Raw genomic sequence first — 72089 nt, forward strand, 5'->3', positions numbered from 1 at the left:
CTCTGGCTCTTCGAATCAAGCTCTTATTACTCATACCTCTAGAAGTGAGCATAAAGCGTAGTCCTATCAAAATAAAAATTATGTTCAAGCCTGTGAGTATCCCTCCAAGCCTTAGAAAAACACTCAGTATCTACCTCCATCTTCCAAGACCAGTGGAAATTCCTTCAAGACAAAAAAAATAGTAGAAGAAGAAGAAAACAAATGAAAATGTTCTATACACAACCCTTCTTCACAGGTACCATGTATACTTTCTCAAGCTTTTATTTTTTCATTCATCTGTAATTGTACTTCCATTTCTTTGTCCATATCATCTATAGCATATGTACCAAACTACATTGGTTCCACCATCATATTAACATTTATCAAGCAAGTTACCATCAAGGACAACATATTGGTCATAATTCCAACAATCTCCCCCTTTGGACGTGATGGAAAGTACTTTGGTGTTTGGACACCACCTGTAAACACATGAAAACACACCTGCAAACACCTATCTCCAAACACCTAGCTTCTCTCACCCTTTGAAATCAAGGGAAAAGGAATGATCTAGGATGAATGAAGGAATTCCCTGGTAGTGTTGATCGTTGTAGGTTTGATCTGCTGAATATGAATCATGGAATCTGCATACTAGCCATGATCCCCTTGATCATATGTTGAACCATAAGACTTTATAACTCAACCAAATATGACCATTCATATCACCAATGATGCATGATTATGTCAGACACCCAACATATTGGGTTTACATATGGGACCCAAATTTTACATCGATGTCCCAAAATAATGGGATTACATACATAGCATGATTGAATTTTACAATGATTTACAAAATGGTTCTTTACATGACCTTTACATCAAAAGACATATATGCCACTTATAACCAAAAATAGTAACCTCAACTATGAGGTAGCAAGACCATGATAGTCATCAACAACCAACATGCACCATATAAGAATTCTACAACATAATCATATGATGGCAGAAACATAGATGTCATAATGAAAACAACATGAACATTCTCATCATCAAGAAGCTATGATAGATATGTCAATGTAACATCAATCTTTCCAACATCATCATTATATATGCAAATTCTCCAAGCATCACTAATCAACTCTAGCATCACACCGTCAACCGACATATACACATCCTCCCCATCATGTGTATCAAGTAATATTAACACATCATTAAAAACTTCACCAAGTCCAACTCAACAACATGTAGGCATCATGCATAACTTCATCACATGCAATCCATGCATGACATAATGACAACAACATAGTAGTAACAATAGTAACAACCATAAATCAGAAATGTAGTTATCATAAACATCATCCGTCACAAGAAACCATAACATCAACAATGAACTATTAGAATCATAGAAGATGCCCCCCCAAACCTGTGCAACAAATCAATATATGAACCAGAAATCCAATAATAACTTATGGAAGCATAACTTATTAAGCTCCCCCTGAATATGTGCCACTCCTTTTTCATTATTGAGAAGTATGTGTAACTGTCTAGCTCAAATACCACATATATACACAATTGCCTTTCACACAATCTGCGTACAAAAAGTAAACTACTCGTGTTTATAGACAAAACTCCCCCTGAACACGCATGAACATGACATGCATGTTAGAACAATTAGTGGAGTGAAGAGGCATAAATCATTCCTAATTTTTGTTGGAGATATTCAAAGGGATCACGTGGAAGAGGCTAGGTAAATAATTATGCAACGTGTTCCTTTGAAGGAACATATTCTAGCTTGAATTTTTGTTCAAGCACATTCTCTCTATGAAAATGGTATTTGATTGTGATGTGATTGGTTTTTGAGTGCATGATAGGATTTCTAGAGATACTTATGGCACTAGTGATGTCACAGAGAATAAGTACAGGTTGAGGACAAGTTACTTGAATGTCTTGCAATGTTTGGATCATTCATAGAAGTTGAGTACAACAAGACGCAACCACAAGATATTCTTCTTGAACAGTTGATAAAGTGATAGAACTTTGTTTCTTAATAAACCAAGAAACTAAGTGAGGTCCCAAATAGAATGCTCCTCCAATAGTACTTTTGCAATCATTAACATTTCCTAGCCAGTTTACATCTGTCTAAACATGAAGTGTAAATTCACCCATTTTGCGATACCATAGACCAATCTCTTGGGTGCCTCACAAACACTAGAATATCCTCTTAACTCCTTGGAGATGAGTTTCCTTAGGATTTTCTTGAAATCGTCCAACTATGCCAACTGCATGCAAAATGTTTGGACTTGTACCTGTAACATAGATCAAGTTGCTAATCATAGATATGTATTCTAGTTGATTAACTATATGATAGTCATAATTTTGGTTGAGATTGCATTGCATCTTGTTACCATTGGTGTGCATACAGGTTTCCAATCTTCCATTCCTTATTTCTTCATAATCTGTTTGTGATACTTGGTTTGAGAAAGAAATATACCATCTTTAGTTTGTTGAACTTGAACACCAAGAAATTATGTTAGCTCACTAAGTAGAGACATTTCAAATTCATGCTACATAACTTAACCAAATCCTTGACTCATAGATTCAACATTTCTTCCAAATATGATGTCATCTACATAAACTACTACCATAAAAAGTTTATCTTTATCAAATTTGATATATAAATTCTTATCTGCAGAGCCCTTTTTAAATTGTTGAAAATACTTGTCAAGATGATAGTAGCATGCACAAGGAGCTTTTTTAACCCATATAATGTCTTCTTAAGTTTGAAAACAATATTTTTATCATTTCATAGTATGAATCATCTAGTTTGTTCAACATAAAAATTTTCTTCTAGGCCCCCATGTAAAAATGCAGATTTAACACCCTTTTGATATACCTTTAAGTTATGAAAGTTGGAAAATGAAAGAAAAATTCTTATGACTTCAAGTGTAGCTACTAGTTATAGGTACAAATTTATCTTCAAATTCTATCCCTTCCTGTTGAGCATAGCGTTTGCATACAAGTCTGGCTTTGTTTCGAATTACTTCTCCATTTTCATTTTAGTTTGTTCTTGAACACCCATTTTGTCCTGATTACATTTTTATCATGAGGCCTTGATACGAGTTCCCATGTATGGTTCTTTTCTGTTGGATCAAGTTTTTCATGCATTTCCTTAACCCAACATTCATCCTTTTTAGCTTGATTCATAGATAGTAAAGTTAAGTGACTATATTTTCTAACAAAAGTTCTTCTCGTTTGTATTCCTACTTCCTTATCACCTAGAATTTGAGATTCGGGATGATTTTTCTTAACATACCTTGATGGCATTTTTCCTGACATTCCTGTATTTTCATTTCCTTTTTTTGATGCTTCTCCTACAAGTTCTTAGATTTGAGTAGGGAGAGGTTCATCATATGCTTGTGCTTCCCTTTTGGTACCTGTGGATGCTTCATCAATCACAACATCTATACATTCAACAATCTTTTGGAACCTTTTATTGTAAAATTTATATCCTTTACCTATGGAAAAGTATCCAAGGAGGATTCCGTCATAAGCTATGGATTCAAACTTTTCAAGCTTATCACCATTTTTCTTTATGAAACATTTTCTTCCAAAGATTCTAAAGTGTTTGACAGTTGCAGGCTTACCATACTAGAGTTCAGATGGAGTTTTATCACTGTTTACTCGAACATGAGCCTTGTTAAGTATGTCCATGGTTGTATGTGATGCTTTTCCCCAAAAGGTGTAAGGTGTTCTAGACTCATCAATCATGGTGCAGGCCATTTTTTGAACTGTTATGTTCATTCTTTCTGCCACTCCATTTTGTTGAGGATTTTTAGCTATCGAACATTGTCTTACGATGACATGATGTTCAAAAAATTTTAAAAATCATTTGATATAAACTCTCCTCCTCTATCATATCTAAGACATTTGATTTTTAGCTCCAATTCATTTTCTACCAAAGCCTTGAATATTTTAAACTTTGCAAATGCCTCATCTTTATACTTTAGTAAACCAATCCAAAAACATTCTTGTAAATTCATTAATAAATTATATGAAGTTTTGTTTGCCACGAGCATATTTCTTGCTCATATCTCGTCATAAATCAGTGTGAACAAGTTCAAGGGGTTTACTTGAAGTACCTTCTTTAGCTTTAAACTGAACTATGGATTGCTTACCAAATTGCAAATGTTATTTTTGGGTGGAGAAATGTTGTGAAAGTCACAAACTACTCCCATCCTCCTTGATTTGTATAATTGAGAAAAGTTGAGGTGCCCCAATCCTTTGCGCCAAAGCCAAATTTCTTCAGATTTGCTAAAATAAAGTGCTCTTGGCCACCCTCTAGGATATAAACATTTCTTGGAGTTATGGTTCCCTTGATTATGATATTACCTGTATCCAAATATCTTACCACACAATACTTTGATCTGAAAGTGACTTCATTTCCTTGATCACACATTTGAATAACACTTAACAAGTTATGTCTTAGCCCATCAATGAATAATACATTCTCAACCTTGACATTTTCCTTTAAAAACACAGATCCTTTTCCTCTAATAGCAACATGTGAGTTATTACCAAAAGACACATTCTTTTCTTTCTTAATTTCATTAAAAGAAACAAACTTATCTCTATCACCTATCATATGCTTTGAACACTCATTGTCAATGTACCATAGATTCAGTTGATCTCCTTCATATAATGCTAGACCACAATTTTTAGAGGATGTAACTTTCTTTTTCCATGCCTTGGGTGGTATTGTATTCTGTTCATGTTGATAAGATGACTTCATCCTACTTCTACATTCAGTTTCTCATGACCAAAGTTATTACAAATAGAACATTAAATTTCATTCTAAAGACGTGAGGAAACATTATAAGAAGATATCTTTGTCTCGATTGCATTATGTTGTTTTATTGCTTCCCTAGTCATAATCGTTTTATAAGAAACACCATTAACTTATTTGTGACAAAACTTGTGACAAGTGAAGCATTGACCATTGAAGTAAGAATACCTAGGAGAATAATACCTTCTTTCCCTTTTTTCATGGAAAGGTTGTTTTTCATGAGAAGGATTTGATTCTTCATTCTTTTTCTGAGTTCTATAATTCTAATGATTGCTTCCTTTTACCGCATTGATGTAAATTCTTGTAACTATTTTAGAATATTTCATAGGCTTTGATGTTTCACCATTTGGATTGTATCCTATACATGTCTTGATTAGAGGAGAGTTGCACTTTAATGAATTCTTCTAAAGTTTTAGATCCTTTATAAAATCTAATATATAGAGCCTTTGTTTTCTCAGGTTCCTTTGTTAGACCGACAATTTCAAGTTCTAAGTTTTCATAATGCCTTTCCTTCTCTTGGACTTGTTTCTTCAAAGCTTCTTCAACTAATTAGTTTCTTTTAGACAAATTTTTAGCTGAGTTATTTCTTCCACAAGGGTGTTTTCCTTATACATACTAATTTCCTTTTCTTGATTCCCTTTTATGACCCTGAGTCTATCAATTTATTCAAGAGCATCCATAAATAAATCATTGGATTCATCTCTACAATGTTCTTCAAATGCCATAGTAATTGATAATCCTGATATGATTCATCATCCTCATTATTGGAAGAATATTCACTATTTCCATGAGTATAAAAACTTTTATTGCTATCATAATTTCTTTTTTCTTTTGGATATTCTCCCCTTTATCATGATTTTATTTATAAGGAAATTTAGTGGCATAGTGACCTAGTCTTCCACAGACAATACATTTAAAAGGAAGCTTACCTTTGAACCTACTAGTTCCTACTTGGAGCTTCTTCACAAAATTTGCTTCTTCTTCATCTGAAATATACCATATTTCCTTCGGCTCTTATTTTTCTTTCCCTTGATTTGTGGCTTTGAATGTTGCTTCTCTAATACCTTATGTACCCCATTTTCTCATCTCACAAGATGTCAAGATCCGACAGAGTTCTTCAACAGTGAGATTCTTCAAATCCTACATTTCTTCAATGGTGGAGACTTTGGAATGGAACTTTGAGGTTAGATATCTTAAAATATTTTTAACAATGGTAGAATTCTTTATTTCTTCACTAATATTTTTCATTGAGTTAAAAATATTGTCTACTCTAAGGAGAAACCTTGCAATAATTTCATCATCATGAATTCTAAGTCTCATACTGAATTCTAAACATTTGAAGTTTAGCACTTTTTACCTTAGTGTCTCCATCATAGTTTTGGACAAGCTTATCCCATATTTCTTTTGCAGTATTCATCTACATGACTTTCACAAAATCATATTTAGCTAAACTTCCTAAGATAACATTGATGACCTTTGCATTGATCTCATATTGTTTCTTCCCTGCATCATCTATGGGAATGGAAGTTGGGTATTGATATCCACCTTCAACAATTTCCCAAACATCATCTCCTAGTGCCTATAAATATGCTCTCATTATGACTTTCCAAAATACAAAGTTAGTTCCATTAAACAAAGGTGTCTTAATAGAAGATACTCCCTCTTGACTGCTCATATTTATGGATCTCCCTTCAATCGATCAAGCTTCCTCAAAGAGACCTACTTTGATTTCAATTGTTAGGAAAAAATACTGAGAGGGGGGGTGAATCAATATTATTTTAACTCACTTTAACTTTTTGCTTCATATTTTGAATTTTTTACGCTATTGTTCTCAATGCAACCAACATATGTATGTAAGTCTAGTGAACACAAACAATGTATATCCATATAACTTAATTTGACATAAATTCCATGAAAGAGTTAACTTATTTATTGCATTATTAATTCATTAATCATATAATATGCAGTAAAGAACATATACATCACAACACATAAGAAACACACATGTAACACCAGGACTTTAGGTGGAAACCCAATGTGGGAGAAAACCATCGATGTCATTATCTCTGTCTTATTCTTTTATTATTAAGAAAACTTAATTACATCGATTACTAGTGCAGACTTTTACCACAACGCAGGAACCCACCTACATGAGGCTACAACCTCCATGCATTCTCCAGCACCCACTGGACGGGAGGTACAACACCATGAACTTGTTTACCAACACCTACTAGAAGGGAGCTCTTACCCTCTTTCTGAAGGTTGCAACCCTCATCTCCTTCTGGACCACTTTTAAGAATGTTTTAGACTGAATCCACCTATCAAGCAATCATTAAAATGGATCCACACCAAAAATAAGCCCAAACTAATATTCAAACTGAAATACTAAAACACAAATTTGAATCATTTAATATCTACAAATAAACTAAATGTTTGAAGCATCAAACTACTGAATACAATATCCAACCAGAACAAATAAACTTCAAAATATGTACGTGAATGTTCTTAATAGAACCAGCATATATACACGCTTATTTTGCATAAAACTTGCATATATATCTCAATTCATTGAACATTGAATCATTAAAACACTAAACCAACCATTGAATCAAGTACTGAACTAATAAAAGATCATTGAACCAATTACAGGTCATTATAGCTAATCAATATCAACCCAAATCTGAATCAACCCAATCAACACTTCCAAACAAAGATCATTATGATAAAGACATCATTGAAAGACAACAACAAATAGAGAAAAATTCATCATTAAGCAGCACAAAAAACCCTAGTACATATACGTGTACCTCAGAATTACCCTCTCGTTGACAACTTTTCTCACTTCTTTCCCTTGCTTTTCCATAAGATTACAAATCCCCATCAATGATAAATGATAGGTTTTGTCTTAAGGAGGGCATTAAATGATTGACATGTTATATTTTTATGTTTTTTATATTTGAATACATTTTTTGCAAATTAGCTACAGAATGCAGCCTATTCTGCAGCTAACTGTGTATTCTGTAGCTACTTCCATGGTCTAGCAGGTTCCAGATGTCAAATGAAGAATCCGGCCACATGGGCATCTCTAGAATCGTCTCCACATGGATTATATCCTAGTCACTCAGCCTAGGTCAATAAGAAAGGAAGCTCAAGATCGTAGTCAAAGGTGGAGTCAAACATATGATACCCGGAAGCAATAGGACTCTTCATCTGCTCTTTCGTGGTTAATCAATAAATCTAATAATTCTATTGCAGCATTAACTCAAATCAGACACCTGTGTTAACAGTTCTGTTGCAAACATCTCGCTCGAATTTAAGTCACGTGTAGTTGATCAGACATTTATGCAATCTTGTTGTAATATGTATAGGCCACATGTAACTAGTTTTCCTCAAAAATAGTTATGATTATTTCCTTTTAAATACTGGTTGTACAAAACTGAGGGGGGTTCGAAGAATTTTATGTATTAAAGTTCAGACTTTCAACTCTGTTTTTTTTAACTTTGTTCCTTTCTGTAATATAAAATCGTGTGTTGACCAATGATCATTGAAGAGAGCATTTTCAATTAGTTAGCAAATCAACCCAGTCAGTTGCAGAGGGCCCCTGCACTGAAGGAGGTTTTCTTTCCATTCGTTTTCTGTTTAGTTTTAATTTCATTATTTTCTTTTAGCAGTATTTCTAACTTAGGTTGATTTCTTTTAGTTTTGATCAATAGCATAATGTTAAAACTCAATGGTACAGTCTTGTTTTTCCAACACATTTCATGAAAGGAAATGATTTTGTTTCTAAATAGAGTAAGGTTGGAGTAATGAGAACACATTGTTGTCTAGCTTACTCACTGTTTTGTTATTTATTTTCTAGGACAAAATTTTCAATTCACTGCGTTAATTAATGTTTTTGATCACCATTTCAAGTTGATACTCATCCTAAACTAAATGGTTAAACATTCACTTCACACAACGGTTGAAATCAATCAGTTACCTTCTGCAAATTTCATTTAGTTCTCTAGATCATAAAGTATAGAAAGTTGCTTGTATTCCATCTCAAGAAGGTTATATTTCAAAATTGAAGGTTAGAGTAACTAGAAGTACTTTATTTGATTCCATTCTCTGTATTTATTTCAACATGCATTGCAACTTCACCTTTAATTTTAAGAACTAGATTCATGACTTAGGATTAATGATGAGATAGGGCAAATGCTCTATTTTTCCTTTCTTTAAATTAGATTTTGACTAGTTTCAGCTCTTGGTTCACCATTAGGAAGTTTAGATTTAGTTTCTCATAGTTGAAATTGTACATCATTAGGAATCAAAGAACAGAAACCCCCAAAAAAATATAAAAATACAAAACAACGAAGTAAGAAGGGTTAACTAAGCACATATAGTGCACTACACTTCATCAGCTTACAAACCTTGGTTAATAATTTATGCAAGCAATTTAGGACACTAAATTAACTAAACATTTTGGCGCCGTTTCCGGGGAAGTGTAATTAGGTAACCTTATCTCTTACATTAAAAAAAAATGATATGCATAGAGAAAGAGACTCTAGAGGTAGATTTATAGCTAGAGGCAGGAGTTCAATTCCTACCATACCACCTACACCACCAAGAATAAGAAGCGATACACCTCCATCTCAAGCTCATACTCCTAGTCATAGAACTCTTGAAGTTCTAAGGTCAGCAATTCAATCAAGAGGATCTCCTAATTCATCTACTAAGGCAGTCCTAGAGGAGGAAAATCTTGGATCTCCAACAAAAGGAGTAGCCTTTTTCACCTCCACAGGGGAGAATATTTTAGTTCAAGAATTAAGAATACCTAGCGAGGAAGAAGAAGTAGAACCTCTCTCCCACATACCATTAATATAGGAACCAGAGGAAGAGAAATTAACCTTACATGTTGAATCTTGTACTGACTTTGAAGAAACTATAATGGCAGAAGAAGGAGAGGATAGAGAATTCACACTGTTTGGAGGAGGGGGTAGAGGAAGATGCAGAGGAAATAATAGAGGAGACAGAGGAAATAGGGAAATATATAATTCTTTTGGATTCGCTATAGTTGATGAAGAAGCAAATGGCACAATGAAAAATATCTCACCTTCTGTCCTCCCAAATTTCCATGGGTTAAAAAGTGAGGACCCTGAAACATTTTTATTTGAGTTTGAAGTCTTGTGCAGAACCTATGATTACTTAGAAGACTCTCAAAAACTTAAGTTATTTCCTTCAACGTTGAAAGGAGCTACTTTGAAGTGGTTCACGGGGTTGGTCACTCAGTCCATTAGAACATGGAATGACATGAAGAAAGTGTTTTTGGACAGGTATTTGGATTATTGCATGCCTACCAATCACAAGGATGGAGTATTCAAAATGATGCAAAGAGAGGATGAAAATTTAGAAGATTTAATTGAGATATTCAAATATAACTTCAAAAGAGCAAAGATGGATAATTTAGATGAAGATACCTTAAAATCTCTTCTATCAAAAGCCATTAGAGATGAGTGGATAGATATCCTTAACATGATGGGGAAAGGAGATATCTCTCAACTCCCATTAAGTGACATAGGAGAATTATATGTTCATCTCTCAATAGGGAAATCCAAAACTAGGAAAGGACCAAGAGATCCTTCTCTTGTTAGAGTAAATAGGGAAGTAGATAATTCTTTTGGATTCCCTATAGTTGATGAAGAAACAAATTCCACAATGAAAAATATCTCACCTTCTATCCTCCCAAATTTCCATGGGTTAAAAAGTGAGGATCCTGAAACATTTTTATTTGAGTTTGAAGTCTTGTGCAGAACCTATGATTACTTAGAAGACTCTCAAAAACTTAAGTTGTTTCCTTCAACGTTGAAAGGAGTTGTTTTGAAGTGGTTCATGGAGTTGGTCACTCAGTCCATTAGAACATGGAATGACATGAAGAAAGTGTTTTTGGATAGGTATTTGGATTATTGCATGCCTACCAATCACAAGGATGAAGTGTTCAAAATGATGCAAAGAGAGGATGAAAATTTAGAGGATTTAATTGAGAGATTCAACTATAAATTGAAAATACAAAAGATGGATAATTTAGTTGAAGATATCTTAAAAGATCTTCTATTAACAGTGATTAGAGATGAGTGGATAGATATCCTTAACATGATGGGGAATGGAGATATCTCTCAACTCCCATTAACTGGCATAGGAGAATTATGTGCTCACCTCTCAAGAGGGAAATCCAAAATTGGGAAAGGTCCAAGAGATCCTTCTCTTGTTAGAGTAAATAAATTTGCAACTATATCAGTGAGTAGGGCAAAAATTGGGAATATGCTTGTTGAATTCAAAATAGATATTCTAGGGAGCCTTAGTGAGCAAATAAACACCCTTAAGTTACAAAACAAGCAGAAAACCGAGCCTGATGCTTTAGCTATTTTCTGTACCAAATGCAAAAAAAAACACACTTTAAGAGAATGCCCTTTGGATGCAAAAATCATAAAGACTTGTGTGATTTGTTCAGAAAACCATGAGACCAAAGGTTATCCTTCAAGTCCAGGTCTTAAGGCTATTTTTCAAGAAGAAACAATTCCAAATTCAGCAGAATCTCTTTGCTTTGTCTCTAGAAGACCTTGGCAAGGGCCACAAAATCAGGGATTTAACAATCAGATGTATCTTCAGCCCCCACAAGATTAGAATTCTTGGTAGCAACCTTGGCCTCAACCTCAACCTCGGCCTCAACCTCAACCTCAATCTCAATCTCAACCTTGGGCTCAAGGAATACAAAATCCTTTTGGAAGATTTTCTCAATATTATCAATATCCTCCATCATATCAAAATTATCCTCCCCCACAAATTCCACAACAAAATCAACAGCCACAACTTCAAAATCAAAACCCTCAACTTTCACTACCATTTCCACAACAAAACCAGCAACCTCAACTTCAAAACCAAAATCCTCAACTCTTACTACCATTTCAGCATAGACCAAATCAGCTACCTACCCAACCATTACTAAACCCCAATAATAAAAATCCTAAGAATACTTACACAGTGGAAGGACAACAATTTCCAACTTATATATCACTCCTCTAGATCTCAATGATGTTCAACTAAGATCTGGTAGGATATTAGAAAAGGAAAAACCTTTTGTAGTTATTCAAGAACAAGACAATTCTGAAGAAGATTCTCTACAACCCAATAAAAGTTTTGAAGGAACATCTCTCCAAAACCAAAACACTGAATATGAAAAACAGAAAGAACTAATGAACTCAACTCCTATCATTGAGCAACCAGTATCTACTTGTGCACCTCCTTTTCCTGAAAGATTACAAGTTGATAGAGGGGTAGAAAAATAGATTATGTTGCCTAATTATGATTTTCTAGATGAATTGAAAAATGTGTGTATCAAAATCCCTTTGTTACAATCCATTAAGGAGATTCCAATCCTAGCTAAAAAAATAAAGGAGTTGAGCATAAAGAAACCAGGAAGAAAAGAAAAAGAAAAAGAAAAAATAATTCACCTTGTAGGAAAAATAGCAGACATAATGATGGGAAAAATTTCCATAAAAAAATATGTAGATCCAGGAAATCCAATTTTGAAAACACATATCAATGGAGTTTAAATTCCAAATACATTGATTGATTTAGGAGCAGTTATAAACATCATGAGAAAACAAACCGTGGAACAGCTCAAGCTTCCTAATCTTCTTTATACACCTACATTACTACAATTAGCAGATAGATCTGTAATCAAACTAGATGGTGTGTTAGAAGATATTTCAGTGTCTTTAGATTCTTGGGAATATCCTGTTGACATTATGATCTTAACTCCCAAGAACAATCTAGGAGGACATCCAATTATATTAGAAAGAACTTGGTTGGCCACAGTGGATGCTTTCATTAGATGTAGATCTGGTGACATGTATATTTTTTATGGGAATTCAACAAAGAAATTCATTCTATATCCTCCAACAAGAACAATCACAGAAATAGATGACAAAGAATGAATTGATGATGAAAATGACATTCAATCTCTCTTTACTATTTCATACATTAGTGAAGATAGTCAAATCTTGAATACAATGGAAAATTTTGAATCGTCTCCAGAATATGAACATGATCAATTCCAAGAAAAATCCAATATCGAATATTTGTCATCTAGGCAGATGTCTCTTTATTCTATGGAAGAATTTGGTAGCTCTACAATTGAAATCTTTCCAGGGAGAACATTGAACATAAACAATAACTTGGAGAAATTACAACGGGAAAAGCTAATCAAAACATTACAACAACATTTTGCTGCATATGCATGGGAATATACTGACATGAAAGGAATTAGTCCTAAGACTTGTATACATCACATCTACATTGAGGAAAATTGTAAACCTATCAGACAACCTCAAAGAAGGATGAATCCAAATCTTAGGGAAATTGTGAAAGAAGAGCTGCAAAAACTGTAGAAATTCCCACTATAGATCACCAGATAATGCAATGTACTAAAGCAAAACACAAGATCTACTTCTACAACACTTTGCAGAAGCTTAATCAATTTGAGCACGATGAATGAGAACACATATAACTAAGAATGAGAAGCAATCACACATAACACATAATAAATAACCCGGGGAAAGCCTCAGCTTAAAACCCCAACTCTATATTATCATACAAGTGGAAATATAGTCTGGATTACAAAAAGAATCAGCCCACAAGCTATCATGTTCTCTCTGCAATCCCTCTGCTTCTCATAGATAGTCAAAGGCCTCTCTCAAAAATTCTCCTCTGCCCTCCAAGCCTCCTATTTTTTTGTGCAATTTTCCTTGGGGTCCAGTGCAACCACTTGTGTGAATTGGGCTCTTCACACACTCACTAACCTTTGATCCAACTGCGCAATCCTGAAGGAGATAAATCCTTCTCCATGGATGAGTTTCCTTTATAGGAAAAATCCATCCAACTGATAGTACACTATGCCTTCTCTAATCTCAACTAGGTCTCTATCTGAACTGACATGCATGAGTTTTTCATGATAGAATATTCAGTTATCTGAAGTGCAGCAGTTATATGCAAGCATGCACTAACTAACTGAACTCACATTAATTTAAACAAACTTTTTAAATCAATCTAACTGGACTTGACTCAGTTAACTGATCCAACTAATTACAACTCAATATTACAACTCATCATTATCTCTTTAACTGATGGATAAATTCCTCAATTAATGGAGAAATTGTTGCATGTCCTCACATAGACTTCATGTTTGATTTTTCACAACTAGTTAACTCATGGAGAATTAATTATTTTATTTTCAAACAGCTGTTAAGTTCAAATTCGAATTTTACTTCCTATTTTAGTCCAGGGACTGACTAAAAATAGGAATCCATCCTGAACTACTAAAAATAGAATACTATTTTTAGCACTTCCATTTTTCATTCCCTGTTGCTCACTTCAGCACTGGTACCAAAACTGCTATTTATAGCAGTGCTATTTTTAGCACTTCTATTTTTAACATTTTTTGTTTCCATTTTCAACACTCCCTCTCAACAAGAAAGGCATTCAACTCGAACCCGATCCTGTACCTGTGGAATGTTCTGCATGCAACACTTCTACCAAGTGTGGTTGCTCCAGCAACTCTAGAAACAAAAAAACTCCCAACTGACCTCTCTGTTGGGCTAGAAACATACTCTGATGCTGAAGCTCTACCTGCTACTGACAAGTGCTCCCTCTTTGACCTCTGAGCTGTTGCAACAATCCATGCATCTCACACCATTGCACACTTCTCTGTGCCATCCCACACTAGTGCAACACTCTTATGCTTCTCACATTGCTGCAGCCTGCTAGCTCTACACAGTCCTAGGACTCCTGCACTGTAGCTCTCTTTATCGCTCCATGCGCATTTGTCTCTACCCAATCAGCCAGTCCTGCTATTCCTCATTGGGGCTCCTTTAGCAAAGTTGAATCAAAGAGGTTGGGTACCTCAAGGATCCTGCCCCTATATCAGCCTCTGTGGGACGATCACTCCACATCGCCCCACCTCCTACCTAGAAGTATGACTGCATGTGATCCCTCTACCCACCTGGATTGAAACCTCCCCTACTGGAGGTATCTGCATGAGTGGATGCCTCCACTCTGTCTCCACTCGACTTCTCTAGTTGTGGCTGCTCCACAACCTCCTGAAACTGCTTCACTAATTGTGGCTCCTCCACAATTGTATGAGATTTCTTCTGGGGTTGCATGTTGAGAGGTAATTTACTCTCCCTCTCAACCACCAAGTACCTACCCTTTGCCTTGCTCCTCAAGGCTTTGCATGCATCTTGCACCTCAAGTGCATACAGGTTCTTGGCTAGCACATCAATCTGTTTCATCTTTCCCGCCGTCATGAAATTTTCTGGAAAAACAGTTGAAATTAAATTAGCGCTATCTCCCTCATCCGAACTCCGATTTAGACAATGTTTTTTTTTGAATTTGGGTCTTTTTCTGCAAGGAATCTAGATCTTCTATTTGTTTCTAAAAATTTTGCACAAAAATTTTCAAATCTGTTGAGCAAACTCTCGGCCCAAAACTCAAAACTTCAAAATCTCCTCTAGTATATTGTTCTCCGCTTTGATCACCTTTGCTCTGATACCATGTAGAATTTCTTCTATAAAACCTCACTCCGATACCATGTAGAAATTCCCACTATAGATCACCAGATAATGCAATATACTAAAGCAAAACACAATATCTACTTCTACAACACTTTGCGGAAGCTTAATCAATTTGAGCATGATCAATGAGAACACATCTAACTAAGAATGAGAAGCCATCACACATAGCACATAAGAAATAACCCGGGGAAAGCCTCAGCCTAAAACCCCAACTCTATATTATCATACAAGTGGAAATATAGTCTGGATTACAAAACGAATCAGCTCACAAGCTACCCTGTTTTCTTTGCAATCCCTCTGCTTCTCATAGACAGTCAAAGGCCTCTCTCAAACCTTTTCCTCTACCCTCCAAGCCTCCTATTTATTTGTGCAATTTTCCTTGGGGTCCAGTGCAACCACTTGTGTGAATTTTCCTCTTCACACACTCACTAACCTTTGATCCAACTGCACAATCCTAAAGAAGATAAATCCTTATCCATGGATGAGTTTCCTTTATCGGAAAAATTCATCCAACTGATAGTACATTATCCCTCCTCTAATCTCATCTGGTTCTTTGTCTGAACTGACATGTATGATTTATTCATGAGAGAATATTCAGTTATCTAAAGTGCACCAGTTATATGCAGGCATGCATTAACTAACTGAACTCACATTAATTTAAACAAACTGTTTAATTCAATCTAACTAGACTTGACTCAGTTAATTGAGCCAACTAATTACAACTCAATATTACAACTCATCAATATCTCTTTAACTGATGGATAAATTCCTCAATTAATGGAGAAACTATTGCATGTCCTCACATAGACTTCATGTTTGATTTTTCACAACTAATTAACTCATGGACAATTAATTGTTTTATTTTCAAATAGTTGTTAAGTTCAAATTCGAATTTTACTTCCTATTTTAGTCCAGGGACTGACTAAAAATAGGAATCCATCCCGAACTACTAAAAATAGAATGCTATTTTTAGCAATTCCATTTTTCATTCCCTATTGCTCAATCCAGCACTAGTACCCAAACTGCTATTTATAGCAGTGCTATTTTTAGCACTTCTATTTTTAGCATTTCTTGTTGCCATTTTCAACAAAAACTGCTAAATGTAAACTTCATTTACCCAATTTCAGACAGCCAGTGGGTTTCCCCTTTAGTGATTGTTCCTAAAAATAATGGTAAATGGAGGGTATGCATTGATTATAGACAATTGAATAAAGCTTTTCTTAAAGATCATTTTCCTTTGCCCTTTATAGATCAAGTGTTAGATACATTAGCAGGTAAGAAATATTTCTCATTCTTGGATGGTTTTAGTGGTTATAATAAAATTCAGGTGGCACCTGAAGATCAAGATAAAACCAAATTTACTTGTCCATGGGGAACCTATGCCTACCGAGTACTTCCTTTTGAATTAAGTAATGCACCTGCAACATTCCAAAGAGCAGTACTAGGAATTTTTTCTGATCTAATACATGTTTGTGCAGAGGTATATATAGATGACTTTATAGTCTATGGGAATACATTTGAAGAAGCTTTAGAAAATTTGGAAAAAGTTCTTAAAAGATGTAAGGGAGCAAACCTTTCACTAAGCCATGAAAAATGTTTTATGATGTCTACAGAGGGGATTGTTTTAGGACATCACATTTCATGAGATGGAATTAAAGTTGATAAATCTAAATTTGAAATCATCTCTAAATTATCAATTCCAAATTGTCAAAAGGATTTTATAAGTTTTCTAGGATTTATAGGATACTATAGACAATTTATAGAAAATTTCACAAAAATAGCATCCCCGATCTTCAAATTACTCACTGAGGATTGTGAATTCAATTGGAATCTTGATTGCCAGTTAGCATTTGAGACTTTAAAAGAAATAATTTCTGAAGCACCATCTCGAGAGGTCCAAATTGGAAACTACCTTTTCACATTTCAACAAATGCTTTAGATACAGCTCTGGGCACTGTATTAGGACAAATATTTGATTCCCTATGCCATCTACTATACAAGTAAGAATTTGACTCCTACCGAGTTAAATTATACTATAACTGAAAAGGAATTTTTAGTTGTTGTTCATGCCATCAATAAGTTCATACATTATATAACAGGCTATGAAACCTTTGTTCATACAAATCACTCTGCAATTAGATACTTAATGAATAAACCTATTACTAATGGCAGAGTTACAAGACGGCTAGATTACTCTTGTAAGAATTCAATATTATTATGCTAGATAGACCTGGAAAACAAAACACGGTTGCTGATTTCTTGTCCAGAATTCAAAATATCAAAGACGACACTCCGGTTGAAGATAAGTTTCCTGATGAATATCTTTTTGTAGTGACTACTCAGACCCCTTGGTTTGCAGATATTGCCAATTACTTAGTCACAGGGAAATTGCCTTCAGATTTGTTTGCTAGAGAGAAAAGAAAAATCATTCAATAAGTGCAAGATACTCATGGATCACTAATGAATTGTATAAAACAGGTCCAAATCTCATCATCATAAGATGTGTTAGGGAAGATGAAATGCCTAAGATTCTTAAGGCATGTTATGATGAACCATGTTGTGGACACTTTGCTAACAAGAGGACATCCCATAAAATCTTTTCGTTAGGATATTACTGGCCATCCATCTTCAAAGATGACAAAGAATATGTCAAGAGGTATGACAACTGCCAAAGGGTAGGAAAACCTGCTCATTCAAATGAATTGCCACTACAAATTCAGGTACTCATTGAACCTTTTGAAAAATGGGCCTTGGATTTTGTTGGATCAATTAATCCCGCATATAAGCAAAAGAAGTATATATTGGTATGCACTAATTATGTCACTAAATGGGTGGAGGCTAAAGCATTACCTTTTGCTAATGAAAAATCTATAGTTAATTTCCTTTTGAGGACATCTTCACTCGTTTTGGTGTTCCAAGAGAAATTGTGACAGATCATGGATATCAATTTACATTTAAAACAATGAAGAGTCTTGTGGACACAAGATCAAACATAGGAAATCTACCCCCTATCATCCACAAGCAAATGGTCAAGTTGAATCTACAAATAAGGTGATTGAAGGAATTCTCGCTAAGACTATGCATTTACATAGAAGAGATTGGGCATAAAGGTTTCCTGAATCCTTATGGGCTTATAGAACTACATGGAGGAACACAACGGGACACACACCCTATCAACTTCTTTATGGAAAGCAAGTCCTGTTCCCTATAGAGTTTCAAATCAAAACCTTCAAGATGGTAGTCCAATTGGGACTGGATTTATCAAAGGCACAGAAACGTAGATTGGAGCAACTCAATGAGCTTGATGAAATCAGGAAAGTTACAGTTCAAAAACCCAGTATAGTCCAACAGTTAAGGGCTAAATGGCATGATAAATATATCAAGGAGAATAAGTTTCAAGTAGGAGATTGGGTACTTTTGTTCGATTCAAAATTCAAATATTTTCAAGGGAAGTTTCAAACTCATTGGCTTGGGCCATATGAGATTGAAGAAGTCTTTAGTAATGGAGTAGTAAGGATAAGGACAATAGATGGAAGCAAAATACCTCTACTTGTGAATTGTCATTGGTTGAAGATATATCAGAAGCCAATTTCAAGAGAGGAGTTCATTAAGATTTTCAAGAATAACTCTAAAATGAAGCTAGTGAAGAAGAATTCTTCTTCTCCACTAACTTAGCCTTTATTTTTCCTCAAAAAGAAATAAAAATAAATAAATAAATAAATTGTATGAGTTTGAAAACCAATCATTGATTGGCATACTTATACAAAAAATGCAGGGTGAGAATCAGAGATTTCTAACATCCTATATTTTATTTTCCATTTCCTTTCTGTAATAAGTAATGATAAAAAGCTACATTCATTTGCAATTTAGAATCTCCAAATTCATAGTCTCATTCCATCTCATTCTGTTTTCATTTTATTTTACAGTTCCATTTCATCTCACTATCATATTTCGTTTACATTTTATTTTTATAGTTTTACTCCATCTCACCCTATTTCCCATTTTATTTTACATCTCATTCCATCTCATTGTCATAACCCATTTCAGTTTCATTTTTACGCTCATATTCCATAGCCATACTTCATTTTTCCTCCTTTTCACATTCTGCAACTAATTCCATTCTGCATCTAATATGATTCTGCAGCTACAACTTACTTATCAGCGCTGGCACAATTGTACAACTCACAAATAAATCATGAATGCAGGAAATTGAAGAATCAAGTCTTGGAGACCAAATATGCTAAAACGTACCTACGGATCAACGACGAAAGAGTTATCAAGCAAAAGGTTAAGTTCTAAAGGTAAAATGAAAAATTTATTTCAAACAACAAGTTAAAAACATAAGGCATGTATAATATGAATAATCGTATGTCTCCTTAACGAGTCATCATTTGATTTGACTGCCACTTCATCATACCACATCTTCGCCACATATTCCATACTCGATACCAAATGGTCCATAATAACTTCATCATACCACATCTCCGCTACACTCTCCATACTCTGTACCTAAACGGTCCCTAATAACTCCATTTGCTAACGGTCATGGCTACGATGTGGCCAACTTATCCATGTCTCTCCAAACCCTAACCATCTACTTATTTCATGAAAACCCATAGTTCTTTTTCAGCATACTCACAGTCAGTCCATTTCATAGACTAGGAGAGTAATTCTGAAGGTTAAGAAATTTTGTGAAACAGAAGCCATGGGACTCATTGTCAGGAAAGAGCCAGTAGGAGCAAAATATATGGAAGGATAACCACAACTCAAGGGAATGCTGCAGAAGGTTGGATGGCTAAACTTCATTGAAAAATTTGATGGCTTCCATAAAGAGATCACAAAATATTTTGTTAGATCATTTGATGGTACAAAAGTAGAAATTGGATACATTAAGATTGCAGTAACAGAATCCTACATAACAGAGGCTACAGAACTACCAAGACATGGTGAAAGATGGTTCAAAAACAAGGAATTCCACAGTGAATCATGGAAAGTAATCCTCAGGAACCCAAGTATGGATGTCTCTATTTTTAGAAAAGGAATTCCTATTTCAGCACTTAAAACTAAATGGACAAGCATGCTTTTAATATTACAGAAATTTATTACCTGTGAGGGGAGATTCGGGTGCAAGTATGTCTACCATATATGTTTATTGATGAAATTTCTAGAAAATGGAGAAAGCAATCTCCCTTTCTTCCTTCTAAACAGTTTAAGAAGGATGGCTTCATATGTACAGAAGAAAATAGAATTCATAGACACAACCCTGTACCATCATGGGTTGGTAAAGATACTGGTTTAGTATCATTTGAAAAGAATAGGAGATACTTGGGAAAATTTCCTGATAAGAAACACTACAACAAAACCAGTGATTAGCGTCCCTTTTTACTTCTTTTTTTGCATCTAGAGCCCATTTTTGGTGCTATTTGCATCCATTTATCAAATATGGTGCAAAACTTGACACAAAATTTGCATCAAGTTTTGCACCAAATCTTACACCAAGTTTAGCACTAGGTATTGCAATAGGTTTTGCACCACATTTTGCACCAAATTTTATGCCAAGTTTTGTGTCATCCTTTACACTAGGTTTTGTTCCAGGTTTTGCATCAAGTTTGGCACCTAATTTTGTTTGACATACTTTTGCATCCTCATTTGCATCCACTTTTTGCACCTACACTTGCATCAACTTTTGCATCGACTTTCGCATCCTTTTTTGCATCCTTTTTTAAATCATTTTTTGCATCCATTTTTTCATCCATTTGTGCATCCCTTTTGCGCCAAGTTTTACATCGTGTTTTGTGTCTAGTTTTGCATGAAATTTTGCATCTACTTTTGTTGCATCCACTTTGCCCTCTTGTTTGGCATCCATATTTACATCCTCTTTTGCATCTATTATTGTACCCACTATTGCATCTAATATTTTTGTGCCACAATTAGCGCCTAGTTTGGCACCTCCTTTTGCACCCACTTTTGATTATAATTTTGCATCCACGTTTGCATCCTCATTTGCGTCTAGGTTTTCATCAACTCCTACATCTATTTTTGCATCCCTTTTTGTATCCAATTTTGGACCGGGGTTTGCATCGGGTTTTGTGTCTCGTTTTGCATCTACTTTTGCATCGACTTCTATTACATCCACTTTTGCACACAATTTTGCATCCACTGTTGCACCCATTTTAAATTTTACTTTTTGCATCCCTTTTTACATCTTCATTTGCATCATACTTTGATTCTTTTTTTGCATCTATCATTACATCCACTTTTGTTATGCCACAATTTGCACCATGTTTTGCACTCACTGTTGTATCCACGTTTGCTTCCAATTTTGCATCCATGTTCACATCCTCTTTTGCATCAAATATTGCATCTATTTTTGCATCCACTTTTATGTCAGGTTTATGCATTGGGTTTTGCATCTCGTTTTGTATCTACTTTTGCATCTACTTACATTATATCCATTTTTTGCATCCAATTTTGTTTTGCCTGTTGCATCAATGTTTGCTTCCACTTTTACATCCATTTTTGCATCTTATTTTGCATATTTTTTGTCTATTGTTACATCCACTTTTGTTGCACCATATCTTGTGCCTACCATTGCAACCACATTTGCATCCCCTATTGCATCCACTTTTGTTTCATCCATTTTTGCATATACTTTTGTTTCTATTGTTGCATCCACATTTGTTTCACCACAATTTGTGCCAAGTTTTACACCTACCATTGGACCCATGTTTGCTTCCACTTTTGCCTTCATGTTTGCATCCAAGTTTGCATTGACAACTGCATCTACTTTTGCATCCACTTTTGTGTCAGGTTTTTCATGTTGTTGTGCATCTACTTATGTTGTATCCACTTTTCATCCAATTTTACTTCTATTGTTGCCCCCATTTCTATGTTCGCTTTTGCATCCCTTTTCCAACACTCATCATATTTTCTGCATTGATGATATTCCTTATGGCATTGACAATTATGAACAATTGATGACAATGTCAATAATATTGACAATGATGAAAATGAAGATGATGGCGATGACATGAATTGTGATTATGATGATAAAGACGATAGTGGTTACAATGACAATGATGATGATGGCAATGATTATGATGATGACGATGCTAATGACGTTGGCGAATCTTCCCAATTTTAGATGTTGTCATTGTCATAATCATAAGCATTATCTTTGGTGTCATGATCATCATTTTCATCTAGGTCATCATCAAAAACAATAATGGCATGAATGATGATGATGCATGATTACAACAATGTCGATAGAAATTACATTAATGATGATGATGGGGATGATAAAAATGACAATGACGATGATAATGGTGGTGATGATGATCATCATCGATCATCTGTCAAAAATAGAGTTGTTATTTCTCTTACTTATATCAATGTTTCCTAAACAACCCTTTTCTAGCACTGATCACATTTTTTGGGTTGATGATATTTCTTACAACATCTACAATTATGAACAATTGCAAACAATGTCCATAATGATGATGATGATGGCATGAATGGTGATTATGATGATAATGTAATGATGGAAATAACAATGACAAGGATGATGGTGATGATGATGACAATGATTATGATAATGAGAATGACCTTACAATCTTATGGATTCGTGAACAATTACTAGTTTCAATACCATCTTCTGGATACGTATTACTATCATACTTTTTAAATTTTCTGTCTCTCTTGAGGTATCTTACTATAATGGTGTTGTCAACACTAGAAAGATATCTTGTTGTAATGGTGGTTCTAATGTTAGCACTAGCAAAGTTTAGTAGGGAGGATGCTACTACAAGAGGAATTCCTTCTAAGTGACTATGGCATTCAAAATGAGGCTTTATGGGCTGCTTGTTAACACATGTTCTCATGCTCATATAAAATTAATGTGAAAAGTTGCTTTAATTGGTTCCCATGCATAATTGATATTGATAATGGGGTTGTATAAAATTGTAATGGGCATATCCGTTAGTTAGTTATGATGGGTCAACAACATTGAAACCATCCAAGTGACATTTCACCTTGGAACAATCGTCGCTCGTGCGAAAACACGAAGTTTATGTAAATGAAAGTTGTGATTGTAGTGGAATTAAAACCATTGAGAAATATCAAAGAAGACGCTGCCTACCAGTTTTGAAAGACAACCAAGGCATTGAACAACTATTTGCGTTAGGATGTAGTGAGGGAATCGAAGGAAATTTGGCAGCCCTAAGTTGCCATTACTATTGCCAATCACACATTCAATAGTAACCATAAAAGGTAGCCACATATAAAAAGAACCTCGAGGTGTTGACAGTCAGAATCTATTGTAATAGCTTTGACGTATATATAGTTTTGTGTTTAGATGAGAATGAAGTGGGCTTCATCCAGGGTTCGGCTCAATCCTCGTCCATTCCATGCAGTGGTGTTTAATTCGCCAAGCAAGAGAATATTACGTGAGTGTTCAGAGTTAAATCAACAGAAATCAAGGACGTGTGATTGTCAAATTATTGCTCCTCCCTTATGATTGAGCGCTTGATGCGATGGTCATTATCCTTGGGTGATACTTTTATTCCCCATTTTCTATTGAAAAAGTAGCGTTTTTCTGTTCGATTATGATAGGATTGGATGAACGCCGGTTTGGGTGGATGTAGACCCATGTTTTTTTGTGGTGATCTTCAAATGTCTTAAGGATAAGAAAAAAATCCTTGACCAAGGTCCATGGTTTTGGGGATGAGTTGGTCTTCTAATGAAGCCATGGTTTCCCAACTTCAATCCTCTCACTATGTTGCTGATGACTACTCTAGTATGGGTAAGATTCCCAGTTTTCCCATTCACTTTACCCATCTAGATCTCTTAGAAAAAGTGGGCAATTTTATTGGAAGATTCGTCAAAGTAGACAGGGAAAGACTTTTGAAAGGCATTTTCACCTATGTTTGCATATGTGTTTAGGTAGATCCCAATGAAGTTTTGCAAGATAAAATTGAGCTCAAGTGGATGGGAATTGTGTATTCCCAACCCCTGGACTATGAAAATACAACTTTTCGATATAGGAATTACCAACAAGATAGACACCTTCAAACTGTCTATCCCTTTCCAATAGGGGCTTCCTCCTTACAGTCATCTAAGAACTCTAGCTGCAGTTGGAGGGATCTTAAGGAAAGAGAGGGATCCAAAATGTAACACCCCTCCCTTGTGTGTCAAACTTTGCAAACCTAAGCTGAGAAAAGCTAGGTATGATGTGTAATATAAAAAGTAAATACATTATTAATAAATTAATCACTTGGAAAAGCGAGACACCAAGAGATGAGATTCTTGCCAAATCACATTGGTGAATGGGAAAGGATAATTCTTTCATGGTAAAGCTTCTCAATTTAATTCTAGATAAGTTGGATGGATTGGAGATAAATATCCATTGAGAAAAACATAAAAGTTGTGCGGGAGAGAAAGGCAATCTTCTATGAGGAAAATCCTCATGGGAGAGAAAGGTGAGCTTTTATGAGATAAGCCTACGCAAATGGATAAAAAGATCCATAAAAGCGAGACACCGCTAATGGAAACCATATCATGAAATAAGGTATTAAATACCCATTGCATAGATCAATTGGAGGCGGTTGATCCATGGCAAGAACCTCGACTCGGTGGTGAACTGAAGAGTCATTTCTAGGTTGGGTAGCGGTGCTCTGTTTTCCAAGTGTCGTTCTCTCTTTTGATCTAGTTTGACTCACTTGCGTGGATTGTTTTGTATGTTGGTTTCTTACCCTCTATGTTATAAATTCCTTATCATATGAGAGAATTTGCTTGAGTTTTAAATGCACTGCATGTGGCGTTAATGAGATGATTTTATGGATGCTCGCATATGAACAATCATGGTTTGCAATCGCATAAACATTGCTCCAGAATCGATCCACGAGCCACCAGATCTCTCTCTGCACGACTTCCAACAGTTCATCTGCGTTTCTTCGTGGTCAAAACGATTTCAGAAAAGGTATTTTTCTGCAAGAGAGTGCTAAAATTGCAAAGCGCCATTATTTTCTTGTCGCCGTCATGAATCCTCTACGCCTTGTCCTAATGAAATTATTTAGAGTTCTTGATTGGAAAAATTTGCCATATTTCAACTTTCTGGAAATATTTCATTAAATAAGCTACCGTATTATCTAAAATAAATATGAAGAAAGAGGCCGTGCTCAAAACAATGTTTTAAGCAGCAAATTTCACAAGGGTTATTTCTGGTTCAGCTATTCTGAGCTTTCAATGGAAAATTTTGACTCTATTTTGGCTTACAGGCAAGATTTCATAAACTAACGCTCTCTATAAATGGACTAGACAAGGTTGTGCTCAAAATTTTGTTTAAAAAATGGCAGAGTTTGGGAAGAAGTTCTTTAAGTTAATGGATCAACATTCAAATGCATTTCGAGTGGTTTGATTGAATGATTTCTGTCTCAGTTCCGCACATTTAAAAGTTTTGGAGAATGGGAATTGATAATTCTGGTATTTGATGGTGTTCTATTCAAATTACAGAGAAGAAGATAGAAAGCTAGGGCTCACAACCCCTACCTAAGAAATTTTGGTATTTGATGGTGTTCCCCCGACCAACCAATTGTTAGGCTCACAACCCGGCTAGGCAAGGTCAAGTTTAGGAACAACCTAGCTAGGCGAAGTGAGAGAGTACCGTAGTTAAGCGCTGCAGGGTCAAAGAGAGAAGGTGAAGGGTTGGATGCCTCACCGATCAATGGGCTAAAGTAGGGGTTGGGTGCTTTGTCAAGCCCCCCCCCCCCGCTTCTTATTCACCAGTGTCGTGTCGAGAACAAGGAACATTATGGCAAATTCAATATTAAGCATCAATCTGCGATGAAACAGGGGATTCCTCTATAATCGGCTATGGGCTTATCTAGAAGGGCACCTCCTGGCCTTATGACTGGCATCTACACCTCCTTCCTTCCATATGCTAAGGTCAATGGTGAAGTGGGTCTAATCTCTTGCTATGGAACTTCATGCATGGACAAGGAATCAATATCTACCTACTATGCCAAGGGGACTATTAGAAGGGTACTAAATAGGACTAAAGACTATTGGCTATTGGAATGGCTAAGTTATACTAGATCTAGATCTTTATCTCGGTAGAGAAGAGAGTAAAGAAGTGAAACGTAGAGATGCGAGTATCATATGTCTAGACGAGTATAATATGTATAGAGCTCGAGAACGAGTATCATATGTCTTTCTTATGCTCAAACAATATTCTCATTATTTGCTTTGTAGCTTCTCAATCCATCTCTCAAACTCTTGAGGGTCTCCATCTAGTTAGGGGAATTTTTCTTCAACCTCTTTCCCACCGATTCCTCTTCCTAATGATGATAGGATTTGGGCATGTTGTATTCTACCATTCTGCTGCTCATTTCTTTATCCTTGCTAGAATTTTCATATTATTCTGTGTGTGTGTGTTTGCACACACATGAATGTTAGCCAATAAAAAATAAATCAACTCAATTTACTGATCACCTCAGCATATCTGTAATAGGCATGTTGATATGAAACTAGCTAAAATTTTAAATCCCATAACAATATGCATATTAGGAATCAAAATAACATTTAATCAACCTGTCAAACCAACAATCACATCAAATGCAAAGTCATCATTAACACACATGTACCATGTAACAATTAAATTATCAAGTCAATTTTTTTTATTGTGTGGGTGTGTGTGAGCCTCTTCGGGTTTAGTGATTGCTCTTTTATGATCCACTCTATAACTCTTAACAAAGCTTCTAACTTTATCTTTCAAGGCCCATCTAGTCCAAGTGTTGGACTTGGACCCTGATACCACTATGTAACTACCTCCCTTCCACCCCCTTAAAGGTTCCCAACCAGCTGAGGGGGGTGTTACTTATCGTCAACCCGATCCCCAGGGTCCATTACGAAGATGGGGTTAGAGAAAACTCTAATTATTGTAAGTCTATGGAATTAACTTTCGATATCACCATTGCATTTAGCTTGTTGAGAGCTTTCCGACAATACCAATTTTACCTTAATCATATTCCTAGATCAATAGTTACACTTGATTAAAGCTCATCCTATCACAAGAGGCCATGAAAACATATAAACTATGGCCTTTGCATAACTTTGACAAGACATCTTGGTGAGTCCCACCATCAGGCCCACGTCATATCGTTACAAGTTATTTCTACCCACGGTGCTCGGTGTCAACCAAGAAGAAGGGTGGCAGGAGGCGAGCGGTAAAGGTGGACTCAAGGTTCCACTTTGGAACTTTGATCGGGTCAGCCATGCCTCCATTGATGCTCTCACTATGTTGTAGGTTACAAAGAACTCAACAACAAGTGATGAGCAGTGGATGGCAAACAACTCTCCCAACGCTCTTAGTTCCACCTAGGCCCCACACTCAACTCTTTTGTCTACACTAAATTGCGTTGGTTATTGTGTTGATTTGATTGGTTTATTGAGGACATAAACGACAACTGATGGGTGATGGTCGGCGCCAGTTCATGCGGCATGGTTTTGTTGGGATGTGGTTCCACCAGTGCCCACTTAGTCTCAGGCTCACTAGCATAGGGATGAAGTTCAGTTCTCACACTACCTACCCGTCCTAATGACGTGGATGTATTGGGCTTATAAAGTAGGATGATTGCTACCTCACCTAGCCTAACTACTCAAGGCCTTAATGTGTAATATAACCCAAGGCCTAAAGCCCAACTCTCGATTCACACTAAATAACCAGTGCATGAGTGGTCTGAACTATATGTTCATCAACATGTTCTTAGGGTATATTTACGTATACATAAACACATAACTACACTTTCATCATGAACATAATAATAAATAACATAGCCCAAGTAAGTATCGAAACCATAATTTTGCAAATGTTATTCCACTCATGAACATATCAACGAACTTCACAGCCAGGGAATTATCACATTTACAAACACACAAGATATTGCTTCAAAACAAAAGTCATCATAATCCATAAGACAATATACACAAACATGTTACACTTATCTATGTGTTTCAATATGGTTGGAAACTGAAGGAGGGACTTCAACTCTCCATCCAACCATAGGCTAGTCACACTGTAGCCTTTATTGTAGCTAACCACCCGCCCCTTCGAACCAGATCTAAAGTTCGAGGGGATGTGTATTCAAGGAAATTCACACCCAAGGCTTAATCACATAACCATGATGAGGAGTCCACTGTCTAGGTGGTTTATCAATCACTTTCTAGCAGTAACCACCATAGTGATTCACTTGCTCTTTGGGTTAAAACACATGACTTCACCTAAGGCTAAATGGGTTATATCTCAGTTCCAAGAGGCGAAATCCACTGCTTTTGGTGGTTTATCAGTTGCATATTCATGGCAAGAATCGTAGGGGTCCATAATCCAATGTCCAGGTGGTTTATCAACCTCATGGCAAGCACCATAGTGACCCAATTCCTCCAATGAGTTCCCACTGGCCCTCCAAGCTTAAACACATGGTTCAATGGCCTTCATGCGGTCACAAGAAATGTATTCCTAATTCACAAAGCATTGGGTTCAATCACACCCATCTTTACACATGTTATCTTCTCACCAACAACTTGACACAAATTTCTTCTCTAGTGTCTTCTCCCAAGACTCCCTTGTTTCACAGTCTCTAGCATTCTGCATGTTCTTTGTGCAGCAAGCTTCTGTACCCATTATTATTTGCCTCTTCCACACACTTCGACTACTCTTCCACACTCTTCAACTTGTTGTCTAGTCATCTTTTTGTTTTCCCTTAAGGCTATCATCCTGTCTCAGCCACATTCCTTGAGGAAGGGGGACAATATGGGTGATGTCTTGTCTCAGCCAAATTCCATGAGGAAGGGGGACAATATGGGTGATGTCCTTCCCCAATCTGCCCATTCCAAACTTCACTGCATGTTAGCGCAGTCAAGGTAGTCATGAGTTTATTTTCACATAATTTACATATATTCAAAATTTACATAGTTGTATTCACATACACCAAGTACAATGAACTAAAATTATTACACATACCAGAATTTATCAACCATTTAATTTATATAACCACATTAATTATTAATTATCACAATTATATTATTTCTTCTAACATAGATCACCCACCACCTAACACAATCCCATTTCCCACCACCTAACACAATCCCATTAACAAATGCAAATGAAAGAAAATAACTATAATCAACCATTTTTATATTTATTAATATATTGATATTTTAATTCATAAAACCATTTTTCAGTTTTCCTTCCCACACAAAAGTCAACCATCCACTCTTACGACTACATAATTAACTAATATATCAACATAATATATACTAACTAAACATATAAAAATCATAAATGTCGAAGGACACACCGTTGGGCAATGTGAAAACCAAAGATGAAAAAATTAGTCTGGGCTATTCAGATTCATTGTTATGAGGCTGGTGTTGCCATTCCACACCGATAATACATTTTGATTCAAAAGGCCTCTGCTCCTGCGCTGCTGCGATCTTTTCCACGTAGTTCCCTGCTTACAGACTCTAATACAGACCAGAACCAGAAAATGGCAGCTGCTTATAGCCCTCTTCCAACATCGTCATCTGCAGACACGGTGCCTACAATAACGACGTTGTCAACGACGCCGACCGCCGTTCGTGTTTTCTTCTCTGGGCTCTTAGAAGGTACCAACAACGCCCTTTCCCAAAGGAGGCCATTGCCGGAGCTCGTAGACCGCAACTCCCTGGCAAAGCCCGCATCCATGGCAGAAGCGGTCACCAGGGTCCGCAAGAACTGGACATACTTCCGCGTGAATTAACTCCTCCTGCTCTCTGGCGTTCTCGCTTTCAGCCTTTTGTCCAACCCTATCTCGTTTTTCCTCCTCGTTGCGCTCCTAGGGGGCTGGATCTTCCTTTATCTGTTGAGGAGGGAGCCCCTGGTTCTGCTCGATAGAACCTATAGCGACCGGGAGGTGCTGGGAATCCTGACAGTCCTTACGATTGTTATCGTCTTTATGACGAGCGTCGGGGCTGTGCTCATTTCGGCGTTGATGATCGGGGTAGCGATGGTGTGCGCACATGGCGCGTTTAGGGTTCCTGAAGATCTCTTTTTGGACGAAGAGGAGCCCGTTCCTGGATTTCTCTCCTTCCTCGGCGGCCCTACCCCTGCTGTTGCCAATGTCTGAGGGGTTTTCCATGTACGCAAATTTGCTTAATTTCTAATTTTTCAGTTTGATCTGTATGAATTTTAAGAAGAATAGCAGGTTTAAAAAAAGACCATCTTAGGGTTTCTCTTTTTTCTTTATCAATTGGGGTTATTTGAATCTGGGAAAAGACATCAGGGTTGAATTGGGTTTCTATGGACAAAAAAATCATCGTAAGGTTTCTCTATTTTTGTTTCTGGTGGGTTTATGTGAATATGGGGGTAAACATTATGGTAGAATAGAATTTCTATGGATTCGAATAAAACGCGAGGGGAGAAAAAATGACTTTATATCTTTTTTTTCGATCAATTTATGCAGTTTTCTGGTTCAAAGAAGTGACGGAAAATAAGAGACAGACGATTAATTGAAATTGCCATTGTTTAGAAAACTTGTGAAATAATTCATCCCACAGTGGGATTCATTTTTCCCTTGCGTTTTATTTTTCTTTAATTGTTTTATCTCTGTCAATTTTAAGAAGAAAAGGAGAAAAAACAACCATCTAAGGGTTTCCTTCTTTTCCTTTCTAAATTATGTTCGTGTGAATTTTGGGAAAAAAAATTAGGGTTGAATCGTGCTTATTCGGTTTATAAGGAAACTCGAGGGCTGTAAAACAATGTGTATATGCACCCTTTTTCTATCAGTTTATGGTGTTAGCTGATATGACAAGAATTGAAGACAATTTAATGGCATTGCTTTTCTTGAGCAAAAATTGGTAAAATAATTCATCTCCCCGCGGGGTGTTTTGCCCTTGCGTTCTGTTTACCTCGGTGAGAGTTTACCTGGTAAATCGGTGAGAGTTTACCTCCCCACTGGCCTAGGTTCGAGTCCAAGTGTGTTGTTTCTTACATCCTCTCACATATACGCGGTAATCCCCTGGGCGACACGTCCTAGGAGATTGATCCGTTCCTTCCAAAAATAATGAGTTGTTTCTGTTAAAAAAAAAGACGAGCTCAAATAAATGGACCCGCATCCTTTTTTAATTATATCAGGTGATGTCTTGGAAAATCTGAGTAGGTACCGCCTGTAATTTCTTATTGGCCAGCAAATGGGTTTATGCATGCTCAGTGTTTCTGTTATGGTAGAACTGGTAATTGGGAAAAAGTTCCAGATCATCCTTTCTTGTTTAATTAGTGAAATGGTTTTTTCATGTTCCTTAATTTAGCTATCTTGAAAGGGAAAAGCTTGATTGTGGTGGGTTTACCGTTATTCATGGAAGAGTGAACCTGGTGTGCTTGCCAGTACAAGTCAAGGTGTTAAAGTCCCTGATTCAGATCTGTTCTTAGTGGAGTTTTGTTATGTGCAGATTTCTTTAGGTTTGAACTAGCAGATATTGTTCATAGAAAGCATTGCTGCTATGTCCTTAACAAGATCCCATTGTATTTTTCATTTCTTATGAATTTCGGAAAAATAGATTCAGTTATACTGCAAATTTGATGTCGTTTATGCATTCCATACTCTCCATGCAATTGTTTGCCGTAGTAGCAGTATATATGGTTTTGTGAGTGGGATTTTCCTTTAAAAGAATTTTTGCTCCATATTTTTAGAATTGTAGAGATGGTTTCATTTAAGGGCCGTCGAAAGCTGTTTTCAGTTATTAAAGTTTTTCATATCTGTAGTTAGTTCCTGTTATAAAAGTGAGTGGGTATTCTTTGCTGCAAGGAAGGTTCTTGTTTTGGGGGTTGATACCGATGCAAAAACTCATTTTAAATTTGACAACATCCAATTTCGGAAAAATTGCATGTGAAATTTAATTTTGATAGTTTTATCATTTATGATTTGAATTTTATAGTCATTATCAAAAGTTTCTTTATATGTTGGACTGTTGTAGTTGACGGTATCCGTAATGGACTCTGCATACACTCTATATGGATGGAAGATAACTTTGGAGTAACGCACGGCCTACAAGCAGGAGAGTGAATATCTGACACAGATTTGTCTGACTGCTAGGTTCGGATTGCAACCAAAACTTAGGCTTATGAGAGATTTTATTTGAACTCATCCATGAAAACTTGAAAATTGACTGACATGACCCAGCTTATAGATAAATGTATCACAAATAGAATAATGGTTACAAAGTATGGCAGATTGTCATAAAATGCAAATTCGTTTTTGCAACCTTCTGAGAGGTTGAGCAGATTTGGAATAATCAAAGTTGACTGTCTAAGATGACTGAATCCTATACGCTCTGTTCATATGTCTCCCCGTTGTCCAATTCTGCTCAAATTTTGTCCCTCTGTACACCTATGGGCAATATCTCTAAAAATATGTCCCTCCACACATCTAACATTCCTCTGTAGTAGGTTGTTCATATTTCTTCATTTCGGTAAATGTGGACGCATTGCTTTGTTGTGCATGTTGTGGGCATGTAGCCCCCTGCTGCATGTTGTAGGCTTTAAGAGATGCTCCCTGCCTTCCTATGTATTATCTATAAACTCCTAGAACATGTGTTCTTGGTGCCTCCCTATTCCCTATACATGATCCAAAATCTACAGCTGCTAAATGACTTTTCTTAGGCCCTCAAATAATTGGCCATCAAGGTGATCTGTGATGACCTCCACCCAAAGCCTCCTCGGCAACACATGCTCCTTGAACCTAATGCAAGGTGTGAGGCATTAGTATATGAAAACTTTCTCAAAAACTTTCAATCCATATACAAATTTATATATTTTTAAACGTTTCTATGTTTGAGTGAGAGATCTCAATAGCCCCGTGAATCTAGATTCACAATCTCCTATGGCTCTGTCTACTGGGTGCATTAACTTCATTCAATTAAATTTCTGTAAGCCCTTTTGAGAGGTAACGTTTTTGAACTTGTTACTCAATAATTACCTAGTCTACCAAAGGAATATCTAACCCAAGCTGCAGTAATAAAGTCTTCCACCATAATAAGGTGTTACTCTTAACATAAAAATTCAGCATCTGTTCTTTGTGATTAGTATAATCATGTACCTAGCCATGTTCTCTCTCCACCAATATCACACCAAAACCTTTTCTCGTTATTTATATGGGTTGCACCAATTATATACATTCTGTCTGCAACAAGCCTTCGTTAATGCAGAGTTCTGGAATCTGGACTGAGAGGAAAGGGTGGCAAGCAGACTCTGGTTATCAGTCTCATATTATTATAGTTCACTTGTCAGTCTACCTTGCTTTATGCAATACACACACACACACACCTGTGAGTTAATTTTTAGTGTAACTGCTTCTAGAGTCCTAGGCAGTTTGCCTACCACCTTATTGCAAACTTGTTTTTCTGTTATTAAAATTCTATCTTCGGAGGAATTTTCATAGCCCAAAAGTTGCACTTGGCAATTAGCATTCATTGCTGCACACTTATAACAAAAGTTTCACTTGGAAATTAGCGTTGGATTCATTGCTGCACACTTATAACAAAAGTTGCACTTGGCAATTAGCGTTGGGGTTCATTGCTGCACACTTATAACACGAGCTCATTCTAGCAATTTTATACGGGATACATTCCTACAAGCAGCAGAAACATATTCCCTATACACTCTAGTTTTATGCTGTATTATTTCTCAGTACTTCTTGGTCATATTAAATCTAAGCGGGTTCAAAATTCTATGTTAGTAGAGTGATCTCAAGCTGCAACGGATGACAAGGAGCATTAACAGATGCTTGGAAACTAACACAAAAACCAAATGAAACGCAGTGTTTATGGATACTGTTAACATTCTATAATTAACCTCTTCCACTTACCATATTAAAGAAGAAGCTTCGCTGAATGTAATGGTTTGTGAATATTGTCGTTGATATCTAGAAAAGAGAAAAAATTGTGTTTAACTGATATTATAATTAGTATTCCAGAATGGGTTAGTTTTATATTTCTAAAAAGAAACCCAAAACTCTCATTATCGTATTTTGTAGAAGATGAATTGGTAAGGGGAGATCTGGATTATTCCAAAGGATAAATGATGATACAAAAGGCTCAAAAAAACCTTATGGTTACTGGTATGTCCTTTTGAACACCATTAGTGGACTGTTGATGATGTGATAACAGATGTTAATTTTTTTTAGATAAGTCATATGTTGGGTATTCACGAGGTGTAGAGTAGTTAATTTGTGTGGAGTTTAGTCCTGTCTGTCACTAGTTCAAATTTCATGGGGAGGGGTTGAGGGTGTGAGCCAACTGTGGGGATAAAAACTGTCTCATGTGGTGTCCGGGTCTGACTGAATATTGCACAATCCCGGTAGAATTTAGAAGGACTTGAAGCCGAGCCAGACCAGAACCAGAGACTTCACGGCTCAGCTAGGCTAGAACTGGACACCTCATGACTCAGCCAGACTAGTTGGAGGCCTCATGACAAATCAAACCAATTGAGCTAACCCACTGGGTTCTTGGCAGTAAAACCCAACAGCAAAAGTGAAAGCATGTCATTTGGTAGAACTTGAACCCGGGTGGGGGCTATATTAGCTACCTGGCTTACCCAACCTGGCCAGATACGGTGGAGAAATCAACAACCTAAACTCTATTTTAGCAATTACAATACACAGTTATAATTTGGGGCAGCAAAATAGAAGGAGCTAGGTTTTCAGGAGCTTGCTGTATAAATGTACAACTCCAGCAATTGACATAGCAGAGTTGATCAAATCCAACCGTGCAAAGAAAATCTGTGCCCGAATCATATCTGTAACGATGTGCTAATGTAATGAGCTTCTAGTTCTTCTTTCAGACCCTAATGCAAGTTTTCAGCTCAATTATTGTGGTTCTAGTCTCGGATATGATCCAGCTATAGGAATTGTTACTGTCAACTTTTAATAACGATTTGCTTGTCCGCTTTTAGTAGGAAATCTGTTTTTGATAAAGCTTATACATGGTTTTGATGTCTTTATTATAATATGTATATTACTTGATAAGCTCGCTGATGGTCACCCTAATGTCCACTGAGATTATGGTGTCTCTCTGCCCCTTTTTTATTTGAACATCCACGGGGATTTTGAGGATGAAGGATCCAATCTCACTCTCTATCATGAGGTTTTTTTTCTAGGATGTTCTTAAGGATATTTTATTTTGATCCTATTCTGGCAATCTTTGAGTCAAATGGCTTGTAGCCTGCAGTCATGTTGAAAAATTATATTTTATTCATATCAAATGAACAGTCTCTGCCCTAATATTTGTACTTCTTAGGATTGTTCCACTATAAAATTTACTGTTTTATCTGCCTTAAGAATCTTTCATACATAGTTCTAATCTAGGAGACATTTTGTTTGCATGGCATGCTAATATATGGAAATTAACAATCTTTCCCTGTTCTTTGGTCAATTCAATCATCTGTCATTTTAAAATTTCCTTTAGGTATAGAATGGTAATTCTGGATTTTGACTTTGAATGCAAAAGGTTTCGAATTACTGTTTTAAAATTTTCATGCACCAGGGTTTAAATGTTAACGCATTAGGTTACAGTTTTTTCTTTCTTTTTTTGCTGTTTTTGCTCATTGCAAACACTCCTCTGGTTTCCGAGAGGGATCTGTGGTGTTCTCTTGTGATATATTTTCCTTTCCGGAATCAACATTTGAAATATTTTGGAGATCATGACAACAGGGTTGCAACTATTTTACCATTCAAAGGTCTTGGTGACAGTGGTATAAATGAAGTGTTGTTGTTGAACGCAACCTTGCCTTTATAAAGCTACTTCTTTTCAGTTCTGATTTTTCAATTTGTTTATATTAAATATTTTTTTGTAATTGTGTGCTTCTTTGCTCTTTGGACGTTTTGGTTATCATGCTATGTAAGGGTAAACACCATTACCCTTGAGACGTTCTATTTCAGCTTTGGAAAATAGTTTACAACAATAATGTTTTTAGATTATCTGAAACCTGCAATATGGACTCTGGAGGGATGGGAGAAACAAAAATAACTTACGGGGCACATTGCCTGATGGTATTCAGTTAAGTATTTAAGTTGGCTAATAGAAAGTGGCTTATGGTCTTGGCTAGGCTCAGTAAAGTTTTTGCACACTGTGCTTTGGATTTATGCAGTTGTAGGGTTTTATAGTTAGATAGTAGCTAGTCCTTTAAAAGATCTCTTAAACTCATCTGCTCATGACTTCTATATACTAAATCTATCCTACCTACCAGACCTTCAAAAGATCCATTGAAAGCTTCTAGAAAGTCTTTTCCCTTTCTCTAGAGATCTCTCGGAGTCTAAACATAGAAACCTCAGAACTTAGGCATCTGAAAATTGGTGAATTCTTTTGAATTAAGCTCTTAGGTCTTATATCTTTAAGAAATACTTGAACCCTTGAATCTTAAAATTAACACTGTTCTGCGGTCCATTGTTTAAACTGTGATGATATATAATGGAATGACCGAAACCTTTCCTTAGTTGAATAAAGTACACTAATCAGAATTTGAATTTTTTCATTCAGAATTCGTTATGATTCATGTCAGAATGGATAGTTAGAGTTTCTATTTTCTGTTCGAATCTTTTGTGTTAATTGACATTTTTGAATTTTTTGATGCTGACAGAATCATCGATTACAAAAAGTGGCTCACCATGTTAACACTATACGTGATATATCAACTGTCCTGGCTGTTGATTTCATCAAGCTCATTACTGAAGTTCAACCAAGCTTAACTGATTCAAGGGATAGTCAGTCAATGAGCATCAGTAATGACACCCTTGCCAGGCTAGCTCGAACAGTGCATTCTTTAAAAGAAGAGAAGCGCTACAGGTCAGATATATCAACTTGAAGAGACTGGGTACTGTAAACTCAGTTATAAATCATTTCAGTATACATATATACCCTCCATTATTCATGAGGACGTTAATGATTTATTTGGTAAGAAAACATACTTGTTCTACATAAACGAATTTACGGTTCGGATCTTCTTGCAATGAGTAGACCAAAGAATCCAATATGTTCCTCACACAGGTAGGTTGCGCCGGCTGCAGATATGATTCACAGTCTATGGTAAATACATTTCATTCAGATGCATTACAACAAACCGATTAATGTAGAATAAGGCTTGATATTTGAATAGAGGAATTAATAAGACCTGAAGACTGTCATTGGAGCCTACGTAGTGGGGGACCAAATACACATTAAGCTTGCCTTCCACAGGCCCAGCTGTTGTATTGTAGTGAATATACACACCATTAATCCTATGCTGGGATAACAATACTGAGCTTACCAGTAACAAAACCAGTGCCCTTAATGCAATAATCATTCTGCAGTGCACTAGTATATTGCAGAAGCTTGTAGTTGCTTGCAACAATGGATATGATCACAAATTTATATTGGGATTGACTGTAGCAAACTTGCAGTTGCCCTACAAGCAAAAGGAAGAGGGCATTTAACTCAAATTTAGAAGATAGGTTAATCTTTAGACGCAGAGACATCCGGCGTGAGTAAAAATTTAAGCAACCTATGTTTCCATAGATTTATTTAAAAGAAAGAAAAAATAATTTCAAAAGACAATAGCAGAAGAAGAATTTAAGGTTTGACGACAGTGAATCAAACCGGAGGGATTCCATTCATTTCCAGCAACCGCCAGAGTTTAGACGGACTCAGTAGCAAAAAAATACGGAGTTCGTGGAAGGGTCAACGCCCTTAATCATCAAAATATACAGAAGTAACCCCAGAGGGAAAATCCACACATCAACTTAGGAACTTCGTCAAACCCTACCAAACAACGACGGATTTCTGGAAAGAACAGCGCCGAGGATATATCCGTCATTCTGTCGCTGTTGGGAGAAGATAATAATACTGATAATGATAACAATTCGAGGCAGCATATATGTGCAAGGAAAGCCGAGCACCTGCTCCCCCAATTCTTATCCACGGTCGCTCCCGTCACCGCAAGCTTCTTCCTTGTCCTTCAAGGATACCGATGAAGAAAACAACAGCACCAAATCTCATTTTCTCTTTCAAAAGCGCGATATTTATGAAGATCCCTGGCCTCCATTAAAAGGATCACGCGGATGAATCAAACCCTGACTTCGACTATTGACTGCATAACCAGAAATTAAAAATATTAAGTAATAAATATAAAACCGCGTCAAAGACCGCTGGAAGTCGGAGGATAAAGCCCTAGCTGCGCAGAATACGAACAAATTAGCGGATGTTAGTTCCTCAACGCTGCCCCCCTCTGGCCTTTCCATGATACCAAGTGCCTGTTCCTCGTCCAAGTATTAAACAAAAATCACTCCAGTCCAGGCATTTCACCTACTCTGTCATATTGTGAGAATTAAAAGAAGGAACCCCATCGCTGCTAACTCTACACTGCCTTCTCAGTAATTTGTAACGTTTTATTCACGGATTACAGGGAGCTGTAACAAATTTGCGGATATTTCTGCCTGCGAAATAAAAGAAGGAACCCCATCGCTGTTAACTCTACACTGCCTTCTCAGTGATTTGTAACGTTTTATTCACGGATTACAGGGAGCTGTAACAAATTTGCGTTTTATTCACGGATTACAGGGAGCTGTAACAAATTTGCGGATATTTCTGCCTGCTTCATGTAGTGGGTGAAGATTCGAGACCGCCATAGCGTTGGCGTAATAGTTTTCCATTGAAGTTTTGCCGGAAGTTCTCAATCACTGAGAATAAACAGAAATTGCCTCAACATTAACAATTTGCCTACTGTATGCCCGCCAGATGTCAACGCCAGGTGTCAACCTTAGAATGAAAGGGATGACGAAAGTCTCTTTCAAAGGGAAGGCCTATCGGCCTAATCATATGAGAAGTTGGATGCACAAAGAAAAGCCGGCAATGAGAGCATTCAGGTATTGAATTTTTCATTAAACATTATTTAGAATGTATTAATACTTATAAGTATCTTAGACATGTATTTGTGTGAAAATAAATTGAATTGGTTTATGTTTAAGGACAAGGCATCCAAGGCGAGGTTAACCAAGACAAAAGTCACTCATCGTAGTGGCCAGAAAGGTTTAAAAGCACTGATAACAACCTTTGTAAGTATATTAAACATGTGATATTTTTTTAATAAATTTTGTACTAGAAGAAAGTCATTGTTATCTAATTTCTCCCTATTTACTGATTGATAGGAACTAAAATATGGAATACCTCCAAATCATTTGGAAAAGGAGGTGCTGCAGCAAAAGAGATGGGTTGAATTTGTTGTTTGGATGGACTCTATGGTATGTAATCTTAGTTGGATTTCCAATATACTTTTAAACCATATTTTCATTTTATTTTTTAGTACTATTAGATATTATATCTTACCTCATTTTATGGTTAACATTGTATAACAAAAACATGCGTTGTGTTATGTAATTAATACTAACATGTAATATTGATTTTTTTTGTCAGAATGCTATAGGTAATGATTGCCAAGACGATGATCCAAATTATGTTCAACATATATCAGGAGATGATGAGGATGAGGATGATGGTGGTGAAGGAGGAGATGGTGATGATAGTTGCGGTGTTGGTGAGGATGTGGATCAGAGTAATGAGGATGGTCAAGATGATCATGAAGATGATCTTGGTGGTGGTAGCTAGGCATGCACATGCATTGTTTTTTATGAAGAAATTATTGTGTAGAATGACATTGCTATGTTTAGATGGGTGTTGTGAATTTACCCTATATTAATGAGACATTTTGATTTTGTAATCATACGATGAGTTTGATTTATGTATGTTGTTAATTTATCTTAGAATAACGATATTCATGAAATATTTTGATTTGTTTATCATATTTGAATTTTACTTGTTTTGATTAAAAATAATACCGATTTTATTAGTATTATGTTGCTATTTTATACATGTTTTGAAAATTGTTAATGACACATTGTTATTTTTTTGGATGGATGTTGTCAATTTCTCTTAAATTTCTTTACAAATGATTTTGAATTGTGATATCTGCTTTAATGATATTTAGAAACTATCATAAATTTCACTATGAATCTATAAAGGGGGTCATATATGTAAAGAAAAATATACTCTATATAAGAAGTCAAATGCGGATGTAACCATGGATGCAAAATTGAAAGTAAAATTTGATGTTAAACTAGGAATTAATACAAAATGCAAACAATTGACATACAAAATGTTTTAAATTAGAAGTGAAAAATTGTGCAATAGTTGACACAAAAAAGGGAACAAAACATGGCATACAAAAGGATATCAAATTGGGCAAAAACAAGGACACATAAATGGGCACCAAATTAGATGCAAAAAAAAACAACAACTAGATGTAAAATAAGATGCAAAGTTGAGCGTTAAAAAGAAGCAAAAAACGTTACAAATTAATATGCCAAATGATGATGCAAATTAATCACATGCAAATTTAGGCTCGAACTCAGACACAAAATTATATGCAAATGTGGACACAAAATGAGGCAAAAAAAGATGCAAATTTGGATGGTGAAAACGATGTAAAACTAGACACCAAAAAAATGCAAAATTGGATGAAAAAGTCGGTGAAAATAATGGTGCAACATTGGACACAAGTAGACACAAAAAAATGGTGCAAAAAGGGGCATAAAATAGCTTAAAATTGGATGCAAAACTTGGTGCAAAAACAAATACAAAAGTAGACGTAAAAAATGGCTCTAAATTGAATGTACCATTAGACAAAATAAGATGCAAAGGTGGACACAACACATGACTCAACATAAGATGCAAATATAAATGCAAATTTGGATGCTCAAAATGATGTAACATTAGATGCAAGAGATGGTGTTAAAAATGATGCAAAATTGGATGAAACAAATGACGCAAAATATGGTGCAAAATGAGATGGGAAAAATGGAGACAAATCAAACGTAAATGTGGATGTAAAAAATGGTCCAAAAAAAGATGCAAAAATGGGCACAAAAATGGATGCAAAATTTGGTGCTAAATCAAATTCAACACATGGTGCAAAGATAGGCACCAAAGCTGGTGCAAAAATAGAAGCAAAAACTAGTGTAAGACTAGATACAAAACCTGGCGTAAGACTAGATGCAAAAACTGACACAAAATGGATGCATAAAAAGACGTTAAATTGGATTCAAAATACAGTGTAAACTTGATGCAAATGATAGTGCAAAAATGGAAGCAAAGAATGACACAAAATAGGAAGCAAAAGAGAATGAAAAATAGATGCAAAAAATGACACAAAACTAGAAGCAAAACCTATCATAAAATAAGATGCAAATCTTGGTTCAAAATTTGACGCAAAAAATGATGCATAGTTTGGTGTAAAAAATGATGCAAAATCTAGCGTGAAAAAGGATGCAAAATCAGGTGCAAAAAAGGACGCTTTAAAAATTGTACAATAGAGCCAGATTTAGCGCCAGGTTGCTCATCACAATTACAAAAAAAATGCACTAAAATCTGGTGCTAAATTTGGCGCAAATCGCTGGTTTTGTTGTAGTGAAACTATTTCAAAGAGGCACCAGAGTCACCTGAAGAGGGTAATGTGAGAAGGAGTAGGAGAAAGACGACTGGTATAACCATTCAAAGAAAACCTGAGTCCTCAACATAGAAAATGATGAAGAGGTAGTCTCTAAAAAATTGACAGAGATCAGAGAGCAAATCAAACAAAAAGAGAAGATGAAAAAGAAAGCTGGTGAAACTACTGGAAACAAACCTGAATCTTCATTACAACAAGATGATGAAAAATTAATCTCTGAAGAATTGATAGAGATTAGGAAACAAATCAAGAGAAAAGAATTGATAAGAAAGGAGAAAAATGGTACAAAGGAGGAGAACATAAGCCCTCTACAACTTAGAAGGAGCTCTAGACTCCGAGGTATGGTAAAGAAGATATAAACAAAGGTGACGGAGTTCATAAATTTAGAAGAAGAAACACTAGTAACATCTCCTGATAATGTTCCATCTACATGCAGTCCTCAAAATTCTCCTGAACAGTATTTTGAAGGCAACCCCAGCAGAAGATCTCCAGGCATAGACCTAGTGCAACAAAAAATATATGACTATATAGAATCACTAGAGAATAAAAGTGCCTCAATGGATCCAAAATCTTCTATCAACCCAGAACCCTCTATCAATCCACAAGAACCTCTAATTGACTCTCCCAAACAGGAAATCTATGAGTTAGAGATATTGAATAGACATATCAAGAAAGAAAATGAAACCTTGAGGGAACAAAGTAAATTGGATAAGGTTATTTATGATAATAAAAAACTGCATCTAGGGTTGTGGTATAAGAATAATATGAAGTTGAAGAGGAAGAATAGAAGCTTGAACAGAACAGTCATCAACCTTAAATACAAGCTTCTTATGAAGAAACCCAGAGTGGCAGTCACTTCAAAGAAGAGCAAAAGAAGAAAATTAGATTTGCTAGTAGAAGTGTTTGAGCAAATGGAATAGGAAAGAAGAATTCATATTGTTGGAAAATTGCATGAGGACATGCAATGATTTTGTATTGAGGCTATGTTGAACCTCAGAATTACCCTCTCCTTGACAGCTTTTCTCAGTTATTTCCCTTTATTTTCCATAAGATTACAGATCCCCATCAATGATAAATGATAGGTTTTGTCTTAAGGAGGGCATTAAATGATTGACATTTTATATTTTTATGTTTTTTTTCTATTTGAATCATTTTTAGCAAATTAGCTATAGAACGCAACCTATTCTACAAATAACTGTGTATTATGTAGCTACTTCCATGGTATGGTAGGTTCCAGGTGTCAAATGAAGAATCCAGCCACATGGGCATCTCTATAATTATCTCAACATGGATTCTATCCTAGTCACTTAGCCCAGATTGATAAGAAAGCAAGCTCAACATCGTAGTCAAAGGTGGAGTCAAACATATAATACCTGGAAGCAATAGGACTCTTCGTCTGCGCTTTCGTGGTTAATCACTAAATCTAACAGTTCTATTCCAACATTAACTCGAATCAGCCACCTGCGTTAACGGTTCTGTTGCAAACATCTCACTCGAATTCAAGTCACATGTAGCTGATCAGACGTTTACACAGTCCTATTGTAATACGTATAGGCCACCCATAGCTAGTTTTCCTCAAAAACAGTTATGATTATTTCCTTTTAATTACTAGTTGTACAAAACCGAGGGGGGTTTGAAGAATTTTATGTATTAAAGTTCAAACTTTCAGCTCTGTATTTTTAGACTTCATTCCTTTCTATAATATAAGATCGTGTGTTGACCAATGATCGTTTAAGAGAGCATTTTCGATTAGTTAGCATCTCAACTGAATCAGTTGCAGAGGGCCCTTGCACTAAAATAGGTTTTCTTTTCATTCGTTTTTTGTTTAGTTTTAATTTCATTATTTGCTTTTAGCAGTATTTCTAACTTAGGTTGATTTCTTTTAGTTTTGATCAATAACATAATGTTAAAACTCAATGGTACAGTCTTGTTTTCCCAACACATTTCATGAGAGTAAACGATTTTCTTTCTAAATAGAGTAAGGTTGGAGTAATGAGAACGCATTGTTGTCTAGCTTACTCACTGTTTTGTTATTTATTTTCTAGGACATATTTGTCAATTCACTGCGTTAATGAATGTTTTTTTTATCACCATTTAAAGTTGATACTCATCCTAAACTAAATGGTTAAACATTCACTTCACACAATGGTTGAAATCAATCGGTTACCTTCTGCATATTTCATTTAGTTTTCTAGATCATAAAGTACAGAAAGTTGCTTGTATTCCATCTCAAGAAGGTTATCTTTCAAAATTGAAGGTTAGAGTAACTAGAAGTACTTTAGTTGATTTCATTCTCTGTATTTATTTCAACATGCATTACAACTTCACCTTTAATTTTAAGAATTAGATTCATGACTTAGGATTAATGACGAGATAGGACAAATGCTTTGTTTTTCCTTTCTTTAAATTAGATTTTGACGAGTTTCAACTCTTGGTTCACCATTAGTAAGTTTAGGTTCAGTTTCTCATAGTTCAAATTGTACATCATTAGGAATCAAAGAACAGGAACCCCCCAAATAATATAAAAATACAAGACAACGAAGTAAGAAGGGTTAACTAAGCACATATAGTGCACTACACTTCATCAGCTTACAAACCTCAGTTGATAATTTATGCAAGCAATTTAGGACACTAAATTGACTAAACATTTTGCTGCCATTGCCGGGGAAGTGTAACTAGGTAACCTTATCTCTTACATTCAAAAAAAAAAATATGATATGTATAGAGAAAGAGACTCTAGGGGTAGATTTATAGCTAGAGGCAGGAGTTTAATTCCTACAACACCACCTACTCCACCAAGAATAAGAAGATACACACCTCCATCTCAAGCTCATACTCCTAGACATAGAACTCCTGAAGTTCTAAGGTCAGCAATTCAATCAAGAGGATTTCCTACTTCATCTACTGAGGCAGTCCTAGAGGAGGAAAATCTTGGATCTCCAACAAAAGGAGTAGACTTTTTCACCTCCACGGGAGAGAATATTTTAGTTGAAGAATTAAGAATACCTAGTGAGGAAGAAGAAGTAGAACCTCTCTCCCACATACCATTAATAGAGGAACGAGAGGACGAGAAATTAACCTTGCAGGACGAATCTTATACTGACTCTGACGAAACTATAATGGAAGAAGAAGGAGAGGATGGAGAATTCACAATGTTTGGAGGAGGGGGTAGAGGAAGAGGTAGAGGAAATAATGGAAGAGGCAGAGGAAATAGGGAAATAGATAATTCTTTTGGATTCCCTATAGTTGATGAAGAAACAAATGCCACAATGAAAAATGTCTCGCTTTTTGTCCTCCCAAATTTCCATGGGTTAGAAATTGAGGATTCTGAAACATTTTTATTTGAGTTTGAAGTCTTGTGCATAACCTATGATTACTTAGAATACTCTCAAAAACTTAAGTTGTTTCCTTCAACGTTGAAAGGAGCTACTTTGAAGTGGTTCATGGGGTTGGTCACTCAGTCCATTAGAACATGGAATGACATGAAGAAAGTGTTTTTGGACAGGTATTTGGATTATTGCATGCCTACCAATCACAAGGATGAAGTGTTCAAAATGATGCAAAGAGAGGATGAAAATTTAGAGGATTTAATTAAGAGGTTCAACTATAACTTGAAAAGTGAAAAGATGGATAATTTAGATGAAGATACCTTAAAATATCTTCTATTAAAAGCCATTAGAGATGAGTGGATAGATATCCTTAACATGATGGGGAAGGGAGATATCTCTCAACTCCCATTAAGTGACATAGGAGAATTATGTGTTCATCTCTCAGGAGGGAAATCCAAAAGTGGGAAAGGTCCAAGAGATCCTTCTCTTGTTAGAGTAAATATGGAAATAGATAATTCTTTTGGATTCCCTATAGTTGATGAAGAAACAAATGCCACAATGAAAAATATCTCACCTTCTGTCCTCCCAAATTTCCATGGGTTAAAAAGTGAGGATCCTGAAACATTTTTATTTGAGTTTGAAGTCTTGTGCAGAACCTATGATTACTTAGAAGACTCTCAAAAACTTAAGTTGTTTCCTTCAACATTGAAAGGATCTGCTTTGATGTGGTTGATGGGGTTGGTCACTTAGTCCATTAGAACATGGAATGACATGAAGGAAGTGTTTTTGGATAGGTATTTGGATTATTGCATGCCTACCAATCACAAAGATGAAGTTTTCAAAATGATGCAAAGAGAGGATGAAAATTTAGAGGATTTAATTGAGAGATTCAACTATAACATGAAAAGAGCAAAGATGGATAATTTAGATGAAGATACCTTAAAAGCTCTTCTATTAAAATCCATTAGAGATGAGTGGATAGATATCCTTAACATGATGGGGAAGGGAGATATCTCTCAACTCCCATTAAGTGACATAAGAGAATTATGTGTTCATCTCTCAAAAGGGAAATCCAAAATTGAGAAAGGTCCAAGAGATCCTTCTCTTGTTAGAGTAAATAAATCTGCAACTGGATCAGTGAGTAGGGCAGAAATTGGGAATATTCTTGATGAATTTGAAACAGATATTCTAGGGAGCCTTAGTGAGAAAATAGACACCCTTAAGTTACAAAACAAGTAGAAAACCGAGGTTGATGCTTTAGCTATTTTTTGTCCCAAATGCAAAAAAAAACATGCTTTAAGAGAATGCCCTTTGCATGAAAAAATAATAGAGACTTGTGTGATTTCTTCATAAAACCATGAGACCAAGGGTTGTCCTTAAATTCCAGGTCTTAAGGTTGTTTTTCAAGAAGAAACAATTCCAAATTCAGCAAAATCTCTTTGCTTTGTCTCTAGAAGACCTTGGCAGGGGCCACAAAATCAGGGATTTAACAATCAAATGTATCTTCAGCCCCCACCAAATTGGAATTCTTGGCAGAAACCTTGGCCTCAACCTCAACCTCAATCTCAATCTCAACCTTGGGCTCAAGGAATACAAAATCCTTATGGAATATTTTCTCAATATTATCAATATCCTCCATCATATCAGAATTATCCTCCCCCACAAATTCCACAAAAAAATCAACAGCCACAACTTCAAAATCAGAACCCTCAACTTTCACTACCATTTCCACAACAAATTCCACGACAAAAACCAGCAACCTAAACTTCAAAACCAAAATCCTCAACTCTTACTACCATTTCAGTACAGACCAAATCAGCTACTTGCCCAACCATTACCAAACCCTAGCAATAAAAATCCTCAGAATACTTACATGGTGGAAGGACAACAATTTCCAACCTATATGATCACTCCTCTAGATCTCAATGATGTTCAACTAAGATCTGGAGGATATTAGAAAAGGAAAAGCCTTCTATAGTTATTCAGGAACAAGTCAATTCTTAGGAACATTCTCTACAACCCAATAAAAGTTTTGAATGAACATCTCTCCAAAACCAAAATACTAAAAATTAAAAACAGAAAGAACCAATGATCTCAACTCCTATCATTGAGTAACCAGTATCTACTTCTGCACCTCCTTTTCCTGAAAGATTACAAGTTGATAGAGGGGTAGAAAAGCAGATTATGTTTCCTAATTATGATTTTCTAGATGAATTGAAAAATGTCTGTATCAAAATCCCTTTGTTACAAGCCATTAAGGATATTCCAATCCTAGCTAAAATAATAAAGGAGTTGAGCATAAAGAAACCAAGAAGAAAAGCAAAAGAAACAAAAATAATTCACCTGGTAGGAAAAATAGCAGACATAATGATGGGAAAAATTGTCATACAAAAATATGTAGATCCAGGAAGTCCAATTGTGAAAACACATATCAATGGAGTTGAAATTCTGAATACATCGACTGATTTAGGAGCAGCTATAAACATCATGAGAAAGCAAACCATGGAACAACTCAAGCTTCCTAATATTCTTTATACACCTACATTACTATAATTAGTAGGTAGATCTGTAATCAAACCAGATGGTGTGTTAGAAAATATTTTAGTCTACTTAGATTCTTGGGAATATCCTGTTGATTTTATGATCTTAACCCTCAAGAATAATCTAGGAGGACATCCACTTATATTAGGAAGACCTTGGCTAGCCACAACTGATGCTTTCATTAGCTCTAAATCTGGTGACATGTATATTTCTGATGGGAATTCAAAAAAGAAATTCACTCTATATCCTCCAGCAAGAACAATCACAGAAATAAATGACAAAGAATGGATTGATGATGAAAATGACATTCAGTCTCTTTTATTATTTCAGATATTAGTGAAGATAGTCAAATCTTGAATACAATGGAAAATTTTGAATCATCTCCAGAATATGAACATGATTAATTCCAAGAAAAATCCAATATTGAATATTTGTCATCTAATCAGATGTCTCTCTATTCTATGGAAGAATTTGGTAGCTCTACAATTGAAATCTTCCCAGGGAGAACATTAAACATAAACAATAACTTGGAGAGATTATAACGGGAAAAGCTAATCAAAACATTACAACAACATTCTGTTGCATATGCATGGGAATATACTGACATGAAAGGAATTAGTCCTAATACTTGTACACATCACATCTACATTGAAGAAAATTGTAAACCTATCAGACAACCTCAAAGAAGGATGAATCCAAATCTTAGGGAAATTGTGAAAGAAGAGCTGCAAAAACTACTAAATGTAAACTTCATTTACCCAATTTGGGTTTCCCCATTAGCGATTGTGCCTAAAAAGAGTGGTAAATGGAGGGTATTCATTGATTATCGAGAATTAAATAAAGTTACGCTTAAAGATCATTTTCCTTTGCCCTTTATAGATCAAGTGTTAGATACATTAGCAGGTAAGAAGTATTTCTCATTCTTGGATGGTTTTAGTGGTTAAAATAATGTTCAGGTGGCACCTGAAGATCAAGATAAAACCACATTTACTTGTCCATGGGGAACCTATGCCTACCGAGTACTTCCTTTTGGATTAAGTAATGCACCTGTAACATTCGAAAGAGCAGTACTAGGAATTTTTTCTGATCTAATACATGATTGTGTAGAGGTATATATGGATGACTTTACAGTCTATGGGAATACATTTGAAGAAGCTTTAGAAAATTTGAATTTTTTTTTAAAAGATGTAAGGAAGAAAACCTTTCACTAAGCCATGAAAAATGTTTTATGATGTTTACAAAAGGGTTTGTTTTAGGAAATCACATTTCAGGAAATGGAATTAAAGTTGATAAATCTAAAGTTGAAGTCATCTCTAAATTATCAATTCCAAATTGTCAAAACGATGTTAGAAGTTTTCTAGGATTTACACGATATTATAGACGATTTATAGAAAATTTCACTAAAATAGCATCCCCACTCTTCAAATTACTCACCAGGGATTGTGAATTAAATTGGAATCCTAATTGCCAGTTAGCATTTGAGACTTTAAAAGCAAGAATTTCTGAAGCACCCATCTTAAGAGGTCCAAATTGGAAACTACCTTTTCACATTTCAACAGATGCTTAAGATACAACTTTGGGAGCTGTATTAGGACAAAAAGATTTGATTCCCTATGCCATCTACTATACAAGTAAGAATTTGACTCCCACTGAGTTAAATTATACTGTAACTAAAAATGAATTTTTAGTTGTTGTTCATGCCACTAATAAGTTCATACATTATATAACAGACTATGAAACCTTCGTTCATATAGATCACTCTACAATTAGATACTTAATGAATAAACCTATTACTACTGGTAGAGTTACAAGATAGCTATTACTCTTGCAAGAATTCAATATTACTGTGCTAGATAGACCTAGAAAACAAAACACAATTGCTGATTTCTTATCCCGCATTCAAAATATCAAAGATGACATTCTAGTTGAAGATCAGTTTCCTGATGAATATCTTTTTGCAGTGACTACTCAGACCCCTTAGTTTGCAGATATTGCCAATTACTTAGTCACAGGGAAATTTCCTTCACATTTGTTTCCTAGAGAGAAAAGAAAAATCATTCAAATAAGTGCAAGATACTCATGGATCACTAATGAATTGTATAAAACGGGTCCCGATCTCATGATCAGAAGATGTGTTAGGGAAGATGAAATGCATGAGATTCTTAAGGCATGTCATGATGAACCGTGTGGTGGACACTTTGCTAACCAGAGGACATCATAGAAAATGCTTACGTTAGGATATTATTGGCCATCCATCTTCAAATAAGCCAAAGAATATGTCAAGAGGTGTGACAACTACTAAAGGGTAGGAAAACCTACTCCTTCAAATGAAATGCCACTACAAATTCAGGTATTCATTGAACCTTTTGAAAAATGGGCCTTGGATTTTTTTGGACCAATTAATCCCCCATCTAAGCAAGAGAAGTATATATTGGTATGAACTGATTATGTCACTAAATGGGTAGAGGCAAGCATTACCTTTTGCTAATGAAAAATATGTAGTTAATTTTCTTTTTGAGTACATCTTCACTCGTTTTGGTGTTCCAAAGAAATTGTGATAAATCAGGGATTTCAATTTACATCTAAAATGGTGAAGAGTCTTGTGGAAGATTACAATATCAAATATAGGAAATCTACCCCCTATCATCCACAAGCAAATGGTCAAGTTGAATCTACAAATAAGGTGATTGAAGGAATTCTCACTAAGACTGTGCATCTACATAGAAGAGATTGGGCAGAAAGGCTTCCTGAAGCCTTATGGGCTTATAGAACTACATGGAGGAACACAATGGGACACACACCCTATGAAATTGTTTATGGGAAACAATTCCTGTTCCCTATAGAGTTTCAAATCAAAACCTTCAAGATGGTAGTAAAATTGGGACTGGATTTATCAGAGGCACAGAAACATATATTGGAGCAACTCAATGAGCTTGATGAAATCAGGCAAGATGTAGTTCAAAGAACTAGTATAGTCCAACAGCAAAGAGCTAAATGACATGATAAATATATCAAGGAGAAGAAGTTTCAAGTAGGACATTGGGCACTTTTGTTTGATTCAAAATTCAAAGATTTTCAAGCGAGGTTTCAAACTCACTGGCTTTGACCATATGAGATTGAAGAAGTCTTTAGTAATGGAGTAGTAAGGATAAGGATAATAGATGGAAGAAAAATACCTCTTCTTATGAATGTTCAGTGGTTGAAGATATATCAGAATCCAATTTCAAGAGAGGAGCTCATTAAGATTTTCCATAATAACTCTAAAATGAAGCTAGTGAAGAAGAATTCTTCTTCTCCACTAACTTAGCCTTTGTTTTTCCTAAAAAAGAATTATAAAAAAGATATAAAAAATAAATAAATTGTATGAGATTGAAAACCAATCATTGATTGGCATACTTATACAGAAAATATAGGGTGAAAATCAGAGATTTCTAACATCCTATATTTTCCATTTCCTTTCTGTAATAAGTAGTGATAAAAAGCTACATTCATTTGCAGTTTAGAATCTGCAAATTCATAGTCTCATTCTATCTCATTCTGTTTTCATTTTATTTTACAATTCCATTTCATCTCACTATCATATTTCATTTACATTTTATTTTTACAGTTTTACTCCATCTCACCCTATTTCCCATTTTATTTTACATCTCATTCCATCTCACTATCATAACCCATTTCCATTTCATTTTTACACTCATATTCCACAACCATACTTCACTTTTCCTTCTTTTCACATTCTACAGTTGATTCCATTCTGTAGCTAATATGATTCTGCAACTACAACTTACTTATCAGCTATGGCACAATTGTACAACTCACAAATAAATCATGAATGAAGGAAATTGAAGAATCAAGTTTTGGAGATCAAACATGCTAAAAGGTACCTAAGGATCAACACCAAAAGAGTTATCAAGCAGAAGGTTAAGTTCTAAAGGTAAAATGCAAAATTTATTTCAAAGAGCAAGTTAAAAACATAAGGCATGTATAATATGAATAACCGTATGTCTCCTTAACGAGTCATCATTTGATTTGACTGCCACTTCATCATACCACATCTCCACCACATCTTCCTTACTTGGTACCAAACAGTCAATAATAACTTCATCATACCACATCTCCCCTACACTCTCCATACTCTGTACCTAAACGGTCCCTAATAACTCCATCTGTTGACATTCATGGCCACGATGTGACCAACTTATCCACGTCTCTCCCAACCCTCACCATCTACTTATTCCACGCAAACCCATAGTTCTTTTTCACCATACTCGCAATCAGTCCATTTCATAGACCAGGAGAGTAATTCTGAAGGTTAAGAAATTTTGCGAAATAGAAGCCATGGGACTCATTGTCAGGATAGAGCCAGTATGAGCAAAATATATGGAAGGATACCCACAACTCAAAGAAATGTTGCAGAAGGCTAGATGGCTCAACTTCATTGAAAAATTTGATGGCTTCCACAAAGAGATCACAAAATATTTTACTAGATCATTTGATGGTACAGAAGTAGAAATTGGAGACATTAAGTTTGCAGTAACATAATCCTACATAACAAAGGCTACATAACTACTAGGACATGGTGAAAGATGGTTCAAAAACAAGGAATTCCACAGTGAATCATGGAAAGTAATCCTCAAGAACCCAGGTATGGATGTGTCTGTGTTTAGAAAAAGAATTCCTACTTCAACACTTAAAAGTAAATGGAGAAGCATGCTTTTAATATTACATAAATTTGTTACCTGTGAGGCGAGATTCGGGTGCATGTATGTCTACCATATAGGTTTATTGATGAACTTTCTAGAAAATGGAGAAATAAATCTCTCTTTCTTCCTGCTAAACAGCGTAAGAAGGATGGCTTCAAATGCACAGAAGAAAATAGAATTCATAGCACAACCATGTACCATCATGGGATGGTAAAGATACTGGTTGAGTATCATTTGAAAAGAATAGGAGATACTTGGGAAAATTTCCGGATAATAAACTATTTCCAAGAGGCACCAGAGTCACCTAAAGAGGGTAATGTCAGAATGAGTAGGAGAAAGAAAACCGGTATAACCATTCAATACAAACCTGAGTCCTCAACGTAGAAAAATGATGAAGAGCTAGTCTCTGAAAAATTGACAGAGATCAGAGAGAAAATAGAGCAAAAAGGGAAGATGAAAAAGAAACCTAGTGAAACTACTAGAAACAAACCTGAATTTTCATTCTGAAGACTTGACAGAGATTAGGAAACAAATCAAGAGAAAAGAAAAGATAAGAAAGGAGAAAAAGGGTACAAAGGAGGAGAACGTAAGCCCTCTACAACTTAGAAGGAGCTCTAGACTCCGAGGTATGGTAAAGAAGATATCATCAAAGGGGACAGAGTTCATAAATTTAGAAGAAGAAACCCCAGTACCATCTCCTGATAATGTTCCATCTGCACACAGTCCTCAAAATTCTCTTGAACAGTATTTTGAAGGCAGCCCCAACAGAAGATCTCCAGGCATAGACCCAGTGCAGCAACAAATATATGACTATATAGAATCACTAGAGAATAAAAGTGCCTCAATGGATCCAGAATCTTCTATCAATCCAAAACCCTCTATCAATCCACAAGAACCTCTAATTGACTCTCTCAAACAAGAAATCTATGAGTTAGAGATATTGAACAGACATATCAAGAAAGAAAATGAAACCTTGAGGGAACAAAGTAAATTGGATAAGGTTATTTATGATAATACAATACTGCATCTAAGGTTGTGGTATAAGAAGAATAGGAAGTTGAAGAGGCAGAATAGAAGCTTGAATAGAACAATCATCAACCTTAAATACAAGCTTCTTATGAAGAAACTCAAAATGGCAGTCACTTCAAAGAAGAGCAAAAGAAGAAAATTAGATGTACTAGTAGAAGTGTCTGAGCAAATGCAATAAGAAAGAAAAATTCACATTTTTGGCAAATTGCATGAGGACATGCAATGATTTTGCAATGGGGGTATGTTGAACCTAAGAATTACCCTCTCCTTGACAGTTTTTCTCACTTCTTTCCCTTTCTTTTCCATAATATTACAGATCCCCATCAATGATAAATGATAGGTTTTGTATTAAGGAGGGAATTAAATGATTGACATGTTATATTTTTATATTTTTACTATTTGAATAATTTTTTGCAAATTAGCTACAGAACGCAGCCTATTCTACAGCTAACTGTGTATTCCGTAGCTACTTCCATGGTCTGGTAGGTTCCAGGTGTCAAATGAAGAATCCGGCCACATGGGCATCTCTAGAATTGTCTCCACATGGATTCTATCGTAGTCACTCAGCCCAGATCAATAAGAAAGCAAGCTCAAGATTGTAGTCAAAGGTGGAGTCAAACATATGATACCTGGAAGCAATAGGACTCTTCATCTGCTCTTTCGTGGTTAATAAATAAATCTTACAGTTATGTTACAACATTAACTCGAATTAGCCACTTGCATTAACGGTTCTATTGAAAACATCTCACTCTAATTTAAGTCACATGTAGCTGATCAGACGTTTACGCAGTCCTGTTGTAATACGTATAGGCCACCTGTAGCTCGTTTTCCTTAAAAACAATTATGATTATTTCCTTTTAAATACTGGTTGTACAAAACCGAGGGGGGTTTGAAGAATTTTATGTATTAAAGTTCAGACTTTCAGCTCTGTATTTTTGGACTTCGTTCCTTTCTATAATATAGAATCGTGTGTTTACCAATGATCATTTAAGAGAGCATTTTCAATTAGTTAGAAATGCAACCCAGTCAGTTGCAGAGGGCCCCTGCACTGAAGGAGGTTTTCTTTCCATTCATTTTCAGTTTAGTTTTAATTTGATTATTTTCTTTTAGCATTATTTCTAACTTAGGTTGATTTCTTTTAGTTTTGATCAATAGAGTAATGTTAAAACTCAATGGTACAGTCTTGTTTTTCCAACACATTTCATGAAAGGAAACGGTTTTGTTTCTAAATAGAGTAAAGTTGGAGTAATGAGAACGCACTATTGTCTAGCTTACTCACTATTTTGTTATTTATTTTCTAGGACATATTTGTCAATTCACTGCGTTAATGAATTTTTTTTATCACCATTTCAAGTTGATACTCATCCTAAACTAAGTGGTTAAACATTCACTTCTCACAATGGTTTAAATCATTCAGTTATCTTCTGCATATTTCATTTAGTTCTCTAGATCATAAAGTACATAAAGTTGCTTGCATTCCATCTCAAGAAGGTTATCTTTCAAAATTGAAGGTTAGAGTAACTAGAAGTACTTTAGTTGATTTCATTCTCTGTATTTATTTCAACATGCATTACAACTTCACCTTTAATTTTAAGAATTAGATTCATGACTTAGGATTAATGATGATATAGGACAGATGCTCTGTTTTTCCTTTCTTTAAATTAGATTTTGACTAGTTTCAACTCTTGGTTCACCATTAGGAAGTTTAGATTTAGTTTCTCATAGTTCATATTGTACATCATTAGGAATCAAAGAATAGAAACCCCCAAAACAATATAAAAATACAAAACAATGAAGTAAGAAGGGTTAACTAAGCACATATAATGCACTACACCTCATCAGCTTACAAACCTCGGTTGATAATTTATGCAAGCAATTTAGGACACTAAATTGACTAAAAAATACATGATTTCCCTAAAACAGATGAGCGTATGTACATGAATTCCATGAATAACACCTGCATATACATTTCAATGTACTGAATAAATTATCACAAAATTTATACGTTGTATTACTGAACCAGATCTGCATATGTACACGACAAATCAGAGGCAAACCATCATACAGATCTTGAATTATTGAATCAAACCTTTGTTGCAAATGACCACATCTGTTAAAACCTGATTTTGACACATACATTTAGATAAAACCATCATCAGAGTTGTGAATCTAACATTGATAGCTACAAGCATAAATAGATTAAGAAAGTATTTTCATTAGTCTTCACTACACTTTCAAATCTATCATATCTGAGCCTTCTGCTTTCTCCTTGGTGCACAACTAATCCAAATCAAATCTCACATAATAGATGATTTACTTTCACACCTATCACCTTGATATCCATCTCCTTATATAGCTTTTTCCTTAGCCAATACCTTAGGTAAATACTTTGGTAATTGTCATTAGTATTTTTTGACAAGATCAAGTGAACGTTGTCACTCCAATTACTATAGACCAATAACATGGTAATGACCCTTGGTATCTAAATTTCCATTGTTCAGATTCTGTATGAAACTTGTACTCACAAGAGTTGTGTATGTACATGACCCCTCTTATGAGGAACTGCGTATAATTTTTCAAGCTTTTATTTTGTCATTCATCTGTAACTGACGGCCATTTCTCTATCCATATCATCTGTAACATTTGTATCAAATGACATTGGTTCCACAATCACCAATATTGATATCAAGTACATCTTTATCAAGCAGGTTATCATCAAGGACAACACATTTGTCATAATGGCAACATCTTTATATTTAGAACCTAATCATTATGTATGGTATCGATGGCTTTGTTCTCATAAACCATTTGTCACTTGGTCAACTTTTATGGAGGAAATGATACCACATTATGAGGATATAAAGAGAAACACATTATTTATCCAATTGATAAATCTCAAACAAAAGGGTTCAATGGAAGAGCAAATTGAGGAGTTCCAAAAATTGAATAATAGGGTAACTAATATTCCAAAGGATCATAGGATTGATGTCTTCATAGGTACTTTAAAGGAGAACATCCAAAATGATATTTTCATTTTGGAACCTGATTCATTGGAGAAGGCATTCATGGTGGCAAAAAAAGTTGAAAGAAAAATTATGGCAACAAGGAAGTCTACCATTGATAACTATAATGATGGAAGTGTTGTTTCTCCTAGCCTTCCACAACCTACAAGGTTGAGACCACAACAATTGGATTTAAAAAGAGGAAAATTTATATGTTACAACTGTGATAGAAAATATAATAAAGGTCATAAGTGTGCTAAGAAGAAATTATTTTCAATATATTGTGAAGAGGAGGAAGAAAAGGAACAAGAAACATCAAAATAGGAGGATATACACTAGGAACTAACCCCAGAGAAAGAAGAAATGAATCCGACCATACCTTGGTAGGAATTACCAGTCCTCAAACTCTCAAGATATAAGGATATATCAAGAAGAAAAAGGTAATAGTGTTTATTGATTCGGGTAGTACCCATAATTTTATTCATTGTAAGATAGCCAAGGAATTGAATTACTTCCTATACCCAACACTAGAGTGTCAAGTGATAGTTGAAAATGGAGGAACTATAAATTTCTCTGGAAAGTGTTATAATATCAAGCTAACCATGGGGGAATATGTATTGAATATTACAATGCTCTCCATTCCAATGGGTGGTGTTTATGTTGTACTAGGATTCCAATGGTTACAATCTTTGGGTACGATAAATTTTAATTTTCAAAATTTTTTCTTGAATTTTTCTTAGAAGGAAAGGAAGTTGAATTAAGGGGCACCAAAGAGAAACCAGGAGAGATAATCATCTCTAATGGCATGACAAATATTCTGAAGAAAGAACAATGAGGTGTAATTTCACAATTATGCTCACTATAGGTTCAAACATTGAAATCATCTATTTCTCCAAATCTCCAAAAAGACTTGGACGGTCATTCCAAGGTATTTGAGACTCCAAAAGGCCCCCCACCTATTCATGATCATGATCATTCTATTCATTTGATTCCAGGAAGTATTTATCCAAACATCAAGCCTTACAAATATCCCTATTCCCAAAAGAGTGAAATTGAGCATATGGTTGCAGAAATGCTAGAGGTAGGTATCATTCAGCCTAGTAAAAGTTATTTCTCTTCTCCAGTAGTATTGGTGCATAAGAAGGATGGATCATGGCATATGTGTCTGAATTATAGGGAGCTCAAAAAGATAAGTATTAAAGATAAGTTTCCCATTCTTGTCATTGATGAGTTGTTGGATGAATTACATGGACCAATTTACTTCATCAAGATAGATCTTTGTTCAAGATATCATCAAATTAGAATAAAGACTGGAGACATTCTGAAAGAAACATTCAAAACTCATGAGGGTCATTATGAATTTTTGGTCATGCATTTTGGCCTTACTAATGCACCTTCCACATTTCAAGGTTTGATGAATTCCATTTTCAAACCCTTTCTTAGAAAATTTGTGTTAGTATTACTTGATGATATACTAATCTACTTCAATTCTTGGAAGGATCATGTTTAACATGTTGACAGGGTGTTCAAATTTATTGGGCGAGAAATAATTATATACAAAAACCTCCAAAAGTTTCTTTGGAGTACAGAAGGTGTAATATTTGGGTCATATTGTATCTCATGAGGGTGTTAAGGTAGACCCTAACAAAATTAAAGCCATTAAGGAATGGAAAATCCCCATAACCATAAATATTCTTCAAGGATTTCTTGGGCTAATAGGAGGTTATTATCACAAGTTTGTTAAGAATATTGGGAGAATAGCATCACCTCTAACAACATTATTGAAAAAAAAATGCATTTTCTTGGACTCCATAAGCAACTAAGGCCTTTGAACATCTTAAAGAGGCAATGTTCTAGGCATCGATATTAGCTACGCCAGACTTCACAAAAACATTAATGGCATAATGTGATGCCTTAGGAAATGAAATTGGTGATGTTTTAATGCAAGAAGGAAGATCCATTGCTTTTGAAATTCATTCAATCAAAGGAAAGTATTTACAAAAATCTATTTAGGAGAAGGGAATGTTGGCAATACTACATGCACTAAAACAATGGCGACCTTACATAATGGGAATAAACTTCAAGGTAAAATCATATCATGATAGTATTAAATAATTTTTGGAACAAAGATTATCTTTAGAAAAGAAAAAAAAATAGGTCACAAAGATGTTGGGTTATGACTTTAAAATCATCTTCAAACAAGGGAAGAAAAATGTTGTTGTCGATGCACTCTTAAGAAAGGATGAGGTTGTGGAAGCATTGCTTTGTGCCATTTCTATTATCCAACCTGGTTGGATAACCAAAGCAAGGGATGAATAGAAGAATGACAAAGACGTGTGGAAACTCATTCAAAATTTGTAGCAGGATCCTAGTACATATGATACATTTAGCTATAAAAATGATTCATTATGGTACAAAGATCACTTATATCTTTGTAAGAGTTCTCAACTTAAATAAAAGATTCTTTTGGAATTGCACACCTCCCCCTTAGGAGGGCACTCAAGATTTTTATAAACTCACCACAAGGTCAAGAAGGAATTTTTTTGGGATGGCCTTAAATATGATATTCAGAAGTTTGTGGAAGAATGTTTGTTTTTCCAACAAAATAAATTTAAGACAATTAAGACCCTGGGTCTGTTACAACCTTTATCCATTACAAGTTAGCATTGGGAGGAGGTCTCAATGGATTTTATCATAGGTTTACACAAGTCTGAAGGAAAGAGTGTCATCATGGTGGCAGTTAATAGACTTACAAAGTATGCACACTTTTGTGCATTATCTCGTCCTTTTATAGTCAATATAGATGCCAGTGCATTTATGGAAACAATTCAAAAGCTACATGGAAACCCAAATATTATTGTAAGTGACAAAGATCCCATTTTCGCTGGAAATTTTTGGATGAAATTATTTTCATGTCTTGGTACTCAATTAGCTCAGAGCACATCTTAACATCCTTAATTTGAAGGGAAAATTGAGACAGTGAACAAATGTTTGGAAGGACATACTTTGTATATGATAAAAAAACACAATGGGTCAAGTGGTTACCTCTAGCTAAATGGTGGTATAACACTTCCTTCCATAATAAAACAAAAATGACCCCATTTATGGCACTTTATGGATATCATCCACCATCCATTACATCATCTTTAAGAGAAAATTCTAAGGTTGAAGTAGTGGAAGATCACATCGGGCATCAACAACAAGTTCTCCAACTCTTAAAGGATAACCTCACTCTGGTGCAGAATCGAATGCAAAAACTGGTAGATCAACATTGTAGTGAAATAATTTTTGAGATAGGTGACTAGGTATTTTTACGGCTAAAAACATACAAACAAATGTCCCTCAAGCAAGCTAAGAAGGATAATAAATTATCACCCAATTACTATGGTCCTTACAAGGTGTTGCAAAAGATTAGTACTATGGAATACAAATTGGAGTTCCTGCATCTTCCTGAGTACACCCAATTTTCCATGTTTCATGCTTAGATAAGGTTATCGGTTACAAGCTCCCAGTTCAAACAATGTTTCCAGAACTTGACGAAGAAGGAAAAATCATATTTGAGCCCGAAGAAGTCACGCAAACAAGAGCCCACCAATTACGAAATCCATTAATTTCAGAGTATCTCATTAAGTGGAAGAACTTACTAACTAAAAATTCCACATGGGAGAATGAGAATTTTGTACATAAACACTCAAAACTACTCAAGCATTGAGGGAAACAATTTTTTGAAGGAGAGGGGCATGTTAGGTCCTTATAATACTAGTGTATCCCACTTATTTTTATTGATAGTGGATCCCCCTATTGTTATTTTTGTGCCCCATAGGATCCCACTATTGTTATTGTTGTGCCCTTACATTATCATTGTTATGTAGGCTCTAATTGTATTGTGATCCCTTAGACTCCTATATATACGAAGGAGGTCTTATCATTTGTATCATCCAAGAATTGTTCATTTATGTAATGTAAAGGAGGTTGTCCCCTCGATATATATGTACCTCGCCTATGTCACACGGGTCGTAGACCCTCCAAGTCTCATGGATGGAATCATGAAACATACATGCATATGAAAAACCTAGTCATGGGGTAGACTGTCATGCATTAAATCATCAAATAATGGAACTGACGGGCATGAGGAAATGGTGTTGGTCTTCTCATCTCTCGACGCAATGTAACTTGCACACTAAGCAATGTGGTCTGCACGCTATCTGTAATGGTATGCATGGTCTCAACGTCAAGATGTTATGGTTCCTCTAGCTCTATCAGCTATACCACATGCCAAGACAGTGGTGGAAACAACTTTAGAGGTGGTGGTACATGCGTAGGATCCCTACTAGCCCCAGGACAATCATAGTTACGTCCCTTGTTGGGTCCATAAAACTTAGATCCAGTGCTAGTGTAATATGGCCTCATATGCAGCACAAACTCCACATAGACATGTCACGAAAAGTAAAGTTGCACTTGGTCACAATGGGGGAACTAACCCCAAGCTCCAATGGGTCGATCATAAACAAAAGGGGCCACATAAGCATTCTTATAATATGTAAGTGGAATCAAACCAGCATGTCTAACATGGTGGCTTGGAGAGATGTCAAACAAATCCCCACACAAATCAATGTCCTTGGTTGTGGCCTTCATCACCTCCAAAGTATCTGGGCCTCTAACCTTCTACCTCCTAATCCTATGTATGGCATATAGGAGGTCGCTCTGTGGGCCTACCCTCTGGTAGGTCTAGATCAACCTATTGATGCTCTCCAACATCAAATTAAATTTATGTCTAGTAGGATACTGAGCAAGGATTGTACCCAACTATCGTGTAATCCATGCATGTGGGGCCCTAACATCCTCGAGCGTGATATTAGTTGTGGCATCATCCCATGGATGGATTAACATTACATTGTCATCCTTAGCTTCACCCTATTGAGGGTTTGAAAACCATAAACATAATTTAACATATATAAAAAACTAAACATAATAACCTACACATTAAATTCAAACACATCAATTGAAGAAAATTTTAAAATTAAAGGAAATTTGAAGATGGTCCACTCTTTGTAACATCATCAACAAAGAAAAAAAACACTACCTATGGCACTCCTACTAGCGTTGAAGCCAAGGTCTACTAGTGGAATGTGAACTCTGGTTGGGCTACGTGATCTTTCATGAGCCCAACCATGTATAACTGACCCCCCCACACTCCAACAACTTATAGATGGTGGCAGTATAGGAGATGGATCTGCATAAATTTAGTTGGAAAGGGATTGATTATAAGAGTTATAGAGTTAATGAATAGAAGACAATCAAAGTATAAAATAATATAAGCAATAAAGTTTTATTTTAAATATGTAAGAGACATCTACGCCATATAAGCTTTCATCCTAGACATTCATAATAGAAAAAAAACTACTACATATAATACATATAAACTAATCCAAGAAAAAAATGTTGACAAGAAAACCATCTCTAAACTCAAGTAGAATGATCTAGTCTTCCTAAACTTTATAGTCTCTTTTTTGACGATTTACCAACCAAACTATTGAGTTCCATGTAAACACAATAGAAAGAAGTGATCAAATCTAATTTGACACTTTTTCTCATTTGTAAATAATGCACTTTATTCATAGAGCATAAATATGTAAATATATGTAAAAAATTGAAATAAACCTATTTGCAAAACTAATAAAATTTTATGCCAACCAAATACTCCGTAGGACAAGTTATTATAATGCTTGACTTTGACACGTGACATGTACTAGGTGCAAACACATGAAGACAATGTTTCTGGTACAACACACTACATAATGAAATAATTTGGTACATTAGAAAAGAGTCAAAATGTTTTTATTCACTTTAAATGCACTTTTGATCATGGATTTAATGTATGTATCAATGCATTGTTGAAACTTGACATTACATAAGAGATGAAATTATCATAATTTTTTTTAAAATAATACAAAAAATATCATTAATGATTTATTAAAGTATATATGTTGAATCTCATAATTCTGAAGCCTCCACCATCTCATATTGCATTGGATTGTGGGAAATATAATTTACAATACAAATAAACTAAATCCATAATTTAATTTTTACCATTATACTATTACCTAACTATCATAATTTTTTATTTTATTAATAAAACCAACACAAAATATAATAAATATTTTATTAATAATATATCTATGAGTTCTCTCATTACAACATCCTACCTCATGTTTTTCCCAAACACTATTAAGACTTTTCAGTGGTTGGTATATTTATGCTTCCACTTAAAAAACATTTGTCATCATGCTCTCATACTAAAGAATATTGCTTTGGTTTACTAAAATATCTATTATCATAACCCTACTTTTAAAATTCAACTTCCATCATATTTCCATTTTAATATAATTATACTAAATTAATAAATGAACATTCGAATATTTTAATGAATTCATTCTTTTCAATAAAATTAAATTCATTTGTGATTTTGTTTTTTCAAAATTTCAATAATTTATGTTATTTTAAATATTAAAACTACATAAAAATAAAATTTCCATTAATGAAAGAAATTTTAAAATATATCTATATATATATAATAATTATATATTATTAATAAAATTTAATTAAATAACCAAAAAAAATTTGTTGTGGATTTTTAAAATGTTAAAATTTTATTAAGTTATTATTATTTTTTAAATTATTATATATATTATTAAAAAAATATTTAATATATATATAGAGGTTTATCATGAGCAATCATATTTATTATTTCAATTTTAAATTCCCAATGACTCTAGTTGTCAAGTTCTCTAATCCAATATATAATATAATAATGTTATTCGAAATATGAAATTAATTAGCTAATTAATTAATTGGTTATAGTTTTGGTTTTATGTTTTGAAGTTTTTTTCAGAATATTTTTGGTCAAATTTGTTCGAAATTTGACAAGGATGTGTTAGAATCAAAAGTTTGAATTAGGAACTTTGCCGAATCCATTTATTTATTAAAAAATACATTTTAAATAACAAAAAATCAAAATATGTTCAAAATTTATTTCACTAAATTCCTAAGAAAATATTTCAAAACCTAAAATAATTAGAATTGAATTTTTACCATTCAAAAAAAATCATACAATGCATGCTATCATTGCAATTATTAAAAACTTATACTTGAAATGAAATAAAATTCAAAACCTAAATTATACTTATCTATGGTTTTCTTAGTGGTTTTCAAAGGTTATTAATGGATTTATATGAATTTCTTGGTTGCTTTTTATGGTTTTTGTAAGGTGGGTTTTCCTTTATTTTTTTTATTTGCAAGAAAAAATAATTGAAATAAGAAAAAAATTGTAGAAAACCTACCTTTAATATAAGGGGATGGTTGGGTCGAGCTTCTATCACAATGGTGGGGCCGTTGGGTGGCTGAATCAAGCTCCTCCATTCTTGGTTGAGCTTCCAAACTCTCGGGCGAGATGCAATTTTCACTCGTGGCCTATGCAAAATGGCTTGCGCAGACTGCAAACAAGTCTTCTATTAACTAATAGAGGCTCGATTGAGTTTATCGCTCAATGGAGCCTCTTTTTTACATTATGCGCCTAGCTTCTATTGGTAGGGAATTTAAAAAAAGACGCTTGATTGAGCCCTTAGCTCAATTCAGCTCCTAGATAACGTCAGGTTACACAGGATCTCGATCAAGGGTTTGTTTTGTTGCTCGATTAAGCAATATTTAAGCCCTCAAATAGCTCGATCGAGCTGTTTTTCTTCAACTGAAAGTGACCTCGCTTGCCAGAACGTGTAAACTAGCTTTATGTATATACCCACCTATATTGGGCTTAGTGGGAGGATATGGGGTAAGTTGTTTTATCGAGGTTATGTTGGAAATGGTCATCTTACTAGACCTAAAATTGATGTAAGCATTTGTAATAACCAATCAAGCTGTCCCAACATTAGAGGATAACTTCCTATTAAAAACATGGGTTGTAAGATTATAAAATTGACAAAATATTCCCATGAATCTATAAATATCACTCTTCCAAAATTCCTTTTGATTTGATAGTTGAATTTTTGGCAAGGAAATAAAAGTCTTAAATTAAGTGAGAATTATTCAAAATTTCTTATCTTATGATAAGTTTTTTGTTTAAAAATATTTTCATAGTGTTGTTTAAGGTAACTTTAATTGGCAGAATAAGAGGCATTGCCTTTTTTTTTTTTAATTTTCACAAAATGAAATTTAAAGCATGTTTAGACAAAGCCATCTAAATAAAACATGAAATTAAACTAATATATATTTACTTTTAAAAATGTATAAAAAGTTACAAAATTTGGAAAACTCTATTATTATTAAATAAGTAAAGGAAAATAATAATAATTATTAAACTTATTTGTGATAAAACTAATTTTAAATTAAGTTTTTTTTTATTATATTTCTTTATAACATGTTTATAAGAAAGAAAATGAATTTATTGATATATTTTGAAGTATTAAGATATGAGTGAAAAGAAAATGCATTTATTGATATATTTTGAAGTATTAAGATATTAGTGAAGAGAGAGGATGAGAAGGATAAATCTATCATAATTTATTTGTCAAATTAACAGTGGGACAGTTATCACTGGCTATGATCTGTTAATGCAGATTGACTTATCACTATTATTCAAGGAAAACCACACCACGAGCAGGTTTTCACTCTTGGGTCTCTGGATATTAACCTGTTTCTTTATGTTCTAAGAAGATAGACACTTAACCAAACAAAAACAATTTTAGAGCATATAATCATACTCTTTGTTATGATCACAAATCATTTATTTGAGATATATTTTATTAAAGATAAATTTAACAAGGAAACATAGATACTGTTCCCTATAGCTTAGTTTATTTATTGAATTTTGAAAGGTATGACAGTGAAAATGTTCTAGTATTTTTGTGAAAGTTGACTACTAAATTATTAGAAAAGAGAATTGACATATGTTATTTAATTTATTGATAAGGTTATTGAAACTAATTTTCTTTTCATTTTCAATAATTATATTGAAAATGTTGTATAATTTATAAATAAAATTTGTTATTATAATATATCATCAAATTATTCTAACATATGAAATGGAAAACTCTACCCTAGTAACATTGAAGTATGCTCAAATTCAAAGTTCAATTGAGTTGGTAGGAATAGAAAAGGCTCAGTGAGGGAGTCAAGAATGATTGGACCCGACTTAAAGTCCGGAATCAAGAACCTTCACCACACTTACTTCACGACTTGATTCCAAAGCTGACCCTCAACTAGTGTCCCACCAAAGTCAAGGTCGTTCTCCTCTATATACTCTCGTGACTTAACTACGGTGTATTAAAAACAATGTATATGTGTTAGCCGCCAACATTAAATACCAAGTTACTAGTTCTAGAGCATGTCCAGAAAACACATTAAATTGTTGAACATTTAACAAAGCACGGTACACCCAATGACAAAGCATGTGAAAGTGTTTTGGTTAAGAATGTCAAATGGCTAACCATAACATCCCTTCACATGAGAAATACCATATGAATTTTTTAAAAAAGTACAAATAAATTTTATCATGGCCTGAGAAAACTGTGCCCCAAGCTATTTTCAATTTCATTATTTTTGGCAAAGATTGAAAATCAAGATATGAGAAAATAGAAAGACTAAAATAACGACTACAAATTTTAATTTCTTAAAGTGTGATGATAGTTGGAAATTGATTGGAGGAAAGTCGAAAGTCTTGAAATTGTAGCAAGAAAAGGCTTTATTTGACTTGTATCTTAGTTAAATGGAAAAAGTTTATTTTGCACGTCAACATGATGACTTGAATTGTAGTTAGCTGGACTGACATGGCTTTGTCTCCTAGTTAAATCAGTATATTCGATTTCGTGGGCGAGAAGTAGAGTTGTGCATGAGTTGATTGCTAATATCTAAAAATCTAGATGAGTTATTGTTATTTAAACTCGGCTATATGAGCTCTAGTCTAGAATGGAGTTAGTATGAGTTCAATTGAGTAGTTATAATAGTTGCTAACTCACTGATCTCTCATTTAACTTCTCAATTTACTAAAAATATCCTTATTCATGAATGGAATTTGAATTTCCTACATGAGTGTGTAGTACCCTCCTCCCACATCTACCCAAGAAACCAGTCAGCCGAGGTAAACATGCGACAAGAGGCCACTATGATATGATTTGACCTCCTAATTCACATTAAGGTAGTGGAACTGACAGAAATACACCATACAAACATTAATCATCAGCTACAAGACCCTTAGGAACCAATCCAATACTTTAGATAACTTGCCTTGGGGTCCCACTGAGCTTTTGGACAACTTAAGGGTCAGTCGCTCCAATGCTATAGGCATGAGTGTGACAAGCAACCCAAAATTTCTCTCACAGGTGTGCCTTCCAACGACTAAAGTCCAAAGCTGTCAGTGCTATGCCAACGACTTCAAGATTTGAGCCACATTTTTAGGCCCAAAGTCCAGGTCACTGCCCAGAATTGAACCATCTCTTTAGATCAGTAAAATAACATGGAAATGACAGTACTAAACCAAATACTTGTTCAAGACCTTGACTGGACCCCTACTAGCCATGACATGCATTTTGTCAAACATATTGCAAATGTTTAATCTACAATTGTAATTAACAATTCTGAGCATGGGGGGTCTCATACTTAGCTAAGAATCGCTAAGAACCATTGATAAGTCAACACATCAACTGTCATTCCATCCATTAGGTCATAGATACATTTATCATTCAATTACAAGAAAAAACATGAAGAAAGCCATACATGGCTACTGTCATAAAACACATACATAAACAACATAATATGGACATAAATACTCATGATAGTACATCCATATAGACCACATACAATCCATCAAAATGCTCATATAAATACAAGGATAAATAACATTTCATTAATGATGCAAAATCCAAACCCGAGATGGGACTTCCATGTTCCACCCAACCATAGAATGGCTGAGCCAAATCTCTCTTCAACCAATCACCCCTGTATCATATTCTGAGGATGAATGTGGGATCTCATAGAATACATCAAGCAAAACTAATCCAGGGCTTTCATAGGCCATCCACCTCAACCCATCAAATATTGATTCCACCTCACTATTGGACATCACAAAATCATCATCTGATCGTCCTCTATCCCAGCCATCTAGTGCTCCAGAGCATTTGTTTCCAACCAAGGCTCCAGGACTAGTAACTCAACCCACATTTTTCACCGAGCTCCAGAGCATTTGTCCAACGAAGGCTCTCTAGGACTAGTAATTCAACCCACCAAGGGCTCCATACCATTTTTTAAACAAGGCTACGGGACTATTAACTCAATCGAAGTTGTTACAAGGCTCCACAGTGTTTGTCCAACCAAGGCTGTAGGAACTAGTAACTCAACCCAAGCTAAGGAAACATGAGAACCAACCAAAAAAAAAGCAATGAAAGTAAACTCACAATCACCATGGTTATCTAGGAAATGGCAAGGCTAGGCAATCCACTATCAATCCAAGAAATCCTCCATGCCAATGACAGATCACAACTAAGAACCACATGAATGTTCCTTGCATGCAAAAACTAGTCAAGAAAACATACATGCAACTCGGTACCCATAAAAAATCTGATGTAGTTGTTGACCTCGATGCCTTCTTGCACTTTCATACTCTTCCTTTGCCTTCTTTCTCCAAGAATCGAAGTATGCCACACCCACCAAGAGTGCTCCAGGAAAACTCTAAATCTCCAAGAGTATGAGAGAGAGATAGAATAATGAGAGAGCTCCAAAACTAAACTGGCAAAAGGTTACTTCCTCTTAAGAATTTTTATGAATGAGGCCTCTATTTTCTTCATTTTCCTCCTCACATACAACCTATGACCTTTCACCTCCCTTTTCTCCTAGTTTCCATTATTTTCATAAATAAATGTGCCAAAATGCCATTTTGCCTTCCCAAAGCCTTAAGCATTGGCTTTGCCAATTTTCTTAGCCATAAAGAATCACAAGTGATCCCCATCACTAGGATTTTTCCCAACATTTAGCTTGGAATAAGTGTCCCATGATCTGTGGTTATTGTTTTGCCTTTATTTACTTTTATTACATGGAATTTTTACCAGGCTGTTACAAAACCCTCCCCCTTAGGGGAACACCATCCTCGGTGTTCAACAATACATATAACCAAAAAGCTGTTGTAAGAAAAATATATTTTCGATGGAGCTTTATAACTTAGCTCAATGCAGTATTTACAATGATCACCTTGTTGAAAGCAAACCAACATAACAACATAATAACATGACATCATAACAACATACCACATAGTGTATCTTTATAACATAGCTCGTGGCAGTATTTACATCCATATACATATGTACATAAACCAAAATGATCAAAACATATAGCAAAACATATTCCAAAACATATACCAAAAAACCAAGCCAAAACTACTTTACCTCAACTAGAAAACTAGAAAGGATACATAGCTTGCATATGATCTGCCATCTCCCATGTAGCTTCATCGAGCCCAAAGTGCTTCCATTGCACCTTAACTTGCTCGATTACTCAGTTCCAGAGCATGAACACCTTTTTCTACAATATACACTGAGGCTCCGACTAGAATTCTCCATCTAGTTCCACCTTCAATACACACCAGTCAATCACATGATCAGCATCCTTAACATACTTCTTAAGCAATGATACATGGAAAACATCATGGACTTTCATTGTTGGAGGTAGTGCAATTCCATAGGCTACTGGCCCAATCCTCTTAGTGATACTGAAGGGTCCACAAAACCATGGTACCATCTTGGCACATGATCCAATCCACAAGGATCTCTTCTTTGTTTTGATGCATAATTACACCTGTTCCCCAACCTGGAACTCCTTGAACAACCTATTCCTATCTACATAACTCTTCTACTTATCAAGCATTGCCTTTAGATTCTTATTGATACCCTGCATCTCATGTTCCATGTCTGCCAACATATCCGGTCCAATCAATACCCTGCTAAGCATATCACTTCAGTTGATTGGAGTGTTATAACTCCACCCATACAATGCCTCAAAAGGACTCATCCTCGATGAATCCTGATAAACGTTGTTGTATGCGAACTCTACCAAAGGGATATAATCGTCCCACTTTCGATGTTGATGCATCACATACATCCTCAACATGTACTCCAATATCTTGTTGACCCTATCTATCTATCCTTCTATCTATGGATGATAAGACGTGATGAAGGCCAACTCTATGCCCAAACCTGCAAACAAATCCTTCCAAAACTTGCAGGTGAACTTCACATCCCTATTTGACACAATCTTCTTTGGAACACCATGTAATCTAACCACATCTCTGATGAATACTTATGCTACATCGCTAGCTGAAAATGTAGACTTAACCGAAATGAAGTGTGCAACCTTTGTTAATATGTCCACAATGACCATAATGGAATCATGTTTTCTCACTGTCTTTGGAAACCCTGTGATGAAGTCCATGGAAATGACCTCCCATTTCCATTCTAGAATTGAAATCAATTGTAGCAGTCCACCTGGATGCTTACATTTCAGTTTCACTTGCTAACAATCAAAACATCTAGCCATAAACTCTGTTACATCCCTCTTCAAATTCAGCCAATAATAAAATTTCTTCACTACTATCGATGTCTTTTGATACATTGAGTGACCCGAATATGGTTTCACATGAAACTCCCTCAATATCACCTTCTTGAGCTCACTGCTATTTGGCACATATATCCTATCTTTGAACCTAACCAATCCATCTATTGTAGGACAATAATCCATATCCTCTGCACCTGCACCTACACCTGTACCATCACCTGTACCTATATCATCACATGTACCTTTACTATCACCTATACCTGTACATGTACCATCACCTGTACCTATACATGTACCATCACCTGTACTTGTACATGTACCATCACCTATACCTATACATGTACCATCACCTGTACCTGTACATGTGCCATCACCCTTACCTGTACATGAACCTTGACCATCACCTATACTTGTACCTATGCTCTGCTGTAACATGTGCACAATATCCATATATTTGACATTCTGATGACCTGCTCACAAGATCTTATCCTGTAAATCCATCCCATAGGATCTCATAGCTGCTAAGTGATTTACCTATACCCATCTACTAAGAGCATTTGCCACCCTATTCTCTCTACCTTTGATGATGTACCTGATCTCGAAATCAAACTCGTTGATCATGGCCAACCATCTAGCCTACCTTGCGTTAAGATTTAGCTGGTCAAAAAAATACCTCAACAAAATGTGATCACTCATAAGTACAAATCTCCTTCCAAGAAGATAGTGTCTCCACATATTCAATGCATGTATGATTGTTGCTAACTCCAAATCATGTGTCTGGTAGTTTTACTCATGCTCATTTAGTTTCTGGGACTCATAACATACCACTTGTCCATCCTAAATAAGGACTCCACCAAGTCCTCTCTTGCAAGCATCTATGCATACCACAAACTCTTTGTCTGAATCTGCAATTTGTAGCACTGGTGCATGTGTCAACAACTGCTTGAGTTGCTCAAAGCTAGCCTCACACTCCTCAATCCATTTGAACTTCTTACCTTTCCTTTGCAATGATGTGATAGGATAAGAAATTTTTTAGAAGTTCCTGATGAACCTCCTATAGTAGCCTACCAAACCCATGAAAGATCTCACCTCATCCACACTCTTAGGAGCTACTCACTCCATGATGGCTCTTACCTTTTGTGGATCTACTGCAATGCCTTCCTTGGAGACAACATGCCCCAAGTAGTGTACCTCAGTCTAAAAGAAACCACGCTTGTTGAGTTTAGCATATAACTGATGCTCTCTCAACAACCTCAACACTGTTGCTAAATGTTCGGCATGCTCTTCCTCAATTTTATAATATACCAGCATATCATCAATGAACACAATAACAAACTTATCCAAATATGGGCACATAACAGTATTCATCAAACACATAAATGTAGTTGGAGCATTATTTAAGACAAATGGAAAAACAACAAACTCATAGTGCCTGTACCTCGATTAGAAAGCAGTGTTGTAAATGTCTTCCTCTTTGATGTGTACTTGATGATATCCAAATCTGAGATCAATCTTCGAGAACATTATTGCTCCCTTCAGCTAATTGAACAACTCATCAATCCTTGGCAATGAGTACCTATTGTTGATGGTCACTTTGTTCAATTGTTTATAGTTAATGCATAATCCTAGTGTTCCATTTTTCTTCTTTACGAACAATACCAGTGCACCCCATGGTGACACACTTGGCCTAATGTACCCCTTGTCCAACATTTCCGTCAACTGCAACTATAACTCAACCAACTCAGGTGTGCTCATCCAATAAAGTTCTTTTGATGCTGGAGCTACCCCTGGCACTAACTCAATAGAAAAGTCTACCTCCCTGTGAGGTGGAAACTCTGAAATGTCCTGAGGAAACACGTCCTTCAACTACTGTAGAATAGGGTATCTGCTCAACACATCTGCATCCTTG

At 35.3% G+C, this 72089-nt stretch overlaps 1 pseudogene across 1 annotated transcript; it reads left to right on the forward strand.

Moving 5' to 3' along the window:
• The first annotated feature begins 29784 nt into the window (after positions 1-29784).
• On the forward strand, positions 29785-40028 carry LOC149139456 (PRA1 family protein B1 pseudogene; annotated as a pseudogene). The gene is made up of 4 exons (XR_016265023.1): positions 29785-30596; positions 39450-39536; positions 39630-39722; positions 39895-40028. The product of XR_016265023.1 is annotated as a PRA1 family protein B1 pseudogene (transcript).
• The last annotated feature ends 32061 nt before the right edge of the window (positions 40029-72089 follow it).

This window comes from Pinus tabuliformis, chromosome X (genome assembly GCF_031772625.1).
Source record: "Pinus tabuliformis cultivar Carrire ecotype Pingquan chromosome X, CPIR1, whole genome shotgun sequence".
Taxonomy (NCBI): domain Eukaryota; kingdom Viridiplantae; phylum Streptophyta; class Pinopsida; order Pinales; family Pinaceae; genus Pinus; species Pinus tabuliformis.